This window comes from Dromaius novaehollandiae, chromosome 5 (genome assembly GCF_036370855.1).
Source record: "Dromaius novaehollandiae isolate bDroNov1 chromosome 5, bDroNov1.hap1, whole genome shotgun sequence".
Taxonomy (NCBI): Eukaryota; Metazoa; Chordata; class Aves; order Casuariiformes; family Dromaiidae; genus Dromaius; species Dromaius novaehollandiae.
In genome coordinates this window covers 15936454-16008542 of record NC_088102.1, presented here as the reverse complement: position 1 = coordinate 16008542, position 72089 = coordinate 15936454, and the positions used below count along the sequence as shown (strand labels likewise).

General features: G+C 40.0%; 1 long non-coding RNA gene across 2 annotated transcripts; it reads left to right on the top strand.

The window, feature by feature from the left end:
- The first annotated feature begins 21490 nt into the window (after nt 1-21490).
- Nucleotides 21491-61934, top strand: LOC112989900 (uncharacterized). Of its 2 annotated transcripts, none has more exons than XR_003260944.2 (4): nt 21491-21915; nt 31358-31504; nt 32248-32302; nt 61880-61934. It is a non-coding gene; the product is annotated as an uncharacterized LOC112989900 (long non-coding RNA). The 2 variants fall into 2 exon arrangements; XR_010389601.1 differs by lacking the exon at nt 61880-61934 and adding an exon at nt 32404-32581.
- The last annotated feature ends 10155 nt before the right edge of the window (nt 61935-72089 follow it).

Here is a 72089-nt window from a genome sequence, read left to right as displayed (position 1 = left end):
TTTCGAGGGTTTTAAAACTCCCCCATAAAAATTCACTCTGGACTGCAGTATGGCGTACAAAGCATAAACAAATCCTGTTGGCTATTTTTGAATTACTGCAAGTGAAATCAAGAATGGAAATTAGATTTTTTAGAAGTTTCATCTCATTTTTAGTGTGTTTATACATATATTTACATTTTAAAAGATGAAACACTGTTGTCGTTGCTTAAGAATATGTTTTCAAACAGCACCCACAAAAATTACCAGACTGCACCATTTTACTCCATCACATACCTGGGCAAGGGCATTTGTTAAATTGTTGGGCAAGATCAGGCCTAAACTCCAGAACTGTCATTGATTTAAACAAGGGTAAAGACACCTGATAGCTTGTAGGCTTGGAGCGCCAACACAAGAAGAGCAGAAGGTACAAAACCTAAAAGAGTGAATTTACTCATGCAAGTTCCTTTCCTCCCCTCAACTTTTTAATCACCCCCAAGTCCCCGCAGCATTTTTTTACAGAGTAAATTTGCACATTCAGCTACCTGAGCTGAAAGGTTGTTGGCATATGTACTTGTCCTCTGTCCTTGTGTCCATTATATTTAAAGTTCAGAGACCTGAAATTGTGTCCACTGAAGCTGGGATGCCTGGGGTAAAGCAGAGGGAAGTATTCTGGTGGGAAGCTAGGAGGAAAAGAATTTGAGAGATACGATGATGTGAAAACCAGTAGATCGAAGTGAATTAAATAAAAATCAAGAATGCCTTTGCAGATGGGAGAAACCCCAAAGAAACAGTCTGCAGGGGAATTAGTAGGCTAACTCTTTCACTGATCAATCCTGATGGAAGCTTTCTGGTCAAAATGTGAGTGGTAACTTTATTTTCTGCTGGTATGTACAATAATCCTTTTGTTCCATCTGCAAACACTAGGGGGTAAATTTTTAGCGTGATGCTCAGGGATTTAGCTGTAGGACTCCCATTAACGATAATGGGAATCATGTAGCTTCAGCACTCTGCATCGTGCTGAATATTTACCCCTTAGTTCAGAGCACTCTCTCGTTGAATTTTTAATTATATTTACAGATAAATTCCATAACCAAATATCATCAGCTCTCAAGCAGATTGTTTTATTAAAAGGTGCAGATTTCCAACTTCATTTTGAGCTGCAACCTACAGTGATTGGTTTAGTAGCTGAGTAATTTTTTTTAAGTGTCTATTTAATAATGCTTGATTTGTCAGCTTCAGAGCATTTGGGAGACAATAAATGTTAGAAAGCATCCCATCCTGCATGCATGCATATGCCAGGGAAATACAGAGTGTGAATATTCTACCATGTACCAAGCTTTCAAAAGGCGTGTCATGATATAGCTTCTCTACAAGATACCTCTGGGAAATCACACCTTTGCACAAATCTATGGGTAAAATCAGTAGTAGTATACAGCCATTTGGCACTGATATGACGTAACTAGTGCATATTTTCATTTGTGAAGATGGATAAAAGGACTTAAGCAAGTTAGGAGATTTGCCCAAGGACAAAGGAGTTACTGTAAGAGAGGACATGAGGATTCAAGAGTCCCTAGCTCCCGTGCTCTATAGTCTACGCTCACACACCAGTATAAGCCGATACAGAAGAGATGATAGACATGTAGATCTACTTAGGTCCTCCCTGAGGCATACTTCCAGTTGCTTTTGCAACTCTTAATACTTGTGGTAGCTAGAACCAGCTCTGCTGTGACCTTACTGAAGTGACCTGTGAAGTAAGAATGATTCTGGTGGCTTAGTTCATGTTTGTCTATCTGGGACAGTAGAGATGTTCTTTATTTTAAAATACGGGCCAGGTTAATCTCTCTTTCCAGGTGTTTTGCAAAGGAGTCTTAAAGGCTGTTCAGCTAGTAATGGACAGGCACAGTGTAGGTATTTTTCTGTGTGCAGCTATTCTAGGGGCCCCCATGCCAATGCTCACCCGCTGTCAGCAAAGGTGTTATGAGTAGGAGCTACATATTGTAAGAGCTTCTTAGGGCCACTCATGACTGATACATTTTACATTTCACTTTGGCTTGTGCCAGAGGACTGGACTGACACCAAGCAATCCCAGGATCAGAAAAGCACAAAGGTGTCTTGACTGAGCCTTGTTGCCCCCTCCAGTTCTTCTCAAACTGTGATGAATTCTGCTTAGTTTCTAACAGCAATTTGCCAAGTGTGTGCTCATAAAAGCCTGCCTGTGTGGGAGGTTGCCTTTTAAGGTTTTTTGGTACTTTGTAAATGGACCCAAGAAGTCTATAAACACTAAATTTGTGTGTTAGTCAATGCACAAGAGCTGCCTTCATGTCAAAGTGCACGGTTTGGCTCCTTTAGGAAGTGTGATGTTTTCCATGAAGGGGATAACTGCATTTGAACAGCTGACTTGAGAGTCTAGACCCTCCCAGAATATGCTGATATTTAGTCCATCCAGTTTATACTACAACCACCGAAGTTCAGATAAAACACCTACTACTTTCCAGACCCTTTTCTCGCTTTGGTCATTTTGGGCAAAGAAAATAGGCTGTCAATAAACAATAAACTACCACCTGAGTGAAGTATGCAGATGCAGTGCATCTGTGTGCCCCAGGTTAGGTTTTGCAGTCTGAGGCAGGGAATTCCCTCCCCCTGGGGTGTGATTGGTGAAGCATCCATTTGACTTTGGTAGAACACGATTGAAATCCCATCTCCATTCTTGACAGTAGTCTTTAGCCAGGATTGATTTCCTTTCAAAGTCAGTGGAAATCCCCATTATGGTCAATAGCAGGAGATCAAACCAGCATATCCTTTGGAAAAAATGAATAGTGATCAGTCTGTCTTCCTGATGCTGGTGATTGGAAGTACAAGACAATGGGTTAACCTTGATAATATTTCTCCCAAGAAAACTTATTTTTTGTATATTAATCATATATCTGAATATATATGCTAATCCTAGTATTCATATCTCTGCCCTCAGTAATCATCAGGCCATCTCTAGTGGTTTTTTTGTTGAGAAAAGGTAAACTCTTCTTACTTTTCAGTAGCAGATTACACAAAGGAAACTTTATGGTATGTATTACACTCACAAAGCAGTTTTCTCCATCTTGCAATCACTTAAAAAAAAAAAAAAACTTTCTTCTTATCTCATCTTCCTTCCTGCATGAATGTCTGAGATAATCAATGAAGTTCCTGTGTAGAGAATAAATTGAGCTCGAATGGCTTCTCTTAAACTGTACAATCAAAGAAAGAGGAGTTTTTTTGCTGATGATTTTGATATTCAGTTTAACTTTCTTCACCAGGCAGTCAGCTCAGTGAAAGTGAGGTCAATCTGACCACACTCTTCCTAAAGGATCCTCTTCTGAACCATCTACTTGAGTACACGTCTCCTGACAAATCAATGGCAGAATTGAGAGGTATGTACTTTGGGGCCTGAGGGCTGATTGTCCTTTGCTTTGCATCTTATGTGGCCTTTTGGGTGAGTGCAGAGTGGGCGTAAGATAGTACCTGATAGCAATAGTAATGTTTAGTGTCTGCTTCCCAGTGGTCTAAATGACTGCCTGAAGATGCAGGACAACAGGGATGCCGGCCTCTGTTCTCCAGTGCAAATGGGTTCAGACTGTGGAAAGTGTGTGGGGATAGGAGTATCTCATACACACATGCACACGCACACCCACAGAAGGAAATTGCTTCTGTGCAAGGGTGATAAATGGGTGAATGGGGTGGGAATTTTAAACTAGAATTCTGGCGTCACTGATAAAGAAATCTGAATCCTTTGGAGAACAGACGTGAGGGTGCAAAGCACTAGGCAAAATATAGGAGCTTACAGAGACCAAGAAACTTGCCATCAGCACATCCCTCTCTTCCTTTTTTCACTGTAATTTTGCATTTCTTGGCCAGGAGCACACGCCCAGCTCCTAGCTGCAAGCTCTGGGGTAGAGGCTGTCTTACTCCTGTGAAGTTACAGTATGGTGAGGCTGAGCCACTGGAGCAGTACAAGTATAATGAATGTGACTGAAAAAAAAAACCCACGTGTACTTTTGCTAAATTATCCAGATCGAGCCAAATTTCTCAGGAGTGAACAACAGTTGTTTAAGCCAATTCACATTTGTCTCTAGGGTTACAGCCCTCAGACATTTGTCAGTATGGGACATTGCTGCTCAAGATGAGAAGGGAGCTATAGAGGAGGAACAAAACTTAAGGGCAGATCTGTAATGCCAGAAACTTGGTAGCTTGAAAAGAGTTCCTTAAAATTCGCACCCAGTAGCGCTGGATCTGTGCCTTTCACTTGGGCCTGGGAGGTTTGGCTGGTGAATCAGATTCAGCTGTTCGCGGACAAATCCTAGGCCCTCGTCCTCCCCCTTCTTCTCTCACAAGTTCTCTTCTGAGCTTGTCTGCATCCTGTTGTGAAATGAAGTGGTATGTGAGAATAAGGGTATTACATCCTGGGTAATATCCATTATGTTGTTCTCTATTAGCTCTCAATTCTTGGGAGTGCATTACTGCATTATTTCTTTTGTGCCAACACTATTCCATCAAGGCCAGTGCTGGCTTACTCAATTGTATCAATAATTTCTTCTAGGAAGGCCCAGACAATATGTTGTAATATATATTATACTAGGTGATTTTTAAATCAGCCTTGCAAATGTATTCTAAAAATTTTCCAGCTCTTCAGACAAATCCTATTGTCCATCATTTATAACGATGATTGTTGATTAGCAGAAAACATAAAAAAGGGTTTTTTACACATAAAAAAATCACTTGACTGAACACAATTCTTTAGAAAGCTTAGGAATAAGAATTTTTGTTATGACCCATATTGTAGGAAGCTTTTCTGTTGTATTGTGAAAGAAGAAACAAAATACATTAAATAATATTAGAATTGTATATGTTACAATATAAAAATGTCAAAAAGTAAAATGTGAACTGAAACATATTTTCACTTACTCTGAATTACAATTGTATTCAGATAATTTTTCAGCTGAATAAATGAATTAAAGTTTATTCCTTCAATTTTAAGAGCATTAAAATAATACTGCTTTTCTGTTTTGAGAACACATTTTTAGCCAGCTAAGATCACATTTGTATTCTACAAATGTTGCAACATTTAAAAATAATATTTAGGAACATTCTAAAGCTTTCTAAAAAACAGTTTCTTACCATGCTTATGTTCTTTCCAGGAAAACTTGTGGTAGCCACATTGTTTTTGAAATTCTTTTTGTGCAACATATTAGCAGTGAATGATGTTAATTTACGGTTGTTTTTCCTAGCAATATATTATACAGTCAATGGTTAATGAAACTCAGGAGCCTGAAAATTGTTAAGCCAAATAGGGGGTTTGGCATGATCCAGGTTGGGTGAGTAGCTAAGCTGTCTTTTCGCAAGCAGAGGGGGCAAGGTGGTTGTGTTACGCACCAAACCTCGGAGGGAGCTGTACCCTCCTGAGCTCCTCTTGCGCCCTGTGGGGCTACCTGGGGTTTGCTCTGGTCTTGCTGGACACCCCGACGGGTGTGCGCTTGCCGGGCAAGGCCGCGGCACCTGATGCGTTCCTCTCGGGGCAGGTGGCACCAAGCGGGGCAGGAGCTCTGTCTGCAGCCGAGCGAGCACCTTCCCGGCTTGCTCTGTGCCTGCTCGGCAGCCCCGGTGGTGCACGGCGGTGCACGGGGGCAGGCGCGGGAGAGGTAGCTCCTTTGGTGAGGGACAGGGCACGAGAAGGCAAGGTGAACAGCAACATTGCAGGCGGGTTGTGGTGAAGGGGTTAGGAACAGAGAGGGCAATGTAGAAATAGGTTTTGCTAATTGCATCAGAAATAAATTTTTTGTAGTCACTCCTGGTGTTTTGGTAAATAGTATCTCTTAGCAGAGAGTTTTTTAAGTGGCCACAGCCAACAAGGCTGAACTGAGAGGGTGCAGGGCTCAGGCAAGGGCCAAGCTTCAGGCTGTGCTCCCCTCCTCGAGTCTGACCTGGTGAAGTTTGGAAGCTCCCTGCAGTCAGAGCGTCCCGACCTCTTGTTTCCAGCCCCTTAACCAGCCTGCCCAGTATTCGCCTGTAAGGGGGACATGTTCTACTCAAAGGCAGGGCTCACCTGCCTTTTTGTACTAAATTTTCACAATGTTTCTTTGTGTGCTGGCCAGAATGATGCTCAATGTTTATTTGACAGATGAAGCTTAAGAACAGAAGTACATGCAAGACAAGAGAGACTAGAGGGATAGAAAGAGAGAGGAATGATGCTGGTAGGGATAGGTGAAGAGGAGGAAGGATACAGGGCATTTTTCAGAACAGTGAAGTTGAAAGACATGTAAATCCAGTTAGCAGCTTGAGAACAGGTAGCCACATTAAAGGAAGTGGGAATAAAATCAATTAGTGGCAGGAGGCATTAGTTGGGGGTGTCAGCTGGTGAATGGTGGCTAATTTGATAGAGGCTAATCACATAGTTTGGCTATTTGATTACCAAATTGAGAAACAAACACTGCTCATTCCAGGGCAATCACTTCAGATAAGAGGGAAGCTGGAACTGTCCTGAGATCTTATCCATTCCTTAAATGAATTTTTTTTAAACAGCTGTAATGTATGTGCTGTAAAATGTAAAAGGCAAATTGTTGCTGAGATACAGTGTAAAACATTAGTAGTGCTGGAAAACTGATGCAGAAATAAGAGGGACTGGAGATTGTGTTAACCTATGGATGTGCATATGAAGGTTCACATGCACTAGGAGTGAGCCTATGGACTTCTCTGTCTGCTGTGCCCTGAGTCGGGGAGTCATCTCTAACCCATTCTCTGTTGACCATTGCTACTGTTTGGATGAATTGGGTCAAGAATGCCAGGAATCAGCTCACCTTTGAGCTGGCCAGCGGAGAGGAGCTGAAATGCATTTGAAGGTTATACCCACCTTGTGCCCCTTCATAAGAACCTGGGCAGCCTCTCTTGCATTGTCTGCTGGCTGACACTGACAGGAATGGATGGTTAGGGGAAAAGCAGAGGCAACAGGACACATGTAAAGGGACTTTTTTTCCAACAGTCAATGGCTTAGCAATTTCCTGAATCAAATGTTATATCCAGACCTAAGGAGCTCTCTTCCATGAATTTATCTAATCTTACTTTCAAATCTATTAGTAATTTTGGTCTCTTATAATCATCTTGTAGCAAAAAGTTGCGCAATTATGTGCTCTGCTTCCTCTGTTTTAAATGTGGTGCTTGTTCCATTCATCAGGTGCCGCTTCCTTCTGCTACTGTAGGAAAGGGAGTAATCAATGCCTATGTGCTTCCTCTGGGCCATCTGTGATCTTATACACCTCTGTCAAGTCTTCCTCAATCTTCTATCTTGCTCACTGAAAAACATGAATTTCTCTCATGTCCTTCTTCCTTAGCCATGCTGCCCTTCATTATACCTTTTCTAGCTCTTTTTGAGACTTGGCGATTTGGTCTGGGCAGAGTATTGAAAGTTTTGCTCCCTCTATTTTGCTTGCCTGTCTAGTTGCTCTTGGTGTGTATGCTGAAGCAGGAGGAAGGGCTTACGGCAGAAGAGGGCTTTTTGCAACTCTTTTGCCATTGCTTTCCTGAAAGTGTTTTGCCTATTCTGGGCCTTATGTCAAGGTTGGACACAGCAATACTCTCTCTAGATCGAAGGTGATACTTTTAGCGCTTGTGATCTATTGAATGGAACAAGAGAGATTATCTCCTTTAAATGCCAATTTACGGCTGCTCTGTGTACTGTAATCACACAGGCCATGATTCAGCAAGAAGTTACCCGTCTTTGTGCAAAGAAATAGCCTCAGTGAGATGCTTAGAGTTGGGCATGTGCTTAATTATTCTGCTAAATTATTTTAAACCACTAATGTGAGAGCTGGGCGAGAGAGCAGAGAGGTGGGAGAGTTTTCATTCCTACTTACTAGCATGTATAATACATGCTGAATCCTGAACTGGTGCTTTAGAGAGAAAGAAAATCACACCCCAAACATCTACATTTTTAAGCGAGCTGCTCCTGCTTACACCAGAGCTGAAATGTAAACTAAATTTGTTCTATTTTTCAGGGAGGGATGAATATCAGCCAGGAGCAAAAGAACAAGTGAAAAAAGTATTCTAAGCAAATTTTACAAAGATTTTTCTGGTTTCTGGTTTTAGTTTGGTCTGAGAATCGTCAGGATTGGACCTTAGCACTAGCAACCTCCAGCAGACTGCAGTGGCTTAGCCTTTAATACACTTCCACCCCTGTGTGTTATACAACCATAATACTGAACACACGAGGCAGACAGGTGCCCTGAGGCATTCTCCGTAAAAACTTTCATATCACAACGGAACTGAACGTACCATTATAACACCACGTCTCCTCTTCTTCACGGTAAGAATTGTTCTGAAAACCAGGCAATGTCACGGAAATGTTATAATAGACACATCCAGAATATATGAGTGAGTTGGTAGTCCCCAGTGATATATTTAAGCTGTTCCTTCTGCTATACTTAGAACAGGTTAAATATAATTAACATTGGTCAAAGGGTCCTCTTACTTTACATACTTTATGAATGTATTACCTCAATTATCAGGAAGGGAAAAGAGAAACTGTATTTCTTAATATCAGCTTGCATAAGCTCCTCTAAGTCATGTCCATCGCAACATGCATTTTTTTCTCTCCAAGAAGCATGAATATTTTCTGTCTCCCTAAATCCCGTAATTGTTTTATTGCTACATTAAAAAATGTAAATAATCATTCCCCTCCCCATAATAAATTAGATGCAACCTGTCTAGCTCTGAAAATGAACATTTCAATATCTTCAGACACACAATGACATCATATCAATATTTAAAATCATTTTATGCTTGTATTCCAGGTTGTCCAACTTCATTAAGGGCATTCATCAGCCCTCCAGCTACAGTGTATTCCCATTGGAGTTGTAGGCCTCAGGCCCTACCAAACAGAAATTTAAACTAACTTGCCTTTTTAATTCACATTATTCTCAAATATTCTCTTTTTTAACCCCCTGCCATGACTAAGGCATTTAGACCTGGCTATGATTCTGTGCACATCAACATTTAGCAGACAAAATCCCCAGTTTTATGTCAGAACTTGAGTACATGAAAATAATAATCTTTCTCCTTTAATTTTCCTCCGTCTCTTTTCCCATCCATCCCTATTTTTTGGGTGCAGCAATAATTATGCTTCTTTTCATGATGTATGCTAAGTTAATAATTTGAGCTACAGGTTGATAGGGATGTTGGGTTGCTGGGTCTTTACGTTTAAAAATTTACAAACATCTCAAACATATTAATTTTCATTCTTTCCTATCTCTTTCTCTTTCTGAAATAATAAAAAAAACACTCTTGATCTATTTTTTATATAGCTGAGGATAAGCAGCATGAATACATATCCTTGCTAGTGGCATCAAATACTGATATATTAGTATAAAATTTCTCTTTTCCTCACAAACAAAATAAACAACCTTTCCATTGTTCTGTTCCTCGGGATGATTGCAGACCTGCTCCCCAGGATGTTTCGTGACCTTCTGAATTCCAGGGTAGGACCCAGGTATGTTACACTGGATCGGAACGAGAAAATCATGGCATCAAAAAACTTTGTTTGCTACTGGCCAGAAAGTATAGATTTGGCTGAAGCCTCTGAGTTATCCTCCCAGATTTGTGTGGAAAGGATTTAAATATCCATCATTTGTTACAAAAAAAAAGATGGAAGCATGTGGAAGTAGCCAAGTTAATATAACATATGCATCTGGGGATGGAACAGGCCTGGAAGAGATATTGGGGGCTGGAAATGTAAAAACTGGTGTAATATGTATCAGTGTGATTAGCTCTTCTGTCTAAAATGTTCTGGCTATGTCATGGCCAGACAACCTGACAGGCATACACTGGCTGGTTATGATCCATTTACCTCCAAAAAGGAAAGGTGAAAGAAAGAGGGAGTAAAAAAAGAGAAAAAAAGCAGTAACTGCAGGGCCAGCTTTTGGATACTTTTTCTGTATGTAGCATTTTTTTAAACAACTGTACTCCTCTCAGTTTCCTCGTGCTCTCTGCATCTGTCTTTCCTTTCCCTCACCACCTTGTTTCAATGTTCCTGCAGCCACTTTTTTCCTTGTGCCACTCCAGTCCTCTCCCTTTTTTTCATTTTCTTCCTTGAGCTGTCTCAGCCCTCTGGATTTGAGACTCCTCTTAGTTACAACACATGACACAGCCTCTCAAAGTAAGGGAAGTTTAACCTGTCCTACTTAGCTGAGGTTCTTCTGGCCATGCTGCAACTAATCATCATCTGTGTTTTATCCTCCTAGAAAAAAGCAGGTGCTATCTCCTTTTTTTGAGGTCTTGGATACCATTCCCATCCACCAAAGCTCTGAGTCTCAGTTTCTCAAAGACATATAAATCCACAAAAAGATTCAACCTCCTAAGGCCAAATTTTCAGCCTGAAAACACTATTCAGCTCAAGGGAACTGAAAATGAGTCAAGGGCTGCCATAAAGTCATACCTTACCACAGCTCAGGAGCTGCTTGAAATATTCCCAATACAGCCCAGAAAGCTCCAAAGCAGGTATTTAAACTAATTGTCCTACCACATCATCATCAGACTTACTCCTTTAAAAGCATCCAGGAAAATGCTTACTTTCTAGCCTGTCCAAATGGGCATTATACTCACTGTAGTGGAGTCTGCTGTACTAGACACGCACAGATGTCGTGACTTACAGTCTTTGCCTTGAAGGTGATCCTAGAGAAGAGTACTTTCACTGATGACAGCCACCCAGGCAGTGAGCGTAGTCTGTAGTCTGCTTGTTTCCCATTTGCAGTCACCAGACAGCCAGATTTTGGAAGAGTTAGAGCTGTTGGAGGAGTTTGTGTCCTTTGAGACTACTGGCAGGTACTCCACAGTAAATGAGCTGGCATCCTTCCTGGAGATGACATTGTGGTGTGGCCCCTGCTCCACAGACTGCAAAGCAGGCTGGCCATGGAGCCACAACCTATTCTCCTGACATATTGCAAGGATGCGCTAATCCTTACGTTTCCATTGCCAGCCCGGCCCAACCTGCAGGTGGAGAAAAAGGAGTTGGGAAAGAGAATACATTAAGGTCTTTGGGACAGGGAGTGCTGCTAACCACATACGTAGAGCACTGAGAGTGGCGGGGGGTGCAAGGGGAGGCTGGTCAAGGTTAGCCTTTTGGTCACTATTGCAGTAAGTTATATAAACAAGAGTTATAACAAAGAGAGAAGAGAAAGGGAATGGGGCATGTGAAGGGATCACAGAAAGCAACAGAATGTGAGAAAAGAACTTTGAAAACAGGGCTGGGAAGGAAGAGAATCACCATCAGAGAGGATGAAGAGAGAAACCAACAGATAAAGAGGAAGAGATGTAGGGAAAGGGCAAGCAGACAGGCAAAGAATAGAGAGGAGGAGACATAAATACAAAGTAATGAAAAGAAGTAGAATAATAGAAAAAGTGGACAGATACTTAAACTGCAAAAAGTCTGAAACTGAAGCTAAGTGGGAATAAAGGGGATGGAAAAGAAAAGAAAATGTCAAAAATAAATAAAGGCAGACCTGATAAAATAATAAATGTAGAAAATATATTTTAAAATGAAAAAGAGAGAAAAGATTCCATGGAGGTAAGGAGGGAATAAGAGTGGGAAACTAACGGAAATTTCCTACTTCATAAAGTGCTGAAAACCTACTGATAAAAGAGCTATATAAAAACTTGTCATTACTGGTTATTATTTATTACCCCTTTCTCTTAGGGCAAGCTACACTGATACAGCTGTGTAGGCTGTAGAAGAGGATGGTGCCACTTATGATACTGGTTTAGATAAAGAGAGAGATTTTTATGTTTGCAGACAGGCTGCAACATCCTTGTGATTGAGGCGTACGTGGCACAAATCAAAGGGGTTTGCTGGACTAGTGACGTAACCTTTGCATCTGGTCTTGGGGTCCACGTACATTCCCTGCTGGGACAAGTATGTCACACACATATAATACTCACAGGCACTGTTGACAAATCTCTCCCTAAGGAAGGTTGCAGGCAGCATGGAGAGTAGCGTTTCGGGTCAGGCTTGAGGTGCATTGGCAGAGGAGTGCGCATGGGGGAGGTTGCAGAGTGCCAGACTGCACTGTGTCTGGCTAAGGCCAATGCTTTTTACTCTCTCATTTTCATGAACACATAATTAATTCATAAATTTTTAAAGGGGAAAGAATCATTGTTTAATGAACTTTTGTGAAGAAAACAGAGTGAGGCAGAAAAGAAAAAAAAAGAAAAAAAAGAAAAGAAAAGAGAAAAGAGAAAAGAAAAGAAAACACAGGGAGCTTCTTACTCCCTAGACTTATGACCTGCATAACTGCAATCACTGTGTTATTTAAACAGCCTTCCTATTTAGCCGACATTAAATTTGTATGGTCCCGCATGGTTGAGTTGCTACTTTTTTTTTATCCATGTAGCTAGGATTCTCTAAGGGAACCTGATGAGTTGGGGGAGGAGGGGAGATGAGGACAGCCTTCTCCGAAATGAGGTGGATGTGCCTTTCCGGCTCTGTGCTGGTTGCACTCAGGCAGGTACAAGCTGACTGGAATCAGCAGTGGCATCCATGCAAATGAGGTCAGAGTGGTTCCTCCATGGCTTTTTTATTTTTCCAAGCTCTCTGAAAATGTGGGTGTGCATGTTAAAACTGCCCTATGAGGCGGCTCTGACATGTGGGGCTGCCTGGCACAAACACAGCACATAATAACACAAAGTGTTTGGCAGCGTTACAGGGCTAATCTTTACGTAACTGTTCCCGAACAACTTCTCTAGTGCACTGAGCACAAACAAGCTTTCCATCAGCCTTCAGCTGCATGCAGATTGGCTTGTGTCACCTGTTTCTCCACTGAGCAAATAGTGGCTGTGGTCACGGCAAGGAAAACCTTGTTTTGCATTCTTGAATGGCTCTTCCCAAATGACCTCCTTGTTTTCCAAGGGTATTCATGAACCATAGGCATGTTTGACAAAAGCATCCCCTTTTATAGAATTTTTCCTCTTAAGCACGGTCATAGTCTAGGAAATTATATTGCGGATTGTTTTCAGGAGAGCTGTGGGAAAGCAGGATCTGATTTTTCAATGGTTTCTCCCCTGTTGACTGAAGTCTTAGGAGGATGGATGGCTTTTATGGTTAAGACACTGATGTGGGACTTTGGGGAGCTGAAATTGGAATAATAATGTTTCATTCCTTCTACCCTTTGCCCCTCTTGTCAGATTTCATTGTAAGCTCTTTATGATTATCTCCTACTGTTTTGTTGCTCAGTTCAATGGGGCCTGGTCTCCATTAAGGCTTTTGTGCTGTAGATAGCACTACAAGGGCACATACCAATAGTAAAAAAATCATGCTAAGAAGATAAAGACGAGAGCTTCCCAAGCACCTTTGATCAGTGTGGGTAATGGGTCTCCCAGTTTTGCACAGAAGCATTCAGGTGCAAACATTTCCTTTGGCAGCCTGAAGATGAGTGTTTCCAGAAGGCCCCCCTGACCGCAGGTACCACAGTCCGCCTGATGCCACCTCTCCACTGGCACCCTGTTCCTTGAGCTGGGTGCTCTTTCTACTTGGTGTTGCACAGCCAAAACACATGTGCTGCTGCACAGAAAAGCCATGTGGCAAATATATAAAAGTACGTATGCTTCTGAATGCTGGAAGGGAGCCCTCGTTTTGTTGGCAATGGAGCTGAGTCTCCTTCTTTCCTCTGAGCGGGGCCCGCAGCATTCCCCGGCCCCACAGACACAAAAGCCTCCCTGGAATTTTCCCGGCACAGCGGCCAGCTGCCAGCCCGCGCGTTCGCCCTTGGCGGAGGCTCCGGGAGGGGCAACGCCTCTTCCTCCGCGCGCGGGGAAACCAAACTCCGTGCTGGCTCCCCGCGCTGCCACAGGTACCGCAGCGCTTCTCTGCCTCAGAAGCGGGGTAGGTCACGTCGGAGAGCGTCAATGGGTCCTCTGCTTGAACGTGGTTCGCTCGGAAACGTTACGTACGGGGAGGGAGGCGAGGAAAAACAGCACTGCCAGACCTGAATGTTTCAAAGTTTGTGAAATGGGTTTCTAAATCCTGAGCTTTAAAAATAATTTGGTGTGTGAGAAGGGGTGATGGGAAAGGGGAGTTCTTTCTATTTGCCTGCTGGGATGCTGAGGCTATAGTTTCCCGGGGACACGTTTCCAAGTTTTTCTCATCAGCTATAGGGGCTAGAAAATACACTTTCATGTTAAATGAAAGCTGAAATTCCCCCTAGTCATAAGCACTGAAGATCTGGAGCTTTAACCCTGACTAAATCACAACAAAATCTTTAGAATCGGCCTGTACAAGATGTCTTTCACCGGGAAAGAAAAATCCATACAAAAAGGTCGTTAAACAGTCCTGGACAAATGCAACTGTTAAAGGACCAGGCACTCAGCTATAACCGGGAAGGAGAAGAGGCACTTTCAGTGATGTGAAAGAAGTTCACATCGCCAAAGGTGAGACAACAGGGTCTCCGTGGTCTACTCCCAAGACCATCCTATCACTCCACTAGTGCATTGATTCATGGATCTTTGCAAAACATATAACAGACCGGTTCAGAGATGCCCCTACAATTCTTTTTAATCCCTTGATGCTATGGATTTTTTCTTCTTTTTCTTACTTCTTTTCTCCATCTCCCTTTCACTTTCAAGGGTTTCTGGGCAGGAGGGGGTTAGTGTTATTATTTTAATTATCCTCCCCCTTTTGTTTTACATAATGTTCAGTTTTTAAATTGTTCATTAGTTTGCCTACAATGCTAGAATGCTTTTTGATCCACTTCCAAAAAGAAGCGCGTGTTAAAAAGAAGAAACGGAAGTGCCCCAGTAATTTTAAATTGTTCTGCACAGTGCATGCCCAGAACTCCGATCCTTTCCAAATGCATTACTTCACTTTATTTTTCTTTTTTTTTTTAAGAGCACTTCATTTTGGAAGTGAATAGGGTGCTCTGGGCATGGGCACTGTAGACCAATTTAGATTTCCTAGATTGCTTCAATAATCTGAAGAGTACTTCAGTCATTTTTAACTATTCTCCACCACACATGCCTGCAAACCCATTCATTTTTGAACTGAAGTAACTATACTTAGGACAAACTCCACTGTTCATCTGAAATTGTTCCATTCTGCATATCCATAGACCTCAAATTCCAGTGGAGAAACTTAATACAATATTTTGCTGCAAGAATGTAGTACACTGTGCCATTAACATTATTGGTCAACCTTTTTTATGCAGTGCTCATTGTTGTCTGAGGCAGGGCCACGTCACCACTGCCAGTTTGTTGGCACAGATTATCCCATAATTAGGCAACCAATTTTTACAGTTTTTTTCAGTGTTTCACCTTTGTTCAGATCTTAGATTCAGTCTTTTTATGGCTTTTTAACCCAGAGGTCTAAAAGGTTTTCCATATAGTTAAGGGTTAAAATATCCAGTACCTTTATGGCACAAACATTTTATTTCCAGTTTTTGTAGGGAGTGAAGTGACTCGCCAAAGATCATACACAGCATCTGTGGCAGAGCCAGGAAATAACAGAACACAAGCACTGTTAATCCTTCTTCTCCTTCCTGTTACACTCACTGCATTCATGTTATATAGGGTATGCCACTTCCTGCTCTCTATTCTATTCCTTATTGCTGTTCTTGAGGGAGTACTGGTGTTTGAAACAGTACCCAGAAGAGAAGGCTCATGAGCTCTCCTGTGAGGTTTCTGTGCCCTAATTCCCTCTCCTGTCTTTACCTTGCATATAAAAAAAAGTTACTCTTAATTCATATTTCTATAAAAGAGAGTCTACATTTCTAAGAAATATGACCATCTTGTTCCAGGGAGGCTCTTTGCTACCTTAACTAATTAAAGCTTAACAGCAGGGCAGTGTCATGCTATACTTTGCAGTCCACCTAATGTCTTATTCAGTCATGATCCAACATTAAAATTATTGGAAGGCGGCACAGTTTGCATTGATCTACTGTTGGCGTAACTTTTTGCTAAATGAGTGTCCATCTCTCACAAAAAGCATTAAGAGGGCATGGAGGACATGCGAACATGCTCTGGATTGCAACCTCTTTGGCAGTGTTATGCTGCTCCTGGGGAAGCAGCTGCTCTAAGGCTGGTTTTGCAGCCTGTACCCTGCAGGGAGAGGATTTGGTAATGCTTTAGCAACTCTGCTGCTGAGACACAACAGCTAAAACAACAGCTTTTTTCACCCTATCATTTTTTTGATGGAGGTGCAGGCTACTATTAATTGTAGCCTTAAAGGCCAAATACATGCGGCACAAATTAAAAGAGATTTTGGGATTGCTCTATGATGCCTCCAAGAACAAAACTAGAACTGAAACTCAGGATGTCCAAAGTCAGTTGTAGCCCCTTTTGCCATTTGCTTCAAATGAATTTTGCAGTTCTCAACTGCTATTGAGATTTTTAATGAGAAAAATAGCATATTAAAAAATGAGTAATTGCAGCCTGCATAGAAAAGTCATGCTGTTTTCAGGAAATTTGCAGGCATTTCATTAGTTCTTCTGTACCAAATACTTCTTCTTTTGCCTTACAGGATTTATTTCTAAATTTAGTCTTTGAAAGGAAGAAGGAGCTCTAGGGGCAAGACACATGGAAGAATCCTGAGCTTGCGAATGTGGCATTAAAATTTCAGCTGACGAGGCGATACCTCTGTGTCAGTGTCCCTGTCTTGTTGGGAAGACTGTACTGTTTGCAGGGTGCCACCTTTTGAATAAAATGTTAACTTGGTCCTAGCTACTCACAAAAACTAAAGATCTCACAGCTGAAGGGGTGGAATCTTAGCAGCTTCAGACTGGGTGATTACATTCCCCCTACTTTATATTCCTTGAAATTTTGATTGAATACAATCTTTTTCTTCACTTACCTTCATCCTTTTTTTTTTGTTTGCTCCATTTCACCTCTGATGGAGCTGATTTTCAGAAGTAGATAAAGAACTTTCATATATACATTGTCTACACAGAGCTTTGTGCTCCTTCTTCTGGGAAGAAAGTCACTAATGTGTATATATAAAAAATATTTTGTTGCTGTGTTGTTACAATACTGTGGCATGTATAGGAGAAAGAGAGGCAGAATTACTCAACAGAGTTCTATTAAGTTTGAAGAAGAAACCAAGAAAATTTTTCTTCCTTTCTCAAACAATGCTTTAAAGTTAAATGCTGGGTAATAGTTCCTTAGTGGATTCCTCATATAAATATTAAGATAATGTTATTGTTAAGTTCTGTTTACTTCCCATCTACCTCTTAAGATCAGAGCTACAGTTTCAGAAAACAAAAGGCAATATTATTCCTGTATGCTTAAATTTGCAGAAATTAATCCTCCCTTAATTTGCATTTGTTTTAAACTAATGTAACTCCATGGGCATCAGTGGAGTTACTGTGTTTTACTCCAGGGTAAATGAAGTATCATCAGAGTCGGCCAGAGTTTCTTCCAGAAAGTTATATGTGAGGGCAGCATTTGCTAATATAGTGATGTGTTATCATTCATCCTTGCATCTCTCCAGTTAGCCACAGACCTATCTAAATGTAAGATATAGTGTAGGAGGATTCCATTCTGCAAGGTTAAATCTTCAGTTAAATGAACTTAGAGTGGCGTAGGGTGGGTCTGGCAGGCTACCCCATTGGGAGTAAGTTAAAGAAAAAGGGAGGGGGAGGGAGTAAACATTTTCATAAGGCTATATTGAGAATCTAGAGAGAACTGCGTGTATTTCATGCTGAACTGCTTATTCTTCTATGGAATTGCTCTATTTTTGATTCTAATTTGGTAGGATTTAAGGATTTGAGAATCCCTAGAAGTGAAGGAGACTCAGCATGGAGCCCAGATAGATGAGCTCAGCCAGACCAGAAGTGCTGGGAGATGCGAGGAGAGCACATCCGAATGGCTCTAGACAAAAATGGCACTGTCAAGAGTAGGATACTCAGAAGACAGGAGGGAGACTGGGGAGCCATAGGACGAGTGCCAAGGAGGTAGGAAGCAATAAGATGGAGATAAAGTGGCAATAAAAGCCCAGTTTGGGGGAAGGGGGCTGGATGCAGGCAGGTGTTACACATTGCTAATTTTCTCAAGTGAGGCTTGACTACAGAAAAGTTGGGAATCATTGATCCATGATACATGGACTTTGTTGGCTGAGCTGTACCAGAGAAAAAGCATATATTGGCAAAAGGAGTCTTTTTTCTTCAACTACCTTTTTGAGTGACATACGCCATGCCAGCAAAGGGATTCTTGCATCTATACAGAGGGTGTTGCTGGCGTATATATATCAATTAAGGGTGTGATTTTTTTCACGCTTCTGACTGAAACAGCTTTGTCAACAACACTTTATAATTTAGACCTGGCTTGAGAGCTGTCCTGGCTCTCAAGCAATTGCAGAGTGTTGGGGATTTTAGAATGAACTCCTTTATTGCTGGCAAAGAAATAAAGGGATACAAATGCAGCATACTCATTTTGGATAGATTTTTTTATTGTTATTCACAGCACACTCAGAATTTTTTTTTTTTTTTTTTTTTTTTGTTTGGAAAGGTGGTGACTGAAGTAGCAAAAATAGCACCCTCATAGCAGCTGTGCAGCTTCATGGCAAGGCATCCACTGAAATATAGGCTTTCTTTGTAGTAGAAAGCCCAAAGGTTCCTGTTATGACCATATCCCAGCTATAAAGGGCTTCTGATAGAGCTAGACTGTCAGACACTTCCACTGGAGGCTAAGTTTACACTGGCACAAAAAGCTGATAAACTGATACAACTTCCTGAACAAGATAAGTATAGGGCAAAAGTACTCTTTTGTAGATAAAATGGCATCTACATCAGGGGAGTTGCTGCCATAGCAGTGCTGGTTAGGAAAGTGTGGTTTGTTGGTTTTTTTTTTTTCACTATCTTAACCAACACAGCAATGCTAGTAAAACTCAACTGCCAGGCTCATATGTTTCTCTGTGTAATTTATTTGCATCATGAAAAAAAAACCCCACTTGTTTTTGTGCAAGTCTTGTCTTTTATTCTTACCAGGTGTCCCTGTGTTTGGTCAGAACAGCCCTGTCGTGGCTGCAGAGGTAACTCCAGCTGCAGGGATGCAGCCTTGCTATGTGTGTTGTCCAAGGGGGAGATCTCCCGAGAGGACTGAGCCATCCTGAAAACCAAGGAGCCATCCTGAAAAACTGAGAGGAACTGTCCTGTCTTCCTCCCCTCCTTTTATGCCAGCTCTGCTACTTGTTTGATGCCCCAGTAAGCTACTTTAGCTCACTATACAGGCAGAAAACTAACCCAGCACATAACAGTCCACCATTTTCTGCCAGCTTAGTGAACTAAAGCAGCTTGTGCAGAGATCAGATGGGTGTCAGAGTGAGTGCAAAGCAAGAAGTAGCAGTGTACAGCTGGGAGAGCGGGGTGGGAATGGAAACACTCTTTGTGTGAGCATTAAATGGATTTAACTGGCTTGCATAAACTCCTACCACTGGCTTAAACCTGGGTCACGAAATGATAAACCAATGCAAGAATGTCCATCCATGCTGAAACCTGCATTTGTTTAGTTGGTCCTGAGTATCACAGCTGTTTGGCTTGTCTGCACTTGAAAGTATTTCTCAGTATGGCTTGACTGGCACTCTCCCTCTGAAGAGATGCAGCTTTTCACAACAGTCACTTGCTGGGGCAGCTCACACCCAATTCCAGGAAAAGGACTTCCTTTTGATATCAGCATTACCAAGTCTGCCTTAGGCTCTTTGTTGCCACAGCCATTCTGATCAGAAATGGGATTTTTTTTCACATTTGTAATCAACAGAAATGATTATCCTACTGGTAAAACATCGAAATGGAGACCAAGTAAAAGCAGTGTACTTAGAGGTCTTCTGCTGGATAAGAAAATAACCATTTCCTTGATCACAAAGAAAAAGGACTGATCTTTAAGATAGTGTGCTTAGCATTTGGCAGTGGACCATGCAGCAGTTTCTGTTACAGAAGCAATTGCAGAAAGTGACCCTTCTTTTCCATGCAAGGCATTTTCTTTCTGTAAAGCTATTAGCTTCATTTTTTCCTATAAACTGATAGTCTGTCAACCTTCAGATCAGTGAATACTTAGGGACTTTTTTAATTGCATGCCATTACTTCATTACTACTTTGTATGTTATGTATGCAAAATCAACTCTCCTTAAATTTTAATTGGAGAAAGAAATGTGTTTGGATAGAAGACCAAATGGAGGGAAAAAAAAACCTGAACAAAAACCAGTTTGGTTTTTGAATGCTGGAAGGTTGGTTTTCTGTGAGTCATGGAAAATGCTCTTTAGTTGGAAATATCCAGACAGCTGCCCCATGGCAGGGTAATATTTGTGAATGCTGTAAATTGCACAGATATTAATACAAATTACTGCACATCTGCAAATTTCTCCCTAAAAATACACAGTCCATTGCTTATTATTAGTTGCTATGTAATATTCATATGTCTAAAATCATCCAGCATGGGAGGAAAAATAACTCTCTAGGTTTGATCATTTCTCTGTTACAGCAGTGACTAAATTTAGTGGGTACTGAGCCTGTCATGGAGCAGAGGTTGGAGTATTTCTTACCTTTACCTGAGGGGCCCTTTTAACAGTACTTTGTGTGTCATAAATACTGTGTGCTTAGCACCTGAATAGGAGTGACTAGTGAAAAGCTGAAGCAAACAGCCCACAAGCTGAAATGGTTGGGTGAACAATTCAACAAATACCTATGACAAATAAAAGCAAAATCCATTTGCAAATGATTTGCTAATCAAAACGAGCTGAATCCTTAACTGGTATTATTTGTAGCTAACAGTTTGTGAAGCTCTAACGGCAAGCAAACACTTGAAAGAAATGAAAAACCGTGGCTGATTTTAATTAGATTTTTTTACTCTTAATGCACCCAGAGATATTAATTTGCTTCTTATTGTGAGTGAATTAACTGAAAAAATATCAGGCCATGAAACTATATATATATATATGTATATATATATTTTGAATTACAGAAACAGCAACAGCCACAGTGAACAGGAACTTCTATTTGTAGTCTAGATCCTTCAAAATGTAACAGCCACATTAGCTATTACAGCAGGGATGTATGCTTCCTGGGTACTAACGGCATCTTCCGAAGTCTCTGAGAGATATTCCTGACTGCGCTTCCAAAGCCTCTTTTCCCTGTCAAGGCTGGCAGATTGTCCCCGAGACAGACACTAGGGCAAAACTACCTGCCACCCATCCCTTTACCTGTGTGCAGCTCCCAGGCTGTAGGCATTGCCCAGTGGTTATGCACAAGGCTACAGCGAGACGCTGGCAGAGGCTTGCTGAAGATTATCAGCTCACCACATTTGTGCGGTTACTCTGATGGCTACTACATTTGGTTCTCAAGTTTGGGAACCACGAGACAGAGACTTCTCAACCTTCCTGAAATTTGAAGAGTGCTATCACAACTCACTGGTATGTGTATGTATTTAAATGCTTGTATGGGGATACTTGAGGTATGCTAAAAAAACCAAGAATGCTTTTAATAATATAGACTGTAGGTGCCATCTAAGCAAGTATTTACATGGTTGCCCGCAGCTGGAATCTTTAAAAGTATAATCACCTCTTGGCTGTAAAAGAAGAACTTTTGTTCAGTTTGGGATGTTTGGATCAAAACATGCTATTTCAAGTTTTATTGAGCAATATGGGAATTGCTGTATTTCAGTCTTTAAGGGTTGCCCTGAATCACTGTTGAAGTGGAAACCAAAATGGAGTAAGGCTCATTGTGACTTATAATCCTTTTATTTTTCATAGTCTCTTCAGTTTCATTTCATCTGTGTTTGCCTGCTTGGTGCATGCCTCCACTGTCTTTCTCAGGTGTGGATGCAAACTGAAGATAAGAGTACGCACCCTTTTTTTTTTCTTATAGCTACTGTGAAGTTACAGTCGCAATAGTAAGATGACAAGAAGTTCAAGACAAGATAAAGGACCTTGGTGTGATTGGACACTGAGAGGTACACCAGACTTCCTCCTTTTGCTTGGCACTTCTCTTTATATTCTTTGATTAAAGTCTTTTTCCTTTACTTACATCCTCCATTAGGATGTCTCAGTGTCATTTAGGGTGTTAATTGAGAGGAGGTTTAAGCTCATCAAGGCGATTATAAGTGATAGTTAAAAATTTCTATATATGGCCTATGCTGGAATCAGCACAGTAGGATGCCATTTTTCTTTTATCTAACTGACATTGGTAATAATAGATGAAATTATTACTAAATCGCAGCTGCAGAGATGATATCATGATTTTTTTGTGTAATCTTTGATGAAAAATTAATTTTTGAGAGGGATAATTTAAAATGATTTAAATAGTATTATACTGAAGTCCTTACTGGTAATTAACACCAATCTTGTCAGAAGTGAATCCACTTTTGCAGCTGTTTCTAAAGATACCTACAGTATTTGTAACTTTTCTGGGAGTGAAATTACAGTGTTTGGACTTTATTTTTACTGCATAAGGACCATTAAAAGAAAAGGATGCTAATAGAGAAGGCTTTGTTCTCCAATGGGGCCAAATTCTATTTTATATTTGCAGTGTTTCTCTATGTATGCATTTAATTAGCTGTACTCAGCATGTAAGCAGAGTTTAGTATATGCAAAGTAGACTTTACATGGTATTTTTATGTATGTGTTTTCATGCCAGTGTACACGTAGATATGTATATCTTTATGGGTTAGCTATACACATATACACAACTTTATTTGCGAGGGGTTTAATTGGTTGAACAGATGGCTGATCAGAAATGCTTCTTCATCTTCATCAGTGACTCGTCTTTCTTTCTTTGCATCGACTTTCATCATAGTGGCAAAAAAGTGCTCTAACGAGAAACAGCTGAAAATAGATTTTTCTTTGGTACTTTCATCATGCTTTAAATGACAGAAGTGGATTTTTTTGTCCTATATATAAAGACCTGCAGGAGAAGGTTAAAAAAGGAAATATAGTGAAATCTAAATAGAAAAATTTGAATGAGAATATGTGAGAGCCTCAGATTATTCCTCTTATCTTCTTATTTTACTTTCTTCTTTTTTAAAGTACATGCTGATTTTTGACAAGATATATAGTCGTGGTTATTCACGCCAGCTACAGTACCTGCCAATCAGTTTTTCTTTTCCTCGAGTTTGGTGCAGAAAGGGGGAGGGAGGAACAGGAGTTGAAAGATGACACAATGGCTTAGAGGACTGTTACTTTAGGTATTCATTAAAATAGGAGTTACATGGCTAGCTTCTGCTGTTTCTGCAATTTTATTATATTCAAATCAAAGTGTGGGTTCTGTAGGCTTTTTAAAGGAAACAATATGCCTTATAAACAGAGTGCAGGGTTCATGTAGGAGTGGTTCACTTACAAGCAGATTCCTGGGTAGAGCTTATGTGTGGCTATGTGAATACGCTATCATATTTTTAATTTGTAAAAATAAGTTATCAAATATTTCTCTTACGCCAGCACTGAAGTCTTTTGCAAACAGTTGCTTCTCCTCTCAGTTTTCCCATAGATATGTCTCTCTTATTGTACCAACTTTGCAGTTTGGTAAACTGAGGAACGCTTTGGTTAAGGGAGCTGAGAAAATCATACAGCTGGTTGAGAATCAGGATCAGAAGCAGAACATGTGAATTCCTCTCTCTCTTTTTTTTCCCCATAGCAGATCAAAATCACTGGAAAAGTATGATTTACAAAGGAAAAATTCTTTGCATTTTTAGATATTTGAGGTGAAAATGGAAGAAAGACCTCATGGTCTCATGACAGCATAACAACTTGACCTTTTTTTCCATATAAAGCTCAGATTTGATAGGCTTTCTCCTCATAAGCTGAGTCGAGACTCTACCCATGTGCTCAGTGCAACCATGGAAGGTCTGTGGTCCTCAAAGATTGCATCAAGGGCCCAGAGGAATGTTTCTACTGCAACATGGGGTGAAAACCAGTGACTGCAAGCAGAGGTTTTTCTTGCCAAAGAGGGAGTAGTAGTAAAAGCACTGACATGCCTTACAAGTTTGAGGAAGATTAAAGTTCTTCAGGGCTGCTAGGACTGGTCAATCCAATGGAGATACTTCAGAGATAAAAGGGAGAAATATATAGTCAAGAGATTCCTGGAGGGTAAGGATGTATGGGCATAAGGGCAAGGGAGTGGTCAGTATCTCACAGGCATGAGATACAGCAGTTGGCAATGTGGTCAATCAAATAAAATAATCTCTTGAATTCTAGTACTAAAAGTCTTTTCTAGAGAGAGACTGGGGTTAGGCTTATAAATATACAGATCCTCCATCTGGCTCTTTTAGTTTCAGTTCTTTGGACTGGGACAAGCTGGAGATAGAGAAAGAGAAGATATAATCAGGCCTGTCTCCTTACAACATTACTGTGACTGGTAATGTGCTTAAAGCAGCAGCCAAAAGTTGTAATGGAATTTCTTTTTCCCCCCAGAACAATTATTGAAGGATGAGAAGGATGTTTGTGTGCTGGAAGGAGAAAGGAAAGATGCTCAGAATAAGAACAGCAGCTTCAGATTTTTTGAGCCTTTCATTTCAGATTGTGACCCCTTGTTTGCAGGCTTTGAAACCCTGATAAAAAGGGTGTGGGCTTAGGAGGAGGTAATCTTGGCTCAGGAGGTCCAGCAGATGGTGTTGGCAAATGGAATTGTAGGCTCCTGTAGTGTGGTGCAACACTCTGGAGGTGGTTAGGGGAGCAACGAGGTCATGGGAAGCAGCTGGTGGCAAATACACTCAAGATGGTTCCAGCAAGCAACCACAAACAGCTTGGTAGTGAGGAGAAGCAGTAGAGTATAGCTCAGAGTCAGTGAGCCTGCCCTGCATCTATGCCCCACATCAGGAGGATGTGTGAGAGGTGAAGGTCTGTAGCAGACAGAGCAGAGGGAAATGCATTGCTGATTACTGCCCTCTGCAAGGTAAATCTTTCTTAGTGCATGACTAACATCTTAGGTCACAGAAAGGCTGCCATTAAAAACTTGTGTCTTCATGACTGGAGTCACTCGGTTCCCTTTTGTAATGGAGTAAATCCACAGGACTTCTATGGAAGTCTGTGGCATGTCCTGCTGAATGAAGCATAAATAAGAGATGGTCAGGGGGACTGAGTGCTCCCCCTCCCCCTCTCTGAGAAACTCTTCTCAACCACTTCTTTCTGAAAAGAAGTTCGTAGCTTGGAAAAAGTAGCGGGCACTTCTTTCTAATCTGTATTACGGATATGGCTGCTGCTAGAGAAGTTTGTAGGTGGTTGGGTACTTTGGGATAAAGCAGTAGAATTAAACCAAAACAGGCAAAAAGCATAGACTTTTGTTCTGATATGTTCAAAGTACTAAGGCAACTGAGGAGAAGGGATCTGTTAGCATTCACAGATCAGGTAGCACTGACTAGGAGCTAGACTATTATGGGCACGAAATTGTGCAAAACAGCTTCACACAGCTTAGCCAATGTGTGTCCATCCAGAACTGTGACATTATTCACAGCTGTGGACCTTCATTTGTAGAGACTTACAAAACTGATGAACTTAACAGTTTTATATATTACAGCAAGTATTTTCTACTACAGTGAAGGCATGCAACAGCAGTGTCAGGAGGCCTTCCTTGGGGGTGAGCTGCATCCTGCATTTCTTGAAGGCTCAGGATCTCTCTGGATATTATTTCCCTTATCTCGCTGCTAAAAGACCTTTCTCATCATGGCTATCTTTTTGCTTGCTAGGGACATCCCCTCAATTAGTGGCTACGAAGTAAATGGCTATCAGGTACACAGGCCAAAAGGCCTCCTGGCTACAAAGATGGGAAAGGTAGGCAAAAAGCACTCTTGGTTGGCTGAATAGGAGATTTTTACTACAACCCTTGCACTAGAGTCCATGCCAAACCTGCTCTGCTGTTGCTTCCAAGATGGACAGATGGAGACCTTATAAAATAAGACAGGCAAGGAGCCTTCCTTGCCAATGCCTAAGCATGCTGCCTCCATACCTGTTCCAGGTGTTGATGTAAAAGAGCAAGGTGACTCTCTTCTGCATCATGCATAACTCCATTCAGTGAGTGTATTGGATGTGAATTGTCACATCTTTTGCTGTTGCAAATCAGTGTCCAAGCTCTTAAGCCCATCCCCATTTAGACAGAAGGACTATTGGTTAAAATAATACTGAAAATTGAACTTCTTGGTACTCCTATCTCTATGTCAGGCAGTAGGTTTTTTGTTTTTGTTTTTTGTTTGTTTTTTAAATGTAAGACCAAGTTCAAAATAAGGAAAAAATGAATGTGAGCTTGGGCTAGGTTTGCGGTTCTTTATAAAATGTAGAAAGGCCTTAATTTATTTTTTCCCCCTGTGTTGCTTCTTTTTGCTGTTATATATCCAAGTCCATTTAGTATGATCTATGTCTGAAGAGCTGGTGAAATGATGACATCGTAAGAGTAAAAAAGTTAAAGGGAGGACTGAATCAAGGAAAGAAAAGGAGTTTTAGTGATATTCCCTGACACTTTTGTGTGTGTGTGTGGTGTTTTTTGTTTTTTTTTTTGTTTTTTGTTTTTTGTTTTTTGTTAACACTGCTGTAGCAGTACTGCAGTACAAGCTTTTGAAAGAGGGTAGGTTTTAAAAATAATTCCTTCTTTCCTCCATCCTCTTCACCCATGCTGATAATTGATCTATTAAATCACTAATCAGTTCAGTGACTAAAATGCAGGAAAACCAAAACTGACATTTAAAAATATCTCAAAGAAAAAAAACCCTCACCCAAGTAAAAGAATAAAACAAACCTTTTGGCATTCCTCATTCATTCATTGTAAAGTGTAAACTATATAAAACCAGCTGCTGAGAAATTATTTGTAGGTCACCTTTAAACAAGCTCCTGAGATAGTAATATGTCTCCTGAAATAAAAAGGCAAATAGATTTTCTATTCTTTATGTAAGGTATGCTTATACTTTAAAAAATTTTACAGTGTTACATGATGTTCAGAGTTACTCACTGCATTTTCTAGTGATCTTCAATACACTCAAACAAGTGCCAAAACAACCTTGAAAATGCTTTGGCAAACTTCACATGTTAATCACTTCAGAATGGTTTCAAATTAATGAACAGAGTGCAATTGTTTCTATGTAAGTGCTGCACTCTGGGTTGTAAGTGAAATAGAAATTTAGTGTAGTCATTTAAAAGACAATGATTAATATTTATATGTCATCTGAAAAGCCCCCAAAATGTTACAAAAAAGGTAACTTTTACAAAGTAGAATACTTGTTTCCCTGCTAATAAGCAGCACTTAGCCATCTAAAGTCTGTCTCTCTCTTTCTCTCCCCCTCCTCTCTCACCAGAACAATTGTGGTGCTGACTGTAATGCCAAATTCACGTATGTTTTTCTTCGTGTTATGCCATTAAGATGACTCATTTGCAGTTAGACTATATCATTTCCTCCTTTTTAAATATATTTTGTTATTTCACAGTTGTGCTTTACTTTTTAACGTACTTTTGCTTGATTTGTGTGTAGTGTGTGTGGTTTTCTTTTCTTTTCTTTTCTTTTTTTTTTTTAACTCCAGAGATAGCATTAAAAACCTTATTTATTCTAAGCTGTTCATGGAGAGAATATAAATGGTTAGGTATCCGAACACTCATAGTCAAATACACTTCAAAATTTTGTTGTTTCTACATTTGATTGTTCCCTTTTACATATTGAAGAGATATTTGATCCAAGTGTATAACAAATAATATGAAAACATATAAAAGCTTTGAATTTTCTGTGATGAAAAGAAAGGATGGAAAAAATAGTACGATATTGTTCTATACTTAAAGGCACTGGTTAGGGTGTTTATGCTGAAGAAAATAGTGAAACTAGTCACAGACTGACTAGTTTCTCAGAATCTTATATTTAATACTTCTTCAGTATGGAAATCATGCAAAATTACTTGAAAATGGCTGTCGAGCATTTGATCATAGCAATACAGAATCCCTCAGAAAAAAGAAGAAAAAAAGCCCAGTAAAGTTTTGAGAATGGTTGAATATCAAGTAACAGACTGGGCTGCTGTCTTCATATTTCTGGTGCGTTTTTAGCTAGGCTACCTTGTGTTCTTTTCTTTCCTTTCCAAACTCAGTATTTAAAAGTCCCATATGGCAATAGACATTGCTGGAATAGAATGCATACTCTTCTGGAATCAATTTGATCTGAGTTAACTTTATATATTTTAAAAGGCAGCTGAAATATTTTGCTTTCTTTACATTTGCTTTTGACCTCGCCTTTATCCCTTCTCCGTCCTTCTCTCATCTACAGCCCTGCATATGGTTGTTTCTGTAGGATGTAGAACTTTCTTATTCAATCCTGTAGAGATCTAGAAGGGGGAGAGGGGAGGAATAAGAGTATGAGAGTTCTGCCCAATGGCATATGCGCTTAGATAACAAGTAGGAGGAGGCTGAAAGTGATGTTCTATGTGTGATAATACCAGATCAGGCACAATAGGTATGCACTCTTTGTTAATGGCATAGAGATGGGAAAGAATGCGGATAGGGAAAAAAAAAAAAAGAATTTTACTTGGAACTTGTCAATGCCAGCAGCATTATTTAACTTTTGAAGAATGGACTTGATGTTTAAACTTAATTTTCCCCTGTGATCTGGACTGATGACTCTGCCTTTTACTGGCAGGCCTTTGTCATAGGAGTTAAGTCATGCTTAAAGTCAATAAAAAATCTGAATTGGGATACTGTTAGGGAACAATCCAAAAATATGGTCATTTTACTTCATATACTGCTTAGCAGAGACTTCAGTACTAGTGACTGACAACTCTTTTCAACCATCAGAGATTTTTTGTCAATAGATTTAATATCCCGGGGATATTCGCTTCAGATGGTGTATCAGCACCTTACAACAGCCAAAGACCAGACCTCAGACCGTTTGCAGACTGAAACGGAACCAACTGCGTGTCAAAGTAGGACTTTGGGAGTCTAATCAGTACAAGGTGCATAGTCTAGCAGTATAGGCGTGATCCAAACTGGGCAGATGCTGAGTTCACCAGGACCTTTTCCTTGTGTAATAACTCTACAGGGAAAGAAATCACATATTCTTGAGCTATTCTTTGCTGGGGAAAGCTATTAGAGGACCTGGTCTAATAGCTTGAGCTGTGCAAAAACTACATAAAACTGGAAAACTATTTTTGACTAATTTTTTCTATTGCTGTCACACATATGCCACATGTACATTTTCTTTCTCTACCTGGTATCATACAGAAAGTGAACATGACATTAGTGGTGACTAATGAATCACAGAAAATTTAGAGATCTAAAATTTCAGATCTTATCCATAGTTAATTCAAAATATTTAAAAGCATAATTAAAACTTCCAGCTTTCTTTAGAAATTTCTTAGTGCAGCCAGATTTCTGTTGGAATGGAAGCACAAGAACAGACCTATTTGAGATGTACCTTGGTTTTAGATTTTTTTTTTTTCCCCAGGGACACTTTTGTCCATCTGCATAATAACTTCTTACTGTAAACCAGCTGATGGTGATTTTAAGGTAGGAACACAATGTCTTCAGCAGAAGTTTTATGAAAATAGGTGAAAGAGCAGAGAAGAAATATTCAAATCAGGTCCCTACTGAGAAAGGTCCATCTTTGTGAGCTTTAACTGTATTACTAGTCACCAGAGAATACACATAGGATAGAGACGTTACCAAGGCCTCAGTTACAGGAAAAACTTCAGATTCAGCTTGAACCCTATTAGATGCAGATAGTGCAATCATGAGACAGGAAGCCACAAGCTTCATGGGCTGCATATCTCATTGTCTCCTTCCCTAAGTCCAAAGGAAGGTCTCATGCAGGGTCACCAGAAGCTCAAGGATGTGCCACTGACAGCTTGAGGGGAATCAGAGTTGTTAGCATGAGTAGCACTGTCACAGGAGAATGTTTTTTCTGTGTTCCCAATGGATCTCCAGAGCTTCCATGCACTAATTAATGATGGAGGCTGCTGTTGTGGGAAAATAATACAAAGGCCCAGATTTTCTGCTGCAGGCAAGGAGCAAGGAGTGCTAATTGGGAGGGAGGTGTGAGCAAAGATGCCACCTTGCACTGACTGATCATTAGCCAGCTTTTGTCCCTTGCCATGAGTTAGAGCGATCTGAGGGTGACTGTAAATTATGTGGACTGCTAGTGGCACCAAAGAACCATTATATTAGCTAGGCCTTACTGACAACTGAAGTATACTTACTACAAACTATATATTATCGGCTTGGAAGCAGAACTGGAGAACGTTATACTCTGATTTTGAGACAGGGCTAAGCTGTTTTCAGGACTAGTTTGGACAAGTGGTAGAAAGCATTAGATCAGAACTAAGCCCTTAGTACTGAGATTTCTGCATTAATGGAGGTCTTCATATCATTCAGATGCTTAGAAAAGGGACCCTTTACAGAAGATATTAATGAACAGAAAAGATTCTCTTGCTGAATATCTCTAGCTCCTGCTACTGCCTGCATGTAGTGGATCATGCCTCTGTTGAACATCCCATGCAGCGCATTAGCCTATGGCTTCAGTGTAGCATCAAACTTCTCAGGTGCTCTGCTGTAGAAAATCTGAGAAAATTTTCTGAGTAGCTGGCACAGTGTCCCTTTGACAAACTCTTCTTTGCCTTGGTGGTCTTCCCCTGCAGATGTCTCACAAAGGTCGTGGTAGCAGAATTTGACCAATATATGTGATCAATATGCGTAGGACAAGGATGACATGAGGGAAAAGGCAAAAAAGGAACTAATTATGTGCCCTATATCTATAAAAACAGAGCATAGCCAGAGTAAGGAAGTCTCTCTCCGAGTAGGGTTTATGAGTTCCAGCAGAAATGTGAGCTGTCCTGTCAGCTTTGCATTTGATTTTTTTCTATCATATTCTATCAAAGAGAGTCAGTACAGAGACAGAGTCATTACTGTTCCTGCACGTTATGGTACTTTGGCACTAGGCCACTCTCTGCACACATGCCAAGATGCTTTTATAAAACCATTAAAAAAGCAGTACTAATTAGATATTTAGAGGAATAGAAATTCTGAAGGTTAAAATATGAGGGAAGCAGTTATGACCACAAGTGGGTGTTACATAAGTAAGCCCATAAAGGGCATCCTTTACTGGTGAAAGCAAACACAATAATCCCTACATTTCTTTCATAGTAGAATAGCTTAGACTGCTAAATGTTTTTATATTTGTGCTGCTATTCCATACCTTTGTTATCATTATTTATTTATTGCAGTCATATTTAAAGGCTCCATCATTATACCTGTTACTGCACACGGGAAAATGCAGTCTCTACCTTGGATTGCTTGTAATCTCTTAACCTTCCAATTTATGCACGTGTTCCAAGGCTTATTTTAAGATGTCAGATGAAATACTCCAGACAATGTAGCAGAGAATGAATGCAGGCATGATGTGAGAAGTTTTTTATTTAATATTAAGTTGTCTGTTTTTTCATGTAACAGGTTCCTTATTCTGCAAACCTCTAAGTAAGCTAAGCTACTTCAACTGGGCCAAAAGAGATAACCAAGGAGGGAAAGTCTACCATGTCATGAAAGATGGAAGAATCATTTGAAGAACAAGAACGAGGGGGCAAACAGTGAAAGGACCAGGTAACAATTTAAAAACAAAAAGAGGACCGCTTCTTGTACTTTCTCATAGAATTGTGACTTGCTGTCAGAGGATATTGTGGGGACCAAAGGGATAAATTGTTTAAAAAAAAGATTAGACAAAGTCATGGAGACCAAACACGATGTCACTGTGTCATTCTTTGGGTATTATTAGATGCAATGACCTATGTAACTACCTGCTAAAGAAATCTTTAAGTTGCCAAATGCTGGAAGCAGGGAGGGTATATCTCAGCAGTTCTTATGTATGTGACACTGATCCCATGTAGTTAGGTCTGAGAGCCCATATCAATGGAGATAGTGGGGTTTAGTCCTGATTTCAGTCTGGATACATTTTAGAAACCCTGGTTTAAAGCTGAAGAGTGGGCTGAGAGAGGAATGTAGACCCTTGGTCATAATTACTGGGAGCAAAAAACAGTCCTGCAGCATATCATGATGTTGCAGTCATGGGGTTTTGTCTCATCCTCTTTGCCCCAAATTGTGCTTGTATCAATCCCTACCTATGTTTGTTCATACTAAGTAAGACTTCCTTCCGAAATGTGAAAAACAATCCAGAAAACTAGACAAAGCCTGCAGTAGCTTCTGGCCACCCGCTGGACTGGCCCAGCCATAAACCCTTAGGTAGAATTAACAGGTTCAACTGGTCCAAGGCTGGTAGTTGCTCAGCTCTCATCGTGCTTAGACCATAGTTCCTGCACCTTACTAACTAGTCTGTGCTTTGGTTTCAGAAGATGATGGCAAGAGAGGCTGTTTTTCCATCATGAGTACAACTGAGAAATAAAGGTGAGTGTATTTCTATTGCATGTCATGATTTACCTCTATCTCTGTATGTTGTTTGATATTCTGACCCTGTTGTTCAGTTTCCCAAATAATTTTGTTTCCAGAAATATGCCTGAGAGGCTCCTCAAAACAGCTGCAGAAGGTGTCACAAGCACAGAAAAAAGTATGATATAAATCTAAATGTCAGAAGTACATGGCAAAATTATTGTCTGGGCTGTGGTGATACAGCCTCATTGTATTCACACTTACGCACTAGCAAATCCGCAAACACAGAAACGGTGGGGGGAGAGGAGAGGAAATCACACAATTATGAGACTAACAGAAAACAAGACACCAGGTTGTGATACTGTACATACAGTGGTGTTCAATTCAGAGATTCCTTGCCTTAAATGACATATATTATCAAAGTTATTCTGTGTGGATGTCTCTCAATTTTTGGTCCCTGGATTTTGTAATCCTCTTTCAGCTTGATGCCTTGTGTTCCTTAGCTGCAGGGTATAATATAATAAAATGGGTATATATCTATCTGTAAGCTGCACTTAAGTTGATATGTGCACTGTGTATAGATATATATAATATATTTAGATACTTTATAAACTTGGTACATACATAGGCATGCACATATACATATATATGTATGCACACACAAATTAATACTTTGATGTATTTAGCATTTTCAGCTAATTATACCTTGCAGTCTCATGTTAATTCCCATTTGAAACATTTGGCAGTATTCCTCCTAATTCATTTATATTAATGAGGGGAGGATCCTCTGAGCAATAATCAGTTAAAAATCATGACTGGCTTTGTTAATAAATACCAGATTGGTACATGATACTGTATTGGCTTGTCCCTAATTAGGAAGCACTGGAAGGAGTACCAAGAGGGAAATACTCATAAATTTTTCTTTTAAAGTCTAACTGCTCTCTTTCTTGTATTTGCATCTTTGAAACAGAGAGAAAAATGGTAACTTTGAAATTTTTTAATTTTCCTGCAGTTAAAACAGCTTATCTTTAATTAAGATATAGATCTGATATAGAAGTTCTTCCAACCAAATCCGTGTAGGGAAAGAAAAATCAAGAGAAAAATAAGCAACATGGCTAAGTAGTAGGTAATTGAAATGCTTAATTTAAATATTAGAAAACTAGAAGTTTTATGAAGCATTTGGGGAGACTTGATGGCTCAGGGAACTAGTAATGAACTAGTGAAGCCTTCATTTCTAGCTGATTGATTGCAGTTACATCTAGGAAAGGCTAGAAAGACATTCCTGTAAGTCTGTGTACAATGGCAGGCTCGGCCTTGCTCTCATAGGCCAGGTGGCTGCCGTACTCTAAGCAGGGAGCCCAAAGAGGGAATGGGCATGGAAACCGAGTTACAGATGTTAACGAGGATAGGGATGTACTGTCTTTGCAGCCTGATTGGTCTGGAATGGTAATGAGGAAGATGCCCTTGTAGTCATTGCATCTTTTGTCGGTTTTTCAATCTCAGAATCCTTTAAAGTGGCAACTTTTTCTGGCATCACTTACAGCGATTTTTTTTTTCCTCATGTCTTCTAAATACTTAACATCATTGTACGTTTGCCAATGTGCAATCCACTGGTGCTTGTTTATGCCAATACCTCCAGCATATGTATGCTTATTTTATCAGTAATCAGTAATATGACTAAGTAATACAGGAAAAAGCCAGTCATTTACGACCACTTATTTTTTGAGATCTACTGAACAACAGAACGGCAGCCACTGATGGCCCCGGCTTATGCCATGATGGAAACTGATGTCAGCACCTTTTCTGACAAGGGCTTTTAGAGTAGATTAGTGCTTTGAAGCCTGAATCATGGATGTGCTAATCTGGAGTGCAGCAGCAGTGACTCTGCTCCTGCCAGGACAGTGCTACTAGAGAGGATATGCCAATATAAGCCTGGGGTTATTCATGGACTGGCACTTGGCAGAGTACTTAGTCTTGTGGCCAGCTCTGATCTGGAAGGAAGGAGACCAGGCTGAGGTGATGTTCAACTTGTGAAGTTGTGCCTGCATTTCTTCTTCTCCTAGCTTTGCCCATCTAGTTTGTTCACACTGGAAACAGCTTGGGGCAGAGACTGTTTCTTTTGGTGTACAGCTCCAGACACGGTGAGATTGACATCGCTTGGAGCCTCAGAGAATCGCTATAGAACAAAAAGCGCTATGAGGGCTTCAGGTTGGGATGAAAGAGGCAAAAAGGAGAAAAAATCTGAGGGGCAGTGCATGGAGAAGGACACCACGGGAAGGATGGGACCATGGGATGTCAGAGTACCTGTTTCTGAGTGTCAGAAACAACCTTCCAGGGCAAACCAGGGGTGCATCCCTTGAAAGGAGCGGGGAGGTGATGGTGGTCTCTGAGGTAGAGGTGCTGGCTAGGGTCAGGCCCTGGGAGCGCTGTCGGGTGCCAGCAGGGTAGAGATGGAGGGAGGACGGGATCCACTTTGAGAAACTGTTGTTTTCAGACTCTTCTCCATATCAAAAGTTCACTGTATATCTCTTAGCCCCCATTGCACCTTCCCTTTTCATGTCTCTTCAACCTCTGCCCTCCTTCCCCCTTTTTCTTTTCTCTTTCAGGACTTCCTGTCTCCTGAATCAATAGTTTAGAAAAGCCTCTGTATTTGGGATCAGAGGGTCCTGAGGCCTTATTGCCAAAAGCAGAAGAACCTCTTAGAGGACTGGGTTTTGCTTCCTAACCTGAGTCTGACCTCCTGCGGGTCTCCCTTTTCACTGGTGATCAGAGATAACAGCAGTTTTTCCTTGGGCAGAAAGGGAAGTGCCAAGGGATGAGGGAGAAGAGGAATTCTGGGGGCTGGGAAGTGTGGGGTAAGCATCTGGTCCCCTAATCATAGTCAGTGTTTATGACTACAGAAATAAACATCAGTATAGTGCTAAATTCTAACTCTGTTTAGAAATCCTGAGGAGAAAGTATCAATATTTGTTGAATAACAGTGGGAAAAAATAATAATTAGGAATCTATTTAGAGTTTTTTTAATTGCTTGTACCAAATGATAAAAGATTTCAAAAATAATAATCTGAAAACTATTTAAAAAAATCACTTGACAGGATCCTTTTAAACTTAGCAGTGACAGAATGATTGCGAATGTATATCAAACAGCTGCTTTCAGATGCAGGTAAGCTGCTATTGGAAAGAGATTTAATCCTAACTGTTTATGCCTGCTTTTGATGATAGTGCAGTTGAGTATTGTGTTATTTAATAATGCATTCAAGCACCTGTTTAGAGAAGGTATATTCCACTATGGTCCAAAATGAAAACAACCCCATTACTTGTCAGGGTTTCATTCATAATTCTTGTATCATGCTCTGATTAGAGTATACATTGAACCTCAGATGAGCATTACCTAAGGCACATTGAGTTAAATGCACTGTATAAACCAGGCACAAACCACAAAGCTACCTTTAACTTGCACAAAACAGCAAGTAGAAATTGATTAAAATATGCATTCTACTAATATAACGGCTGGTCTCAGTATAGAAATTAATTAATGCTAATAGTACACAATCAAAACTGCTTTTAGAAATCTTCTTAGAACATTAACTAAAATGTTCATCTTTTTAATGCATTTGACTGAACCTCTGAGACTAAAAGCTTTGCCTCCTCCATGCAAATGTGAAAAAAAATCACAGCCTGAATTTTCAAGTGGTTATTTTATAGCAACCTCCCCCAGCCATTTGCTTTTGGATTTCTTGTTAACCTGAGCCTGGTCCCAGGCCATGTGTGAGGTTGTACTATTAGCTACTACAGATTAAGGTGGCAGCCCTGGGAATCGAGGCCAATAACATATGCAGATTGAGCCAAGGAGCAGAGAAGGAGATAACTAAATGAAAAAAGGGGAAAGGGTATTGCGTTAAAAGAGGCAGCTCAGCTATATCTAGGCTTATGGCTCACAGTTATTCAGAACACAAGGTACAAATGTTTGCCAAAAAAACTCCAGTGCTCTCTGTTCCTCACACTCCTAGCTTTTCCTTTCCTTTTTCTTTTTTAACATTTGGGCAAGACATTTTTTCTTTATTGAGATGAATTTTCCTTTGCCATTTTCATTTCCAAAATGTAAAACTTTAAAGAGCCACTGTGGTGGGCACAGCAAGGGTCTAATCATGTGGCTCCCACGGGGTCTTGTGGGAGGTACCTTGGACTGACCTTGGATTTTGAGGCTCCAACACAAGAATTCCCTTTGGACAATGTCGATTCTGGCAGTGTCATTGGTGCATATCTCCAGGAATCTCAGGATGGAAAAATGCTTTCAATTTGAGGAACAGGTTATTTAATAACATAAGAATTTATAAGTATTTTTATATATATGTATATGTGTATATATAGACACACACACACATATATATATATATATACACATATATAAACTTCCTATTCACAAGTATTGAGTTACTCTCCTTTCCTTCTCACTATTTGTCCCCCCTTCTTCCTATTCCATCTGTCTTTTCCTCTCCATTTTTCTTCTGTTTCTCAGAATCCATCTCCTACCTCAACCCCTTCTGAATTTCAGATCCTTGCTTTTCCTTATTTCGCCAGATACCTCTGCCTCTTTCTAAAAATCCAGATAGGCTTAAAAGCCAAAATGGCTGGTCTCAGAGATGTACTACCAAAACCCACAGAGACAGCACCAGTTTAAATTGGAAAATGATTTTGTCTGGATCTTAACTGCCAAGAGCTCCGGCAGCTATTCAGAGAAATCTGGTACCTTGACATACTTGATTTTTCACAGTTCCAACACTCCATCAGACTTTTCCTGTGTATTTTTCTAGCAGTTTGTAGAGATGCAATTTGATGACATCATTCTAAAATCTCCTCCACACAGAATGATATAAACATAAGCAAACTCCTCACTTGTTGATGCGCTCAACAGTCTCAGAAAGCAGGAAAACTGGATTCAGTTTTCAGCTCTTACGTAAGTTGGAGATAGTTGCTTGCACTCCTCTTCTATCAGCTTCCCCTGTTTAGAGTACAGGAACACTACTGGTTTCTACTTTGCTCCATCCCAGTTTCATAGAACCACTTTGGTTGAGTTCCTCTTTCCTCACCCAGGGAAGAGTTCATCCAGATCAAACCACCTCCTGCTTTCAACAGCCATCACCTACTGCTTGTGCACTAGTATTGTCAGGATCACAGTGACTAACTGGCTGTCTTCTCAGCTTTGCTTTGGAAACACATTTTGCTGCTTTATATTTTCTTTACAGTTACAGTGAGTTGTCTGTGTTCCCTTACAGCCTTACAGTGACCTGGGCCATCTGAACCATGAATACCTGTCACTGCTGTCAGATCCAAAGTTCTGTTCCTCCATGGAGAACTGCTCTTAAAGCAATCCCTGATGCTGCTCACTCCTAGTTTTTTTCCTGTCTTCATACATTTTAACAACTAAAACATCAATATATAGAAACATTTATATCATAAGCCAGGTGAGAGTTAACTAGACCTTTTTTTTTTTATTTGCATTTGTTCTAAGTTTCAAAGACAATTTAACATTGCAGAATCTGAACAGATGACTTAGAGACATTAGTAATGGGAATATTAGACAATTAAAATCAAACCCATAATGTAATTGAACAAAATGTTCATCTACCCTGCCAAATCCAGTGAGTAGTTGCAGGTTTTGAGAGCACAGATGGATATGTGGTAAGCCATCTAACTTCCTGGATAGCTGGAGATATCAACAAACTACCTAGAAAGACACAGATAACTGGACCAATGGGATACTCGGGGCTAAATGATTCTAAAAGGAAGACAACCTTTTTTCAAATATATTTACTGTTACTCATTAGAGAGATTGCTAATCATTATAGAATTATATATAAGAAAATACAATCCATGATTATGAACTTACGGCTTCTTTCTAGAGATGACGAATTATTGGTAGTCCTGAGAAAGGCTGCTTCCTTTTCCTTATTTCTAAGTAGAGAAAAGAGAAAGTTATAGTTGGTGGAAGTACACTGTGAAGGGAGTGAGCAACAAGTCTTTGGGCTCTGGGCTGAATCCTTCAGAGAAATGGTAGGAGCCTCACTGGATATTCCAACTGCATTAAGCAAGATTTCTAATAAATACTTCAGTTCAAAGAAAAACTCACTGCTTCAAAAGGTTTACTTAAAAACAACACTCATCTACTGGAGCTAACTTTTGCTAAAGTGAATCCATGTGCAATTTGGATTTCATCTGAAACTTTTCCTTGGTCATATATCAAATTACATAAAATCTAATGTAAGGATGGAGATACCGGGAAAAATCTAAGATCCATTGAATCTAGTCTTATCTTTGACAATAGTCCATAATGGATGTTTAAAGAAAGGGTATCAGAAGAAAGCAAGTATAGATACTTCTCCAACATACTCTCCCAGCTTCTGGTATTATGATGTACAAGGGGATTCTGAACTGAATGTGACATCTGATATTCTCTGAGAGACTTTTCTTTCATGATTTTTCCCAGTTGTTCTTTGAACCTATTTATATTTTTAGCATCCAAAACAGACCGTGACAATGAATGCCACAGTTTTATGGTGTGTTATATCAAAAAGTACTTCCTTTAGTTTGTTTTAAATCTGACACTTGATGATTTCATTTCAGATTGACAATCCAAATTACTTTGTCATCTTTTTTCCTAATTGTAATAGCTAATATAGGACCCATCATTAGGTATCTAGACTTAAGATTGTTTTCCTTTGTATAGATTTGCGTTTGAATTTTATCTGCCACTGACCTACTCAGCAGTGAATTCTTCTCTAACTTAACTCTCTGAATGCCACATATCTATTCTAAGCTAGGTCCACCCTATGCAGGCATCTAGGAGAAGCAGAATGAATCACTGTCTGAAAACACCTTGCTTTGTTCATTGCTTATAGCATCTCCATTGATTTATTTTTCCATAAGTCCGCTAATTCTGTTTTTTTGCAATATTTCCAACCAATTTGCCCCGTTGAGAAATCAGACTTACTGCTCCACAGCTTGTTGGATTTCCCTCCCCACTCCCAAATGCTTTTAAAAATTGGTATCATATTTCCCAGCTCCATTCCTTTGGTACTGAGGCTAATTTAAGCGCTAGGTTACACACCACAGTGAGTAGTTTGGCAATTTCATATTTGAGTTCCTTTAGAGTTCTTGCGTGAATGCCGTCTGGTCCTGATGATTTGTCACTATTCATTTTATCGATTTGTTCTTAAACCTCTTCTACTGACACTTCAATTTTAGACAGTTCCTGAGATTTGTACCCCCATAAAGAATGGTTCCAGTGTGGAAACCTCCCTAAGCTCCTCTGTAGGGAACACCGATGCAAAGAATTCATTTAGCTTTTCTGACATGGCCTTATCTTCCTCGAGTGCTCCTTTCACACCTGTAGGCCTGATTGGCTCCCTGGCAGGTTTCCTGCTTCTGATGTATTTGGAAGAAGTTTTGATTATTATTTTTATGCCTTTAGCAAGTTATTCTTCAAAATTTTGTATCCCCTGCCTTCTTGTGGTTCTGTGTTTAGACTGCTAGAGTTTATATTCTTTTCCATTTTCCTTAGCCAGAAAACATAGCATGAGACACAACAAGTAGAGGAAGCAAACAAGTAGGTTATTGGGGACAAGGCAAGAAAGACACAGTTACAAAAATACAAGAGTGTGCACTATTCTTAAAAAATCGGGAACACCATCAGATGTCATTGTTTGCCCGGTCTCCTGTAGATGTGAAAGACATGAATTTTACTAAAGAGTTAGAACTGTTACTAATAATTATTTGCCAGATTCCTTAAGGGTCTCAGAAATATTTATGCTCATTTCTAGTTTAAGTGCTTTGATCACGTTTGAGAAAAGTCTCACAGTATTAGCAATATCCACCACTTAGTGGAAAAGCCATGGCAAAGGGCAGGAATACTTTTCTTATGTATTTTAACAGAAAACAAAGTGACTTAAAAATACACCACTATGACAATGAACCTTATAATTTTACTGGTTGCAGACTTTTATTGGCTGGCTTCTAATGTTCTTATCTGGCTTTCAGCTCAAATTCACAATTGCATTGGTATGCTGTCCCTTCCAGTTCATTGTCACTCTAGTTTTTCAATAATATCAACATCTTTTTCTCCTCTCTCTCTCTCTCTCTTTTATTTGGAGAAATAGAAAATGGCTGAATATAACTGAAGCTTTCTCCTCTAAATCTGAATTCCATCAACTGTACAATAACACATAGAGGGAAGGGCTACTGCACATAATGCTGTTGTCTGTTTGCTAATGCAGTGACATAAAGGTTGTAGAAAAAGTTCAAACAAGAAGTATAAAAGGAAGAAGGAAAGCTGAGGCAAAGGTAAACAGGTTCCCTGTGGGCAGAACTTGTTTACAGTAAGTATTCAGGAGAGGTCTAGGATTTTGGAGGAAGAGGAGAAAAACAGGAGAAGAGGCTGAAAATTGGTGTTTCCCAGTGATACTACACGTACTGCTCATAGAGCTCATTATGGGCCTAGGCCAAAGCCAAGGGCCCAGGACAAAACAGAAGACAGTTGGGCATGAAGATGGAGTAATGTGACGCTCTCTCTCCCTCCTCTTCTTTTCCTTTACTCAGTTTAGAAAAGTACACTACAAACTAGTCTGCACTACAAACCTACAAGGGCTGGCCAACATCTTTAACACTGAATCTGGAACCACACCAGAAAGAAACTGTTTGAGAAGTCTGTAAGGGGAAGCTCTCTTTCCTCAGCGTGACTTCTCCTCTGTGAAGCCCCTTCCTGCAGTGTCCAGTGGCCAGAGGTTTTTTGACTTTTTGGCCTTTCCATGAGGCATCAACAGCCTACAATTTCTGTAACTTCCTTAGCTATTCCGTAGCCATTTCTACAGCAGAGCTTGTAATGGACAGAATTTGTTATTTGCAGCTATCGGCCATATTTAAAACTTGAAAGAAAAAGAAAATGATCTCTGTTTTTTCTTTTTCTGTTACGAGTCCAGTGGTAAATAACAGCCACCTAAGTTGTATTCTTGTAATGCTTTTGCTCATGCAAATTGCTTGACTTTTGTGCTTAGTCTAATTGATTTAATAGGGCTAATTATGTCAAGGAGGTGTTCTCACTTGTGGAATGTCTGCAGAATTAGATTTTCGAATCGTATTAGGTAGCAATACCCCATTTTGGACACGTACCTGAGGCAGAACTGAGTAGCATAATTAACAGTGTAATTCCTATTAACAGGCGAATGCAAAAAAAGTTTTATTTCCTGCTTAGGTATGTGACAAAGTTTTACCATGTAGAAGTATTGAAACTGGATTAACATCTATTCTTTGCTGTCTAGATTATGTCTTTTTGAATTCGGAGGAAGTGGTGGTAGGTTCTATTTAAGGAACTTGTCATTTCAGTCTATCAGAGATTTCCAAGTATTTCTATCTCTCTAGTCATCACAGAGAACAAAAAAAAGACATTTTCACTGTAGACTGGCTATCCTGGGAGGACACCATTTGGTGAAAATATTGGGCCTTTCCTAACAAAGTAATCAGAATATGAGTTAGAACTAAAGGCTCTTTCTATTTTATTTGTGATTTTCTGTGAGCTAAACTGTGTTTTTTCCAGTTTTTCTTTGAAAAACATGCAACTTTCTTGCATAGAAAGGAAGAATCTTGACACTATTCTGCAGAAAGAGGCGCAGATGGTGGGGAGAGGTGCCAACGAAGGCGACACTCCAGCTCGCATGACCTGGTCACGGCCACACAGCTGTGCAGAACTCTCCATCCAGAAGGCATCAGGATCTGGGCCTGAGAAAGGCTAAGCAGGATATCAGTATTTTTTCATGCTAAGAAGGAAAAAGAGGGAGAATCAGTCACAAGCGTCTTTTTACACTGCTTTTAAAATACAAAATTGCAAAATCACAGTTGGTGCTCAGATGTTCAAAGTAGCTGTAGATGCTTCTGTCTTCATCTGGAGTTGTGAGTGCTCTCCAGTGTGGCAGATCAGACCTTTTAGAGCTCAGTGTTTGTGGTACATTCAAATAATTAAGCACTAGAATTCATGTGTGATCAACAAAGCTTTTTAAATTTTATTTATTTATTTTGCTTGAGAAAATATTTAACTTGTTGGAAGAGTAGAGATGTTTCCATGTAATGTAGAGTGTTATTAGTGCTGCAATGCACAGTATGTATCAGTTGAGGATCAGTGTGTTTGTAGGTCTAACAGTCAAGGGAGTCAAGGCTTATGTATTCTGCACTATAATATATCCTGCTTTGCTTCTTCATCTTAGATACAGTGCAACGTCTGGGAATACCATGGTATAGCATGTAGGAGGTTCAGTGAGTTAGACATCTTAACTCAGGATTTTACTTTTAGCTGTTCCTCTTGTTTACACACAAGTTACACTAATTTTAGTGATTCTGCAGATGGATAAAGAACGTATCAGACCACTTGAAAATCCCCTACTAACATGCTCATTCATATTAGTGTGACATTCTCAGTAATAGTAATGTATCTGTTGACTCTCTTCACTGCAACATTTAATCTGGATTTCCTGCTTATCTGCACTGTGTCAGTGTTCTACACCGAATGTAAATACATGCCTCTGAAATCAGTTTTCAGAAATCCAAAAATAATGTTAATCGGACTACTGAATAGGGTCATTTTTATTTACTAAAGTTTGTTATTTGGTTGTTGAAAACTAACGTCTGTGAAGTTGTAGCAAAATCCCTGCAGAAATAATGATCCATATATACAGAACTGGACTTACACATCAGAAACCTCTCTCATATAGCTTTAGTCTAACCCATAAAGTACCTGTGTAATTTTAGATAAATCAGTTTATGAGCTCCCCTTCTACCTGGGGGATGTCTATTATGGCTTTGGAAGCCTAGCTCGGCCAGCTTGTGATGGGATGCCTGCAGAGGCCAAGGCTCCTAGCTGCTCACCCCACCACCAGAGGGAGGAGGTCACACTCCAGTGCATGGCACAGTGGAGAGGCACACCTTCACCTCTGTCCACTCAGGGTGATGCGGCATGCAAGCTCTGCACAAGGCGCTCAGAAAATGCAGTGGCATTTGCAGTAGCAAACTTGCTTGGGGTGGGGTGGGGCGTAACCTTCAGGTGAGGAGAGAGCAGGGTTAGACAGATGGGAGTGGAGCACCCCTAACGACTGCACAGCAATTTGGGGGAACTTGTCCAGGGGAGCCATTACAGTTAGATGATATAATAGCCAGTACAATAGAGCCCTGATACTGGCTGGGACATCTGAGCATCACTGCAAAATGAATAAGGGTGGTTGTCATAATACTGCATATATATTATATATAGGTGCTCTGAATTTTACAGTAGGCCTAGCAACATCTGGTTGACTTTCTCCGAAGAGTTCGGTAAATTTCTCTGAGTCAGTAGGTAGCAGTGGTAAGGACAGATATTTTAGTAAACCATCTCAGGCCTGGACAGTGGTCAGCTCATTGCGGAGGGGTAAATGCAAGCACTTTCTAACAGAAGAAAGTAACAGCTGCACTGCATTTACAGAAAGTTATCTTAGCTGATTTATAGACTTGTACTCAGGACAGGCTTTTCATCTGCCCTCATCAGCAAAACCAAGTTATTATAATGGAGGCCACCAGCAGGCTAAGAAGGGAAAGAATTTAAAAGTATGGGAGAAATGCATGTCAAAATCTGTTTAAGACAATATGAAAAACTGCTCACGTACATACAAATAGGTGAAAATTCTTTTTCAGCTTTATTTACCTGAGAATGAATTTCAGTTTGAAGAGGCCTTTATGTCGTTTCAGGCAAAGCACCTAAGATATAAGCAATTTTCAACAAGAGTACTACACATTTGTCTTTATAACAATTTGTATGTAACAGCTTTTATGCAAATGACACTAAAGTGGCACCTTTTTTCTAAATTGGACATTTTTATGGTTATAATTTTCTTCTGTAATAACAGCAAAAAAATGGCTGTCCCAGTGGAGTTGAGCGTTTCATCTCAAGCGCTGTTTTGTGAAGTTGGAATGACAAGTTTCTTTCATTTGTGCAAAGAATGTCAAAAAAAGTATTTTTTGTCATTCTTGTCTGACTTGGTTGAGGCAGTTATACTTGGAAGCAGCACAGTCCCCTGACACCAACCTCTTCTCTGCCTGTAAGAATGGTCTCATAAAATCATAATAAAACTTAAAGGAACTAAAAAATATTGCATTCTCTCTGTTTCTGCTCTTTGAAGGACATAAATCACTTTGTTAGTTTAGACAGTTGTTGCTTTGGTTTGGTCTTTGGCATTCATGCCCACTTGTTCTCCAGATGTCAGACAGGTGACTTTTACAGGCTGTGGTCAGGGATGTAATTAACTACAGTACAAGAGAATTTATGTATTTCATGCAAACATCCTAAGGCATTAACAGAATAAACCAAGTAAAATAGACAGGTTATTGTTGCTTAATTGACTAAGAAGTTCTGCAACAGCAATGTAAGAAAAGTGTGAGTCTTTAACAATGATTAAAATCTATCCCAGTTGCCAGTTAATTAGTGGGCTGTAATGAAGAAACTTTGTGAGAGATGATTTTACCCCACAGAGTGGTAGGTTAGAAGTTCTTAATTGAAGCATACAGTTAGGTTAACAAATGAAAGTCAAAGTTGAAGTCAGACACTTCATCTCATAAAATAGAATCTCATAAATTGTAAATAATTGTACTATTTAATAAAAATGCTCCAAGTATTTGTTTTAATGTGAACAGCCAGTAAATGCTAAAAAGCCTTATTTCTTTCCAGTTTAATCCAAATCTGTTTTTAACCTCTTATTCTGTAGTGCTGATTTTTATACCTACTACTCCGGTATTACCAGGGTGAACCTTAAGCCCATTGTCTTAGGTAGCTAATGCTAGCTTAGAAAGCACGTATATATGTGAATGCAGCACCTCCTCTAGAGAAGCTGTCTAGCTGGCCCAACCTGGACCCACAAACTGTATGCTTCTCCATACATAAGCCTAGGGCCACCGTGAAAACAAACTCAAGTGTTGTCGACACACTGAGTCCTCCAGTTACAGTTATGCTGTCCCTGGGAAATAACCCCCTGCCAACTCCAGCGAAGACTGTATAGACTCCTAGCATTGTCACATAGTAGTCTATCGTGTATAGAAACATGGTCTGTCCCTTCCCTTAAACAGGAACAAAACAAGATACTTGCTCAAGATAGTATGTCTCAGCCATTGCACATCAACTCAACATTTTGAGGAATAGAGTCGTCTGCTGCATAGCCCATCCTCCTATGTGAATGGGAGAAACCACTAATGTGTTGCAGGAGAATAAAGACCTAGAAGAGCCCTTTATTTCTCCTCAGCTTGAACTAAAGATGGGAGGCACCTTCACAGCCAAACGGTGGATGCTTTAGGGGTAATGCAGCATCAGCTACCATGTTCTAAGACAAAATTGGGCCATAACTTTTAGTCTTCCCATATTCACAATCAACCAAACTGGATCAAGCAGGGATGTGATTGAGCAAACAACTCACTGAGTTTCTAGAGAGTAAATGGAAATAGCTCGCTTGGTGGCTTCATGTTCCAAAGAGCAGAATCCACTGCAGACTTCTTCATTCTGTGCTTCTGAAAATCAGGGTGAGTTTATCGGAGCCTAACTTTATCAACCATTCTTTTCCAAATTAATTTTGACTCAAATTAAATAAACCACAAAATGCAAATAGTCTTTCCCTTAAATATAGCTCTCATTTTCATATACATTCCTCCATTGTTAGAATTTACACGGACAGTTGTCTCTCGCATCTCTTGCTGGTTGCTACAGCTAATTGAATGGGATGCTCTCCCACCCATGCTCTGTTCTCCTCCTAGCTGAGAATCTTTCATCCTCATTTATGTGAAGAGTGTTGTGTCTGTTTTGTCCCATTTAAACAGTAAGAATGTTAGGAAGGTGTCTCATCAATGAGAGAAACCCCTTCTGTTTTGCTCACCTCTGTTTTACTCACCTCATCACTATTGCTGATCTACGTTAAACCACAGAAGTTTTGTTGGTCTTTCATGGGCATCTCTGAGTTTGAATTTTTTTTATGGAGGGTTTGGCTTTGTTTTTAGAGGCTACGTAGGCTAAATTTAGAGGCTAAACTTATCCTTTATTTGGTTCAAGATAAAAAGAAATCAAAGATTTATTTTCCAACTAAGAAATTATTTCTTCCTCCTTTTTCATCAGCATTCCTCAAGCTCTTCACACAAGACAAGATGGAGGAGTTGTACTTTGAGCTTAGTGGGATACAAAGTAAGGCTTCTGACTCTGAGCTTATTTCCTACAGCTTCATCCTGACAAGTCAATGCAGTGCAGTTTGGCAGCTGGCTGACAAACAGAACTCAAAATAGGACCACAGGTAGAATAAAATTCTTAAATGAGACAGCTTTTTGGAGAAAGGAGATCAGAGTTCAATCTTCCTGTAGCCCAACCAAAGCAACACACTGCTTGTAGCTTGCTGTATTTGGCACCTGTCTGACATCTTGATTTTAAATCTGGTGTGGTTGCCAATCCAATTGTCCTACAAAGGCAAGACATAGATGATGATCTTTTCTTCTAAAGGCCAAATGATTACACAGTCAGTGACATCATTTTGCTTTTTTTGAGCCTAGGAAAGTAGCATGGATAACTTGTTACATTTCCATTGCAAGAGGCATAGTTATCTTTGAAACAAACATTGTGTAGTTTGTGACCCATAAGTCACTTGATATTTGTGGCACTTCATAGAGCTAATCCTAATTATTGTATTGATGAGATGAAAGGTCAAATTCAGCACATGTTTTTTTTAGAAAGCCTATAGCCCCAAATGTTTTATATTAGCAATACAAAGTGTTCTCTGTCCACTAAACAACCTCTGCCTTCGAAGTTCCTATACTTTGCACCATACTTTTCCATTTCAGATACACATATAACTGCTGAACTGTGAAAGTCAACATGTTATAATTCCAGTAGGGAAGAGCTTCAGAGGAATTAAAGCAGTAGCTGTGTATGCAAAAGGAATTTCCTGAGAATAATGACTTAGGGGGAGGAGTTGTTGACATTAATATTAGAATGTTAACCCTGAAAGAAGACCTCTCTGGAAGCATTTAACACTCCTATAGAAGGATCCTGGAAACCTCCTGTCTTCTGTCCCAAGAAAGAAAATAGATCATTGTGGATACAGTTGGAAAGGTAAAGTGGTTTGTATGTTTGGGGCACTTCCACAGAATTCATGTCTTTACTTTAATCATTTGGGTTACTTAAATCATTTCTCAGTCCACCATCTAATTTATAAATATCTGCATATGAAAAAGCACTTCTGGTATTATTGAGGGTTTTTAATACATTATTTTCATTTTAGAAGCACGAATGTCTTTTTCTCAGCATAATATTAGTTAATAAATACTTTGTGCATTTAATAGCCCCTTTCATCTGAAGACCTCAAAGCATCTGTAGGCTTTTACAAGTGGGCAAACTGAGGCAGATTACTAGGCTGCATTTTCAAGGTCATTCCGTATGTTCCTGGCTGAGCTAGTAACAGATACCCTTGTGCCTTGACTACGAATCCCTAAACCAAACTCCCTGGTCCATTACACTGCATGAGCAACTCTGTGTATACTAATAGATTATTAATATTCTGACAATCTAATGGTTTACTTAGTCTGACATACCTTTAGGGCTTTATAATTAGGGAAATATGTGTTAACGTTACTATTGAAAAATGCTTTTTGTTATCAAATATACAGTGGAATCAGGTTAACAAAATGCCTGCCTTTCTGTCCCTGAAATCTTGTGATGAAAACACTTGATATAAGGGTATTGAACCAAAAGGCTGATTTCACAAAAAAGATTTTTTCTGTCTCTCCTAAATAAAATGTCAGAATGACTTTGAAGCTCTGCAGCCTCACTAAATCAGCAGGGCTAGAAAAGAACCCAAGTTAAAAAAATTTTTTTTTTTTAAATTTCGAAAGGCCTAATCACCTCAGACCTAACTCACATTTGAATTAAGGCTTCTTTATGCTTTTCTGACAACACAAAGGGACCTGTCCCCCAACGGTATAAATAAATTTAAAGAGTTTAGGAGAAACGTATTGCTTCAATGTTACCACTTGCTATATTGCTCATTACTTTAATTCAGTAGGAAAACAAAAGAAACGTGGGCTCTTCTGATAATGTTTTTAGCTTCACATGCCATATTTGCCTCTGCCTAAAAGGCTTTTTTGGTTCAACCTCAGCTATCTGAAGTGATCATTGCATCATGAATAACCAAATGAGATTACCCAACTGTATCCAGGTCCAATTGTGCTATTATTGTCTACAGGAAAAAGCATCCTTTGGTCTTAGACCACTTTTATCGTCTGCTACCATAATCACTGCAAGCCTATCACCAGAAAACCACTTGAAATCCCTCTTTTTGCTTAAAAAAATTGGGTGTTCTGTATCCATTTTTGTTTATCTGTTGTCTATCTGTAGCATGCATGACACCTCACTGTTCCTGTCATCCTGGTGTGTTTTGTGCTTCGTTAATTATGAAAATCGCATGGTGATTACAGAGCCTTCATGTGCAAATCAGAAAACATGACGCACACAGTTACACATGTTACAGATGTTTACTGTGCTCATCAGTCACTGCAGGATTCCAGAAAGAAGGTTCACAATTCCCCTAAAACAATTATTTCTTGGAAGTGTTTGTTTGCTACAGCAAGGTAATGAACTGGGACCGGGGACAAATCCTGATCTCTCTTAGCTGGGTGTAAATTGGGAACAACTCCTTTGAGATCAGCACAGTTACTCTGAATAAGCAGCTGAGATCAGAATCTGGCTCGGGAACTTTGCATAGTCACTATTAAATTTGGATAAGGGAACCCCTGTCTGTCTCAATTTCTCAAGTGCTATCTGTCTGTTACCAGGCACACACACATTAATTGTGTGTTTTAAAACTTTGTTTGGTTGAACCTGTCATCCTAGGCTAAAATTGTGTGACCTAACTTGTAGTAGCTTTTGCAGTGAAGGTATCATTTACTGTTGAGTATATTTTACTGTGCTGTTATAGATCTTTTCACTCAACCAGCTGTCTAACATGTTGAATAGTCTTTCATCTTGTCAAACACTTCCATTCCCCTTTCTACAGCTTTCTCAGCCAACATGTACACACCTAATCAATCTAATGCCACTGTCTCCAGACTTTAAAACCAAAAAGCACTGCCCAAACTACTTTTTTAAAGAGACAGTCATCCTTTTCCAGTAAATTCATCATCAAGAGGACTGATGAATTGTTAAATGAGAAGAAACACTTCTCTGAAACTGTTACTCTAGGTCCAGCCTTAGAGCTCCGGTTCACTCACTGAATCTGTCATTCAGTAAAGGCTGTTGGGGGCTTCCCTTCACACTGATCATGTATATGTTAATGTAATTTAATTTAATAAACATCTTACCCATGGAACAAAGCTTAAATCTTCTTGCCTTTGCTTACATATACTTTTTTTTTTTTTTTTTGCCATTTTTAGGCAAACTAGATTAGTCTGCCTCAATCTGTTCAGTGCTGTTTTTCTTTTTCTTTTTTTTTTTCCTTAGCCTTCATCAATGGGAACTCCATTAGTAGATTGATATTTACATCATGTAAGAGGCAGGTGAAAAACCCCACTGTCATTGCTTTCAGGCAGCTCCTACTATGTGATATAATGTATGCCTTACAAGGTAAGGAGTATTCATTAGGGCTGCTTTTATTTTTATTACTTTTATTTTTATTAGATATATTACCTCCTGAGACTGTATGAAGTGAACCATGTCACTGGGTGAGATTACTGCTCAGTTAATAGCAGTTCTGAAATCAGTCAATTGGGAATGGGCTATGTTGCAAGAACAACTAAAATAAATGTGTATATGTGAAGTGGGGGACAGGGTAACTCTCTGAAGGGAAAGGCTTTCTGCTGTTGCTGGATTCTCTGGTGGAGCATTTTTCAATTGCACACTCATTTCTATATGTGCTTTTAGTTAAAACAGATAACAACACCTGAAACAAACACTTTTATAGCCAGCAGGTACACATGAAATAGAGGGGTCTGAACAAACAGGTGGAGGTAGCAGCTTTGTATTTTCAGTCTGGTTTCGAATTACTGAGGATGGAGGGAGGTATAGACACTGCAACCTTTAAGCCCCTTTGACATTCGCAAAGTGCTAAAAGTCAGCTGGGGTCTCAGCTCTGACAAATTTGCATCTCTTTGAATATGACGCTTGAAAAGCCAAGCCGCTAGATTAAATTTTGCCATGGAGAAAATGAGAAAGGCTTCCATCTCCCAGGTCTACTGGGAGGATCTTTATGGTTGATTTAGTTTTTTTAAATAAATGTTTCTTTATGTGTTTTCTCTAGTTTGTGTCCAGCCTTCCTCTATCATGCATGCTGTAACTTCTGCCAGTTATATCAGCCCACAGTAAGTCAACCTGGGCAGAGTACAAGGTGAAAGAATATTTCAATCTAAACTGCATATCCCTTCTGTGTTTTCTCATTAAAATTTGCAAGCAAACCTTGGAATAAACTATACCTGACATGACTTCCAAAATAATTTACACAGTTTATAAACCAGGGGCTAAATCCTACCAACCCTCCTTATGCTATTTGCATGCAGAAGTGCTGCAGGTTTGCGGGAGCAGGCCTAGCTAGGTAGCTGAAACCTTACTTAAGAGGACAGCAGGCAGAATAATGATTATAGTGAACCCATAAAAATAATAAACTGATTGCCCACTGAACAAAACCTACTAAAGTATGAATTATCTAATGAGCTGCTGTGGTTCAGGCTGACTTATCCTGCCTTAAGTCAACAATGACACCACTGAATTGTGGACTTACAGCAGGGAGGGTGAGGCTAGGCTTTGGCACTGGTTTAGGCATGGAGTTGTTTCACTTAATGACATAGGAAAGGGTGTACGCAGAGGAAACTGTTTCAAGGTTTGTAGAAGTTTACAGTGCAGACTGTGTATTTATTCACTAAGTATTTATGGCAAACCCCTAATTTATAACTGTTTCTCAAGAAAAAAACTTCTTACAGATGTTGAATATAAACATTTTTTAATGTTCATTGAAGAAATCCCCAGTACACTGCTGCTTTCCTTGCGTTATTAAAGAAGCCTCATGCTTGAAACATACTAGATTTTACAACAAAAGATTTTACAACAAAATTTAACACCTGTCTCTTGTATCTACATTTGCTGCTACAGGAGTCTCTCTCTCTCTCTCTCTCTTTTTTTTTCTTTTTGAATTTGTAAAGCAGAATAAACCTGTTTCTTGAGCCAGGAGAGGAATCCCTCAATGCTTCACTTTACTCTCTCTTTTTTTCTTCAGTATATGGTGAACATGCAGATAATGGAGTTCATATCCAGTCAGTAGGAGACATTGTGTGTGAAGATTTCTTTTTTTCTCTACACAGAAATTGTTTGCAAGCTCTGTGAGCAGCATAAGTTATGAAAAATCAAATATAGCTAGTTTTTCCTTTTTATTTTTATTTCCTTGCTGGGTTGTTATATTTTTCTGGCAGATCACATTACATTTGAATGCAATGTGATCTGTAGTTAGGACTTAGTGATGCATACTGCAGTTTTTAACTCAGTCACTTGGGTTCCGATTTCGTCCAACATGTGTCTCTAGAAATAACTCAGGATAGCAGACTGATGATATACTTAGCAGAGGAAGAATAGCATTGGAGACTGCCAGTACTAAAAAATCCAGTTATTAAATGTGTTTAAGCATCTGAAGAAGCAGTCTAACTTTCTTAAAAAAAAAGAAAAAAGAAAGAAAAAGAAAGAAAAAGATTAGGAACCCACCAGATGCTGCTGTTGACATTGAAGGAATGGTGAGGTGCTCGGGGCACTTTTTAAAGGAATTAAATGTAGCTCTCTTTGTCTAGCTAGCAGAAACTGATCCTGAGCATCTTAACCTCAGGATCTTACTGTATTTGTCATGATATCAAGCTCTTATTCAGGTCTGTTTGCTTCAATTGACACCGCGGCATTTCAGTTGCAGACATAGAAGTTATTCTCTCTTCAGAAGAAGATATAACTCCTTTCCAGGAACTAAATTGCTTAATGCTTTCATATAAGCTTCTTTTATTCACCCAAATTTTATCTTGCCTTTCAGCGTCCATTACTTTTGGTACTCCCTCAAGTCCGGTTACTCACAGCAGTCAGCTCCTGCTCGTGTGCGCTCTGCTCCTGTACACGCTGCACCTCCATGTGCCTTCACGTCATTTCCAATCTCAGGGACCTGATCTAAATGTCAGCTTTTTCTTTTTGTTCAGGACTGCAGTCATGTCCGGGATTGTAGCCCATGGATAGAAGTGGGCCCTGCCATGTGCACCATTACTAAAGGAGGAAAAGCACGTTGGTCCCATCCAGCAAAGCACCTCCACAGGACAATAATGTTTGGGTCTGCAACAAATGTCTTGCCCCAGCACAGAGCCAGCTATTGCAGGATGGTGACTAAACCCTGCCTACAAGATTCAGCACAGCCCAGGTATTTTGTCCTGAATTAGGCCCCTAACTCTGAGCAAGTCCCCTTCCCAGCTAGGATAATGACTTGGATGCCTTTTTCAGAGAAAGAAGAAAGTGAATGATCTGGGAACCTTTGAGAAAAGCACTTCAATACCTCATTTGAATAGAGTCTTATGCGATGTATTGGAGTTTCTAGGACAACTCCCTTACAAATGGATCATTACAGCGGTAAAAGCCAGTTTATTATTTAACCAATTCAGGCTGAGTGGAGACTGGAGAGTATTAGCACTTGCATTGATTGTAAGTAAGAGTCTAGTAATTAATGATCAGAGTTTTCAGCAACAGTCTTGTGGAGGAGAGTGCAATGTGCCCAAATAGGTATGACTGAGGAGGTGTTAACTGAATTCAGAATTAGCCTGAAGACAAGGGCAATGAAAAGCGAGCCATTCCCATAACCCATTGCCAATATTTTGTCCACACATCACAAGTACTATTAAACAGTGAGTGGATTAAAGTAGCCTCTTTTGATCTGGATTGACACAATAGTGTTCAGCCCTTATAGGCTACTTATCCACAGTAGATCCCAGAATACTTTACAGAAGAAGGCAGTTGCCTCAGAAGCCTCCTGGGAATTGCTGTGAGTGCTGATAACTCAAATTAAGCATTTGAAGAAGCATTCTGATAGCCAAAGGCTAGAGGTAATATACACAGATACAACTAAGAAAGCCCACCTTTGTCTTGGTCCTGGCCTGGAGTCCTGGGCATAAAGTGTCAAACTGTGGCAGAAACCTTTGCCTGCATTTGTTTAGTGAATGGGAGCTTTGGAAAAAAAATTGATTGCAGGATAGGGTTTTTTTTGGTTAATTCTCATTTCTATGGTAAGATCTGTTTGATTTTTTTTTTTTAAAAAATCTACACACTGGATCCACATTTTCTAGAACATTGATCATAGTTTTCCTCCTTAAAAATCCACTTCAAAATTATATTGGCTTTAAGAGTATAGAACGATATGGATGCCCCTACAAATAACAGTGCACATATATGTACCGTGGAAAAGCATGGCTTGGAAACAACTCTTTACTACCCTTCACTTTGAGAGGATTTGCTAAATTCTAAACCTTCAGGATTTACTGTATTCACATTTTATAGCTTCAACAATAGGCATATTTATTTGTTTTAATGAAACCAGAGATAGATGAACATTCACATGACTCCATGACCTCAAGGTTTAGGAAACACTCCTTCCTCCTATGAGATTCTAATCTAAAGGGACACAAGCATTTAGCTTCCACCCTACCTGAGTATCACAGCTGTCTTTTTATATTCCAGACTCTTCTATAGACTCATTTTTTCTATAATCGCTATGGTAGAGGTCAAAAATAAATAATACCCCCCCGTTAGTAAATAAATAAAAAAATAAAAAAATCTAGTCCAATTAAACAACAACAACAAAAATCCCCCCAGATCATCTTCATGCTTGAGCTCTTAACGATATTATATATTTTCTGTATTTGTCCTTCAGATGGCATGATCTTCAGAGTACTAGTTTAATTTCTGATTCCTTCAGTGGAGAGTACATGGTCAGCATATAGCAAAAGAACACATAATAATACATAGATTTGTGGTAGATGCAGAGACACACACTGCATATGCACTTAAAAAGCTATACATCTGACTGCATATGTATTTGCTCATGCACACAATCATGCAATAAACAAATGAGGACAGACACATGCATATGCAATACTATCATCATAGCGTCCATCTCAGGATAATACAAATTGATTTTTTTTTTTAAGTTAAAAAAGGATACCAACAATCTTAAATTAACTCTTTCCCAATAATAAAAATGTTACTATTAACATGGTATGTTTAAATCCAAATGGACAAGTGTATGTACCCTTCTGCCCCTTTCTTTCTCTCTCACTCACTCTGTCTCTGTCTGTCTCTCTCTCTCTCACTTTACCTTCCCAACGGCACTATTTTATTTCAGAAGAAAACTTATGAAAATTGTTGAAACACACACTACAAAGCATTTGCTTTTTTTTCTCTCTCCTTTTTTTTATTTCAGCAGATAGCCCCCAAAAAAGGCAGGGATGTCAAAGGCTTCGAGTCCCCCCTTTGACATTCACGCAGTGCTGAGAGTCAGCCGGGGTCTCAGCTCTGACAAATTTGCATCTCTTTGAATGTGACGCTTGAAAAAAGCCGGAGCTGCTAGATTAAATTTTTTTTTTTCCGTCGAGAAAATGAGAAAAGCCTCTATCTCTCTGCCGAGTCTACTGGGAAGATCTTTATTCTGATTCTTGTTAGAATTGTTTATCACCCTGACAGACCAGACTCGGACGAGATAAAGGCGCTGCTCCATCACGGGGCCTGACAGTGGTAGGACATGCAGAGAAATGAAAGGAGCAGGGGAAAATATTATTAATAGATGCCGACTTGATTTGCCTCTATGGCACGTCAAGGAAGGAAGGGAGGGGGGAGCCACGGCTTGATTGCAAGCCTATGAAGTTCTGTCCAAAAAAGAAGCTATTTTTCATTAAGTGATAGAAGGGCTTTTTTCATGTTCTTTCCTGAGGAGCTGATAACTTATGCAGTTTATTCTAACCCTGCTGATTTCTGTCAGGGAAAGAAAACTCCTGAAAGATGGCTCCAGCTCGTCCTTTTCAGAGAAGGAGGCTGCCTTGTCAGAAATGGTAGCAAAGCATTAAGGGTTGGGCCGTGGCTCCTGCCAGGTCCCGTGGTCCCCCCTGGGTGTGCAGGTGGCTGCGAGCACAGGCTGCAGGCAGGCGGCTTTACGTGCCCGCGGTAGCACTCCTATGGAAAGCAACACAGCGTATGTACCAACAAGTGCTTGCATGCGCACACACGCACACTGCATATACTGGGTTTTCGTGTGTTTGCCTGTGAACCCAGAAACATCCTTTTTGATACTTAATGACTCTGCAGCTAGTAAAGACTGCTCCTATATGAGCATGTGCTGAATTTGAGAACAGGAGGCTAGGTGCGAACTTAGATCAGCCTAATTCAAAATGAACGTTAAAAAATAGCCGGCTCCCTGCTACCTCCTGCAAGGTCTTGAATGGAAATGGTATTAGCAATAGCCAAGTCAGTGGTTCCCACAGGGATGCTGACTCTGCTGGGACTCTGCCTCTCCTACGTGTTCTGGCAGAACTGCCTCAACATGATCATTATTACTATTAGGCTAGATTTTTTTTTTTTTTTTTTTTTTAAATCAGGGAAAGTAGCAGTGAGAAATACCGTTTGTGTGCATCATGGCCATGTTATCATTATTCTTGGACTTTTCACATATACAGCTCTGACCATTTAGGCCATTCACTGCAATCATAGTGTTGCATGAACACAGTTCCTTACTGTAATTTCCTTGTCCTTCTCCAGAAAGGACTGTATTTGATCACTGATCCTCTCTGAGCTTCAGGTTTGGTTTTATTTAACTACTGGAGAAACAGTTTCCCCGGGGCAATAGACATAGGTCTGTTTATGTGAACCTGCTCTTCTAGATCACATCCTATAGACTCCATCCTACAAGGTGCTGAGCATCTCCTGAGAGGTTATGAATGCTGCTTGGCTCCCTTTGGTATCAGGAGGATGGGAGGGCTTAGCAACTCAGGGGAATTACTCAGCACATTGCTGATGGAGAGGAAAGTAGCTTTTTTCTGGAAAGCTCATGGGTGGTTTCAGTGCTAGACAGGTCTCTTTCTTTTCCTCATTCAGATTTTTCCTAATGACTTATTCTCTTTGCTAAGGCCAATAAATGCTTCTGAAATTCCAGATCTTTTCCATTCAGGTGATAATAAAAGGGGAATTACTGCTTTTGCATGTGAAAAAAAATTAAATGTCACTAGGTACTGGGTCCACACAGTGACATGTCCATACAGTGCTAATCTTCTATTCCTACTGCCATCTGTTTTCCGTGTTTACTGTATCATATGTAAAGCTAAGGGGAAAGTGCTTCATTTTTTTCCCAAAGAGCTTGAAAGAGACCTGAAGTATCCATCTATCTAATTAACTCTCTGTCTCGTCTCTCCTGTACACACTGAAGCATAGTCAAGTCTGGAACTGATTCATTTCCAAATTTAAATGAAGATGATGCAGGATGTCTGCTTGGGGGAAGTCCTGAAAGGTCTTGCTTGCATAACAGCAATCTTAATAAATACTCAGCTGCTGAGGGGTAAATAATTGTCCAATTTGGGGTTAGGAAAGATTTTTACCACAGGAAAGATTGTCAGGAAGCTTTCCATTTCCCAAGATGATCTGGGCATTTTCATCCAACAAATTCCTTGATGTGCAGCAGGGGCCTACTATTTTGCTGATCCTCCTAATTTCTCCTGAATGCTTGCTTTGATACATTGTGTCTTTTCTACTAGATCCAAAGTGTCATGGACCACCAGGCAGTGTGGTATGCCTGGTGGCAGAGTAGGATTATGGACTGGTCTGTGACATCGTTAACTGTATGCTGATAATTGTATGAGACTGGATGTGATAACCCAGTTATCCAGCTGTCTATTCCTTACTGTATTGCACGAGAATCCTTATGCAAATCAGTTGTATTATTCTTGGATTTAAAATTAAGGACATGTTTAACTACTTCTGAATGATACTTTAGTATAATTTATTATCACATAATAGCAATAATTAAATGAGAGGGTGCTTGAGAACTTGACCAGCAGTATGGTGGGAGAACACAGCCTTTCCTGAAAACATCCCAGGGAAAGCAGAGGGGATCTGTGGGCTGAGAAGGGGGAAGCAACCATTCTAGGTAAAAATGCTGATGTTTTGACATGTGAAAAGAGGCAGTGAAAATATTCAACTTGTATCCTTTCTACATCACCTGTTTTGTTTATTTAGGGGGCTAAAGTCTGTGAATTCCTTGTACATGGGTGATTTGTTGTGGCTTCAGGGTCTATGCAAACATTTTGAACAATCTTATTATTGGCTGCGTATGAGGACTCTTCTGTCAAAGCCTAATGGCCAATTATATAGAGAGCTCCATTTATTGATAGTAAAATGATAGTATCAGGTGAGCTCAGGATCATGTTATACTGGGTTCTGTCCAAAGCATGCAGTAAAAGACAGTCTACACACATCAGACAGCCAAAGGATGGGAGAAAAGAGGTATAATGAGCTTTTTGTAGCTCAGGATCTGAAGGGTATTGATACTGAGTGGCCCAAGATGACACAGAGAATTGAAGTGAGATCTTTTAGTCCTGGTTCAATTTCTTAACCTCAGCCCAGCTCAGGGTGGGCTCAGACCTGTTCTGGCTGAGCCACGCTCGCTGTATCACATTCCATTGTAATACAGACATGCAAAGCAATTTAAAAGGACCCCATTTTTTATGACTGCAACTAATTTACCCAAGTTCTGTGAGAAAACATCATGACGTATGTAGGGATTTGCCTCTCTTTTTTTCTAACAGCATTTGTTTATATTGCTCCAGTGAGAAAGAGGGATAGTGTTAATGTAACTTTGAGAGAGGCGGCTGAGTTATGCATCCCCAAAGTCCTCCAGTTGCATAGTTTTTGAAAGTGGATATATTTGGCAGGCATTCTCTTTATTCAGCCATGGTTTTGGCACATGCCAAAGTACAGAGGTTGAGTGAGCAACATATAGCAATTTAAACTGAGAAAACAGATGTGGTTTTGCATTTTGGTATGTGTGGAGTTTCAAGCTACCATGAAAATATCTTTGGGTAATCAGCACACCCAAACTGCCCATTTCTCATGTTGATACCTTACAGCTATGGCACAAAAGGAAATATTGTACTTTGTTTTGGTTTTGCATTTAATTATGTTCCTCCAAGTTAATTCAGTCTTGTCAGTAATTATAATTGAATGGTGAATTTCAGAGGATCCATTTTGTTTCAGATAATCATCCAAAAATTTGGGTCCTTGTATGAACTATCCAGATCCTTGGATGTATAAGGCAGGAATGAGAGAGGGTGACGTCATAAGATTGTTGGGTAATAACTCTATACACCCAGACAGAAAAACACAGAAGAAACCATTTTTCTTCTGGTATTTCAGTACTTCTAGTCCTGAGTAGAAGCCAACATAACGTGCAGAAACAAATGAAATAGTGAGTTAACTAAGCAGTGTTGAACTCTGGAAAAATGCTTGCTTAGAAATCAGTTCAAATTTAGACTAAAGAGCTTGTGAGTGGAGTGGGAATTTAATGTAAGGAATTTAAGACCTGGTCCCATATCACTAGCAAAATTCCCTTGACTTAAATGCACGTCAGTTCAGGTCAATAAAAGGTAATCGTTTTCTGTGATGATAAATAAGAAACCCTGAATAATGTCTGGAATGTGTTCCTTGCTATTTGTCTGAATTAGGTAAGGAAAACAGTGATTTTTGCATTGTTATACAATCTCTTACTAGATCACATTAAGTGTGATGGTTTCAAGTTGTTAAAGAAGGAAGTTAGGGCTATTAAACAGTGATTTTTATGTAATTATAGAAAACATATGCATTTGTACTTTGTGCTAGTTATTGGTTTGCTAGATTTTTTACAAGGTTGTGTGGAAATAGTACTGCTAACATGTTCATGGCACTAAATTTTCAACTGAAAAAGCAATTGCAGATTGCTTCAGGGCAATCTGCAAACAAGGCTTAAAAAGTAAGAGGGAAAGTAGTTGTAAAGTTCTAACTTCACTTGCTGGCTTCAGTAGAATGCATTAATCTGCACTGACTATCCAGCTGGTCTGCTATTATGAACATTTCTTCTTTAATTCCTATCTACTTTAATCAATCTGATTTGTTTTCCTGTATAAAGTTGTGCATATATGGTACTAATTTATAAATGGAGCCCTAAAGGAATTCATTAACATTGTATTTTTAATATCACCTGTTAGTAGAAGGGAGTTAATAATTCATAATCATTTATCAACAAATTTCACCTTTTTTGTCTCCTGCAAAGGTCTGCAATCGGATTGCTAGTTTGGCAAAAAACAGTGTCAGCAAAAATGCTTTAGCAGATAATTTTGCCCATTTCTGACATTTGGAAAACACATTTCAGTAGCTGTAACAAGCATCACCATCAGTCACAATTGGCTACTTGAGTCACATGGCTTCAGTTCTGCAATTGCAAGTTCTAACAATGCCAGTTCAGGGAAATGTATGTACAGGTCCATCTGTTTTTTGCAGAGCCTGAAAGAAAGTGCTTCTGGGATATCCTGATCAGAGACAAGATCCTGGATAAGGACGTCAGTCCTCTCTTTTGGTTCAAGAACTCATTGCAGCGTGATTTAAACTTTGTTTCTCCACACATATCAAAGTACAACAGGTCCTTAATTTCTTTCCCAAAAGAACTATGTTAGGATGTCCGATCTGATTTCTTAATGATATCCGCAAGATACACCTTCCCATTCCAAAAATGGCATAAATGAAGAACTGTAAAAAACTCCGTTGAAAACTGTTTTCAGTATCCATGTAACTCTACTTCTAAATTCATCAACTTCATTGAGGAAAGACTGACAATACTGTGTGCTGGTTTTGAGGGGGAGCAAAAGAGTGAGGGAGAGCTGTCCTTTGATATTGGTTCATATTCAGGGAACAGCCTGGGTTAATAATTTAAAGGTAGGAAGTTAATTTATGCATCCCTGAAATCCTCCTTTTGTGCAGTTTTAGAAAATGCATACATATGACAGGATATCTCATTGTTCTCAGGATGTGTTATCATGTATATGTGGAGTAGCTTTAGTGAGATATGAAATGCAAATTTGCCTCACTTTGTTCTTGCCACTTTTATGAATATTAAAAATATGGATAAAATAATTGTGAACACTTTTTGGAAAAGGTCTTTAGCTCCTAATTTCAGTGCTATAAAGTTTTTATATTGGTGCAGTAGAAAAAAAATTGAAAATTTTACCAGCTTCTATTGCCACGAATGTAAGAAATTTAATTGAAAATTTGCATTTTGAGTAGAGTTTTATGATGGCATGAAACCCTAATGCCAATAAATAGAAAAACAGCCTCTCAAGCCAGAACAATATAGTTCATTCAGGTTAAGTCAAACAAAACATCATCATTTACGTGTGTTTAGACCAGCACTAAATTCCTTCAGCACCAGGTTTGTAATAGAGAAAAGGTTAAGGAAAAGCTGATCCCCGACAGATAAGGCAGTTAGCAACACATGGGGTAGCACCAGCCCATCATTCTGAGTGTTATAAGACTATATCCCTCATAACACCAATCCATCTTGATCTTCCCTGCTAAGTGGATTGACTTGATGAGAAGCCTTTGTGTAATACAGTTTCTACTCTCGCTAGCAGATTCTTAGTTGTAAGGGTGGCTCTACGACTGCCACAGTGCGCCTCGTTTGACACTGTTAAACACTACCTTTGTAAGCTATTCCTGATTATAGATATATGCTGAGTAGTGCGCCAGAAATTGAAGCTGTGTTAAATCAACAGAATAGACTTGTTTAAAATATTGTGGGAGACCAAAAGGCCAAGTCATTATTTTTGCACATGATTCTTTAATGTAAAAATAAAAAACCAGAGACTTTGCTTCCCCAGCATTCATTGATGTTATACCTGTGCATTAAGTGCAGACTCAAATACTTCATATTGCAAGACAAAGAATTATGGCGTAAGTACTAGAACAGTCTATTGCTGTGTATGAATATGGAATTGGTCCTTTAATTTAAAAGCAGTGTATTGAGGAAGCCATGAACACAGGATCATTATGTTATTTGTTTATATTATTCAAATAAAAGCATGACTAATATTCAAAACTAAGGCTACGATTCTTCTCTACTTTGACTGATCTGAAAGCTGGATCTGTTTCAGGAATCAAACATCTTTTCCTCAGTGCACTTTTGGGGCTCAGATTTTAGGCTGCACTTATGAAGCTCTTCATTAGCATGTAGTGACTTTGCTTATTTCTATGACAAAAGGCTGATAGTCTGCACTAATGGCTTTGGCTGACTCAAATGTTTAGTTTGCACGTGACTTTGACTGATACGCTGAGGAATTTTAGCAATGCAGGAATGCAGGTTGGTCATGCCAGGAGATAGACAAGCATGCTTGTCCCAGATCCTATATGTCTTTACTTCCGTGAGAGTTTCCTCCTTTCTGAGGTTGGACTGTTCTTCTATCACAGTCTGTTTCCATTCTGTTTTCTGCTAACAGAAATTTTAGACTGCAATCCTCACAGCCAGAAGCTCCTCTCTGGACAGGTAGCTCTTCTGGAATGTGTCTTCTGATATGAAGTCAATCCTGAGTGTGAACAGACTCCTTCTCTTATCCTTGAAGAGAAAGATATTAAAGGTATGAAAAAACCCTTTGTTTCCTTTGAAAATCATTAATATCCAGGACTGGAAATTTCAACCATTTGGCTGGTTACCCACTTTGTGAGCTAAGAGAGCCACTGCTGCCTTGGACTGGATTTTTTTTTTGTTTTAACCTTGGGGTAATGCTTTCTCTCTTGAGCTTGCCTTCCACAGAAAACTCATGTAAACCTTATGCAAACAGGCTGTCTCTTCTGACATCTCTGACAGATGTCAAGTCTTGTGCAAAGCAACCATTTTAGATGATAGCAACAACTGCATGTGAACTGCACACCACCTTTTATTCCATGGATTTGGATAAGAGAATACATGCCCTGAGATGTAAAGATGGTGATGAATCACAGATAAAGTGGCACAGATAAAGTTCTGTGCTACTGCAGAAGAACTTGCAAATCTTATAAAACTTTGTAGCAACAGGTGCCAAACAAGAGGATAGGATTAACTGGACAGTGATCCAACATGCATCTACACACAAATTTGGAGAGAGAATCATCAGCTGAACTTAGGTCTAGTAGTTTGGGACTATTTTTCCTGAGTAAAAGGGATAGCGATTGAGGGATGAGTGTTGCTACTTATCCAGCTCTGATTTGGGCAACCGTTTTCGAAATAAAAAATTAACATTTTTAAGTGTGAAAATAAAGCGTTTGGCTCCTATGGGCAAGTGGAAATGATTTACAGGGAAAAGGGGTGGTCATGCAAGTTAGCAAAAGTTTTTGGTCAAAAGGATCACACCTCTACAAAAGTTACACATGTGCTTAAGTACTTTGCTTGCGTTAGGATCTGCCCATTTTGTTTCTCAGCAGGAGCTCCACAAAACCATGAACATGTGCTAAGGCAGAGAGGCTATTTTTTGCTGGTAGAGATGGCACAATACAGAAGTCTGTTTCACAGCCAAGAAGATCGACTATTAGTGGATCTGAATGGAGCTTTTGGAGGTTTGTATGACAGAGGCCTTCAAAGCATATACATTTGGTTATTTAAAAAAAAAAAAAAAACACGGAAAGGTCACTATGTGAAATGTTTCTTCCTGTTTTAAACCCAATTCTTTTCCTGGAGAAAGTAATGTGGTCTTTCATATACAAGAGATTCAGGCAGGGGTTTAAGCTTGGCTGTAGTTTATAGGCAGGTGCTTTTGAGTGTATTTAAAATAATATAGAAAGAAAACATTTAAGAATTCCCTTCTGAAAATACCTGTCTTTTAAAGTAAGATGGCCTTAAATAAAAATCTGAAGCCCTTTGAGTGTAATGAAGCCCCTTTACTTTCCATTTCATTTTGATTCCTCTCCACCACATGCTTTGAATCAAAAGCCTGAGAATTTCAGTATGGGAGACTGAAAAAGAAATTGATAAAAAAAGTAAAAAGCCAGGCAGTAAGTTGAATTCAAAGTTTGTCTATCTGCCTGTCTTTGCCAGGGGTTGATTGAAAGGACTGGAAAACAACTGTTCTTTTTGTCTAAAAAAAAATGGAGAAGAAGGAAAGAAAAGCTCTCTGTATCTCTGCAGCTCCAGGAACAATTATATATACACATATATGAATACACAGAAGTATAAAATACGTGTGATGTTACATTTCAGTTTGCAGTGGTGTTATAGTACTGTATAGATGGAGACATAAACCTATCAATTCAGGTTTTACTGCTAGGAGTGCCAGATGCACTGTCCAGGAACTCACACATACCAGCCTATGCCACCAACCCAAGAGGCCATGTCAGCTCTTTCCTGTGCTGCTTTCACAGTTTTCTCACTTGATAGACTCACGTTCCCACACTGTAAGTGCCATGGCCTCCCTCTGTGAGTTTCTTGCTTTTGATAAAGATGCCATTGTGTTTAACAATGCTTATGTTTCTTAAGAGTTCCCGTATCGGCTGTAAGAAGCTCTTCAGGTGCTGACCTAAAACAGATGCCATGGGCGCTCTTTTTTTCTACCCTTTAAATGTTTTAATGGTTTGTGTGTTTTAATTTTACTAATCACTTAGCCTTCTCATTATATCCCACTTCTCTCTCAGTTGCCTGCAGCAGAGACAAAGAGAGATAACCTTTCCCTTTCTCTTTTTCCAAAGGCAAATTAGAAGGAAAACACATTAGGAAAGGTAGGTAGCTACAGTGTGACTGTGGGCAACAAAGCTTGCTCTGCTTTGCAGCTATCTGTCAGCTCTGTTTCAAACATCAGACAAGAGGGTTGTGCTCTGGTTGCCTGTCTCCTGCTTGGGGAGGTGCAGTGGTCTCTGGTTCCACCAGTGTCACCACTGAAATAGCCGTGAGCAAGGCTGACAGCACGACCCAGAACAGTGGCTGAATTTATAAAGATCTCAGGATGAAAATAAAGCGAAGATAGATCCATCTTCACTGTCTTCTGAAAGACAGACCCAGAAAACAGATCAAATTAGATTGCAGGAAGACTGGAAAGCTGGAAGGCCTGTAGTCTAGATTCCTGACACCATTAAGTATTATCCTATGTTTGCACAGTTTTTATCACCTCTCCACAATGTTTCAGTTCAATTGTAGAAAATACAATGAAATAAAAACCATATGTTGGGATTTTAAAAGGCATTCCTGTTTTTTTGTAGCTCTCAGCTAAATGTTGTATTGATGACTGGCTGGTGAAGTTTGATGTACTATAGTTCAGTCCTCTTGAGTCACGGAAACTTCACAGGAGTTATTCTCCCATCAGAAAAGGGTTTTACACCTATTACAGAACAGGAGAATAAAACAAAGCCCGTAGACACAGTCAAATCCACTAGGCCATGAGAATTTTCCTTCCCCTCAATGACACTTTGCGGTGGCTGTGGGCAGCAGATTGTGTTTGGATTGTCAGGGAAACAGTCGGGCCATTATTGTTGTTGTTTAATTTTTGGTGTGTGTTTTTTTTTTCCCCTAGTCAAAGTATTAAAAAAAAAAAAGTTGATTTCTTCAACAAGCAGCTGCAATGACAGATGGCTGATGAATGCACTACCAGCAGTTCCAATGGAACTCGACTCCGTGGGAGTCGGGGCACCATGCACCTTCCAAAGGGCGCCACGGTAGTCAGTTGGGAAGGGGAGTGAGAGTCAGAATTTTTAACCATGGTGAAAATGTACTGAAGGAAGAGAACATGATGACAAGGGGTGAGAAAGGGAAGGGAGTGATTGAGATCCATCCAGCTGAGTCTTTATCCCCAAGGATGAATTAAGATGAAATAGGGGCCCAGAGCCATAAAAACTTCAGGAGTACTTTAAAAATAATGCCTCCTCTGCTAAAACATATCATCTTAGCCACCCACTTGCCATTAGGCTTTGTTGATCTTTCTTTCCTAGCCCCCACATGGACTCCTCCTCTCTCTATTCTTTCTACATTTTTTTCTCCTCTCTTTCCAATTCCTTCTTTTCCCATAACTCCCTCTTCTTAGCCTCATAACTTAGCCTCAGGAAATAGTGAGGCTGCTGCTGTTGTCAAAACTGTTCAGTTCAGTCCCCCTCCCTTTTCTGTCATGGACCTGAAAGATTTTGTCTTAATCCAGTCCTGTTAATGCGAAGAAGTTTTGTGCAACTGGGCAGGAGGAGAAGTGAAAGAGAAACCTTGATAAAGTTTAAAATCTCATTTCTCAAACAATAGAGATGGAAGGTGATGGACGCTTGTAGAAAGTGCTGGAAAAGCTGGGTGCTGCTCCTGACTTGGCCTCAGCCTGCCAGTTATCACATTCATGGCTACTCACAGCTTCTTGTTCCAGTTCTTTTCTCCTCAAATTTCTGTAAAGGCCAGCCTGCTTATTTCTTTCATCGTTATCTGTCTCCATAGCTAAATGAGATATTGCCATTACAAAAGCACCCTCCTTCAATCTTCTCTTTTGGCCAAGTGTTCCTGCATGTCAGTGTCATTTTTAAGGGTCACCCAGAGACTTCCCATGGGATGACATTGGTTGTGGCTCACCCTCATGGTTCACTCCCAGGAACATTCCCGCAGGCTGGCCATAGCCGGCCCAGGAGCAGAGGGCTCTCTGGTTACCATCGTTTCTTCACTGCCCATCAGATGTCCCCATGAGTCCTCCCTAGCTCCCCAACACCAGGCAATTTCCAGATCAGCCCCGCCAGGAGATACCCCTGCCTTACCCTGTGATCTGCTGCGTACTTTTAGTTTCCTCCCTGCCATGGTGTTCAGACTTGAAAAGAGGGTTTGCCCTGGACAGTTACCATCTGCTTGTCCAAGGGTACCCCATTTAAATGGTTGGTCATCAAAGTTTAATGACACTGTTGTTAGCCCTGTGCCAGGTGTAAGATTTTCTCCTTTTATCGCTTCTGTGTTTTAGCAGAAACACAGCAGGGAAGGAACGCAAGCCCCACACTGAAAAGGGATTCTGTAGATAATTTTCTGCATCAAACAATGTCATAACTTGTAGCATCCACAGCCTGTCACGGTGCCCACAACAGTGCAACATCCCTCTTTCTTCACCTTTCTGTGTGAAGACTGAGGTGAAAGGAAAAGAAGTGATGGCAGCTGGAAAAGCAATAGGGGTTTGCAACAGGGCGGTGAGGAAACAAGGAACAAAACTCACGAAGCAGGAAATGTACTGTGTAAACATAAACAATAGCAGAAACCAAGACACATATTCAAAATCTATCTATCTCCAGTGTGAATCAATTATGTTATATATGATGAATCAGGGGAGGGGACTGGTGAGAGAGAAAGGGGACCTATTATTATTTTCAAGTCAAGTCAACCAGCCAAGTCTGCAAACAAAAGCATTTTCTGCCTTCTTCTCTCTGTCTTGTTGATGGCCTCCCCTCGTCTCTCTTCCTTGGCATATTTCCTGCAGTTTCCCCACCCAGCAGTAGTTATATACATCTGAATAATACTGCAGTTCAAACACCAAAATAAATGTTTTCCTATGGTTTCCTAATGTCTTTTCTATTTCCGTGTATTCATAATCTTGACATAAGCAGTGCTTATCAAAGGGGTGTACTATATTAGAAAACTCAAGCGTGAGACTGTCTACGTGTGTGTGTGTGCGCGTGTGCACGCGCTCACGCATACATACATATATGTGACCAAGGAGGCAAGAAAATATTGTAGATGAGTAATGAAATAGTGATAAGTATTTCTTTTATACCTGTAGTTGTAAAAAGAAAGAATAGATTTTATTCTTGTATCTGCACATCACTAACTAGTACTAATGCATAGAGAGTTTTTTTCCTCAATCCCCCAAATTATAAAGTAGGAAATGAAAAGGAGGGGAGGAGAAAGAACTGCTGGAAATGATTGTCTCTTAGGGTGTTCTTTAGTAATGAGAAAGGATCCCCATTTTGAACTCCTGATTCTTTGCCAGAGAACAAAAACCTTAAAGCATTTTGCTACATTTAATTGTATTACTCTTCTAGTAATCAATAAAGATAGAAAAGGATCATTCTATGTACAATATGAAATCACACAGGGTCTGACTATGTAAAGATAGATTCCACTTATCTGTCTCTAGGGGTAACTTCTCTTGTAGTAGAAAACTCAATTTTTATTTGGATTTTAAAAATGTTTCAAATTATCCAGTCAATGTTACATGCATATTAAAAGATTTATTACCAAATAGTCTCATCTTGATGTACTGGATCTATGCACCCAATTCCCAGTAATGTTAATGGAACTGCATCTGTAAATCCCTGCACATCATAGCAAGACAGTACCCATAAGTATTTCAAATACATAACTATCTGGATAAATAGCACAAAGATTAACCACTTCTGGCATTACTGTTTCTTATTCTTTGTAAAAATGTTGGTCTCATCTTTCTAAGGACTAAGGCCAAGATTCCCCACGCTTCAGTTTAGGCATTTACTGAGACACCTAAATTCAGAGCCGCAGCACCCACTCTAATTGAAAGGGAGAGCGAGAGGGATGCCTCCACAGGGTGACTCAGATTTAGGTGGGCTGAATCATCCCCAGAGGTGCCTATTCCTCTCCACTGACTATTAACTGGGGGTGTAAAAAGAGCCATTAATTTGAGTACCTAAATGTAGGTAAGTTACATCAGGCCTTGCAGTGTTAAAGCCCCCTTCCTGTCCTCTGCTCTGAGGTGATTCAGGGATCCAGCTCACACAAGGGCTGTTTGGGAGTAGGCTGTTTGCCTCGTGCTGGGTTCCCTATTAGCCCTTAATGTTAAAGGTGGGAAGAGAGATGGAGAGAAGGCATCCATCCCACCTCTCGCATACACACCAATATTAAAACATCACATTTGTATATCAAAGCCAAACTTTCAAATGTGGGTTCCTGGAGTTTTAACCTTAAATCCAAAGGTGGATTTCATAAAGAGCAACTTGGATTTCAGTGCTCCAAAACTTGAGCTTGGATTAATTATCTAACCTTAGGCATCTATGTTTTGTAATGTTTTGGTCACATTTTAATATTAAGAGAAAACCCATGCAGTATTATTATTAATAATATTAATAGCTCCATTAATTAAAATCCCTATATATCTGCCAAGGTAAACTGTAATTAAAGTAAAATAAATATACTAACAACATAAGTTAAATAAATAGACACGTACCATGTTAGATTTCAAAGCAAACAAATGCGTGTTTTAAAGTGAAAAGAGGATGAGGTAGAAAAAGTAATTAAAGTGGGGCCAATAACTGTCTTAATTATTAGAAAAGAATGTGGCTGCAATAAAGCCACAAGCAGTGCTTACTGCGTTGAAAGATGGGTGGGGCAATTAGAGTATGGACATACTCTAATACATAGAGCATGGATAAATAATGATAATTAATAATGCCACTTCTGAAACTTCCGTTTCTTATCCCTAGATCTGCAAGTACCTCACAAAAGAAGTATTATTAGCCCCATTAGGCAGCGGAAGGAGGAAGAGTAATGAAGTGCATTGGCCACTCAAGGATATGGCTGCACAAACAAGTTACTGCAAGTTAAATTAGGGTGTAGACTAACAGAGTCAGCTGCTCTGCTCTAACCCCCTGTTTGCCTGCTCTCATCCTGCGGCAAGTGAAGTCCAGCCTACCTCGTTCAAGTGAGATGGCTAAGCATCCTCTCACAGGCTGCAGGAGGGAAAAGCAGGTACCCGGTGTCGTGATGTAAAGCCACACGGGCTAATCTGTATTCGTGAGGCGCTCTGGTAACACCGGGATGAGCAGGGTATATAAATGGAAGGGCTGAAGGGGAAGGAGTGATGTGGTGGGGGTGGTGAGATACGTGCAGTTCAGTGCAGAAGAGCTGAAATCTGGTGCCGATCGGCGATGTGACGGTAGGGTTCCAGGAAAAGCAGGTGGCGTGGGAACGCAGCTCCCCATTAGGACAAGGCTCAAAGCGACCAGCTTCAGTCATAGCCAGAGCCCATATTATTTAAGGCTTTAAAATCAAAAAGAGCCAACTTAAAATCAATCTGCCGCTTTAGAGGCAGGCAGCATAAAGCGTGGCGCGTGGTGTAATGTGCTCCTGCTGGCTCCCAGGGCTGCGCACACGTGCTGCCGCGTCCGGGCGAGCGGAGGCAGCGCCGCGCAGCCTGTCTCTGAGCGCCGCTGAGAGCGGATTACAATAATTGAGCTTTCTGGTAATAAGGTCTACCCTGCTATATTTGTGATACGCATGGGATAAATTAAGTACGCGGCCAGTGCATAACTGGAGGGAGCTTGAAGGGGGGAAGAGCCTCTTTGATACCAGAAGCGAAATCCTGGCTTCAACCTGAGCCGTGGCAAAACTCCACTAACTTCAGTTTGAGCCGATGCTTGCCAGGGACTTTTCCAGGATCACTGTGGCCTTACAGAGTACCAACATTCAGCCAGCTCACCACCTCTGAAACACATTTCTTTGACATGCAAGGAAACATAATAGAAATAATTTCAGCTAGTTCCCTCACCCAACACCTGCTTTTGCCAATTCTGAGAAGAAACATCACCAGCTGCACGAGGACACTCCACTCCGCCCTCTATTGCTAAAATAGCAATCAGGATGTTGATGACACGGGATTACACTTTCTGAAAATTTCTAAGGTATTCGATCTTTATTTTATTTTTCGTCTCTCTAGATCCGTTCCGAATTTACTGCATCTCTCACATTGTAAAATCCATGGGAAGACTGACACTGAGACAGGATTTTCCTAACATGAGTTTTCCTGTGGCTCATTTTCAGTCAGAAAACCCTCTCCATTTAAAAGCACAACCACTTTGTCCAATCACAGCTAATAGCACAAAGCATGAGTCAGAAAATCTTTAATTTTCAGCTCCCTTCCATGAGCCTCATATTTCTTCAGCTTCCAAATCAGGCAAATGTCTACACACTCACTTGGTGGGGAGACGCTCTACGGAGACGCTGGCTCTTCCTGGCTCGCTCGCTTTCTCTGACTCACCTCCCTTTCTGGGAGCTGTTTCCTGATTGCGGCTTCATGCAGTAACTGTACTTAGACAGATCCAAAGGGCTGCAGATGAAGAGAAGAAGGCTGTGCAGGGGACTGCTCGGGGGATTGCTTCACTGGTAGAGCGAGGTCGGCAGCTCCCCAACGCTGCCTTGCCTGCCACTTACCTGAGGGTCTCTGTGTGGGCGATGGAGGGAGACAGGCCCCCACGTTGGAGCTCTGCAATGCCCTGATGCCCTCCGCCAGTGCCCACCTTCCTCCACCGGAGCCCTGGCAGCCGTGCTCTTACATCCGAGTTCTCTGTTAACAGCCTTAACTCTAGGTCACGGGAGTCAGAGAACCAGATGACTTTACTGGCTTAAACTAGGAACTTAGGGGCTTTAGTCTTGCTAAGCTTAGGTGGTAGCAAGGTAGGGATTTGAAGATCAAAAATTTAGAGTTAGGATTTAGGTATGCATGCTCCTTTTTGGCTAACATCATTTGCTGTGTGAGAATAGGTATCTCAAAATTCTGTGGTCTGCTGTGTCAGCCACAAATTAGAAATGGAAAATACATGAAAATAAATTATTCATAAATATGTATATTGTATATACAAATTTGTGTGTACATGTGTGTGTTTGTGCACCTTGAGTAAAACGCACGATTTTTGCATACCTAAAAAAGCATTTTTTAAAAATGAACATATGATACTCTATGTGAAGTCTCCTGTCATAACAGGAAATCGTGCAATTTCTGCAGAAAGATTTTATTTAAAAAAGCAGAGTGCATCTCATTGACCTACATTCAGCTTCCCCAGCATACACTGTACCTGCAGAACTTTTCTGCAGAGATACATTGTAGATACAGATCAAAGGGAAATGTTGGTGTCAAAATTGTCTAAATGTCCCTTTTTGGGCCTGAAAACCTGTATCATTGCCATGCATTTATACTGACTGTGTAACTTTAATCAACATGTAAACTGTTCCTTGGGCTGCTGTCTTTAAAAGCTAGGTAGGCTGTACTTGAGGATAATGAATGTCTGTATCTATAGAGCAGACAAACGAAGCGCTCTGTTGCCCCAGAATGAAAATGCCTGTTTTTTTAACAGCTATCCAAAATACATTGCAGCATATAACAGTAGCAAAATAAATTTAGTGTCTGTGTTAAAACTGCTATAATCCACAACCAGCTAGATTTATCATATTCAGTAGGTACCCTCATTGTTTTGTACAGCATTTCCTCCCTTCTTTAAAAATGGCCATGAGGGTGTTAAACATTGCCCATTGGAGTGCTGGATTTTACTGCCTGAGCATCTTTCTACTCTGACTTAGACTGAGACCTGTCAACTCGTTTCCCACAGACCATGTTATAACGGGACTAGACTGACAAATGTGCACTGTGGGGGCGTATGGAGTGTGGTGTGCGGCAGTGTGAGAGGAGGGGGCTGCGGGGAGCGAGGTGCTGTAACACCGACCGCAGTGGTGCCCGGCTTTTTGGCATCGCGTTCCCTGGTGAGGGTTGTACAGCGACTTGCTCCAGGTCTTATGCAGTGCCTAAGTCGGTATCAAAGAAATGGCGTTCACAAAAAGCAGCATGCAAAGAGAGGAAGGGCCTAAATTGCCTATTAGAAAAGAATAAGCATCTAAACTGCAAGGTATCTACACTTCCCATTTGGAGTCCGTGTCCCTGTTGTGCATCCAGCTGGTTGTAAACTGTTGTTACTTCAAGTGCTTACACTTTGCAAACACAT